This window comes from Saccostrea echinata, unplaced genomic scaffold (genome assembly GCF_033153115.1).
Source record: "Saccostrea echinata isolate AGI-Se365-2 ecotype Australia unplaced genomic scaffold, CSIRO_AGI_Sech_v1 ptg000033l, whole genome shotgun sequence".
Classification (NCBI taxonomy): domain Eukaryota; kingdom Metazoa; phylum Mollusca; class Bivalvia; order Ostreida; family Ostreidae; genus Saccostrea; species Saccostrea echinata.
The window spans coordinates 16496248-16568336 of NW_026889782.1; the positions used below are offsets into that span (position 1 = coordinate 16496248).

Genomic DNA, 72089 nt, shown 5'->3' on the forward strand with positions numbered 1-72089 from the left:
CCCTTTTTCTGAGAGTGTCTTTCAGACACGTAGCAATTAAGAAATCATTGACACTTTACCTGAAAAATCTAAGAAATCATTGACACTTTTCCTGAAAAATCTTTGACAAGAAAAAAAATAATAACAAAAATTATAATAGTAATAATAAAAAAATAAATAAATTAATTAAAATAATAAAAAAAATCACCGAAATCCTATTTTGTGGGGGGAAACTTTTTCGACGATTTGAGTATAGTGCAACAAAAAGTGGAGGGGATCAGCCTTTTAGTGTGCATTTCATACTAAACAGTAAAACATTATGCTCGGAAAAAAGTGGGAGGGGGCATCCCCCCCCCCAACGCGTTCTACAGGCCTGTCTTTTATGGTTCATTTTGTGAGGATTTTTTTTTATTTTAAGACTGGTTGCCCTCCCCCCCCCCCCCCTTTCCCACTCACATCCAATACTATTGTAGATTGTACTAAAATATTTTTCTGCCGAAAATGATAGTATAATCGTATGAAATATGTCCTTCCCCTGATTACGGATTTTTTTAATGCCTGTTTTCCTTCTTTACTTCCCCCAATTTTTAAGTGCTTAAAGTTTTTCTTTTGCTTGTCAATCATTTTACTACCCCCACCCCCACCCGCTCCCCTTCGCATACACACATTTTGAGAAACGGTGCTACTTGCCTGTTTTATATGCATGTAAAGGAAGCCTTTCCAGACTGGAGAGTTTCCGCAGGCAGTCTAAAATTTGGTACCTGTTCAATTTCTTGTATTTTGTGAAAATCTTAAAAGATAGTTTATGAATTACTTGAAACCCTAACCGCAAGATTATGGATAAATATTGTTTTGCATTTTCAATACAAGTATACTCTCTCTCTCTCTCTCTCATGTGTAGACATTCATAAGAGCATTAATGCATATAAAATCCGATGTAGTAAAAATCATGGGAAATGCTATAGTCTTCACAAGGGCAAATTAAGGATTTTTTCTGGGGCAGGGTGGATTAAACCTGCTGAAGAAAAAAAAGTCTCCTTTTTTGACAAGCAAAAAAAAAAAAAAAAAAAAAGAAAAAGAAAAAAAGAGAAAAAAAAAGAAAAAAAGAAAACCTACACACCCAAACGAAAGGGGGACTAAACAACTGTGAAAACTATATTTCACGGGAATGGAAACATGTGGACCCTTCTCACGTACTTTCCAGATCAAACGAAGTCAGTTTTTTGTTTCTATTATACCTTTTAGAAGCTCTGAAGAGCACAGAGGGTTCCTACTAGAAAATTTTAGATAAGAAAAAAAAAAATAATAACCAATATCAAAATATTTGGGGGGGGGGGGGATGCACACTCTCAGGGGCACGTTGTTTTCCATTCCTATAAACTTTGACTATTATTATATAATATTTAAAGAAATAATACACATGCACGCAGTCATATTTTAATCATTCAGTCACATTACAAAATTTCTTTAAATATCTAGAACATGTAAATATGTGTAATTGTTAAAAAACACTTTATGTAATGTAATAATTGTTACTTTTGCATCGCCTCGTGATATCTTTTGCAATGGAAGGATTGTTGAATCTCCGCACTTTACATTTGGGTACACGGTAGAACTATTTCAATTATCAATATTACTTTCATATATACTTACTCAACTTCAATGTATACAAAAACATGTACTGTGGATTATTTTATATACACATAATTATGTCTGTGCTTGTTGGTAATTGTATCAATTGTGTTTGTAATTTGTGACGCCTAAAAGGGCCCTGGTTTTAAAATAATCTGTCTACAGAAACAAATTGTTCAGTGTGTGTAAATTTAAGATATATCAGTTTTATATCTAAAATAGTTGAAACCAGTTCATCTTACGTATTTAAATATATTTAATCAAGGAAAATCCGACCTTTTTCCTACGTTTGTTTAAAATATATTGAAAAATGTATTATACATATTACACCCCCACCCCCCACTTTCATTTAAAAGATGCAAGATCCGTAACAAGAATGTATACGTAATAAATTTGATGTAATGAAGCACAATTCATAAACATATTTACTACATGTAAGACAATAGTTAGTTCGATTTCTGAAACGTATTATCTGCGTGAGTATATTGTCTAATCAGGCAAATACCAGTGTCATTTCCACCTTCGATATTTTCCCTGACCAAAAATGCTGATCGACAGGGACCACGTGTGTTCAAGTGCTAGTGACAATGTGTTTACCGTTGAGTTACAAATGGAGTTATTTCTTTCGCATATTTCAATAAAAGGAAAATAGGAAGTAATTCTTTCGACATGTGCACATCCCTGAAGCGATAGCAGTATTTCAGGTAGATGAGTTTAAAGCGTTCGACGCGTATTCTCTGCATGCATGCATGTAATAACTAGAATGCGTAAGTTGCATAGTATGTGCTTATACCGTGTAGCATGCATAAAACTCAACAGTACAGTGTTGTTTGGGAAAAATGCATATGGTAGCCTTTTCTTCTTTATTGTCCAAGTATATATGTATATCAAACATGCATTTGCCGATTTGCTTTTTATGCATTGCATCTAAATTATTCAAAATTTATATACTTCTTTCTAGTTTTCAATAAAATTCTTAGTTTTGGTAGAATTATTAGATTTGTGGCATGTTCCAAAACTGCTTTATCGTACAGGCCTACATGTTTTTGATCAGTTTATGGCGTGTTCCAAAACTTTGCTATCGGAGATATGTACATGTCGACAGCCAGGCAAGAAAATCACTCAAGTGTAACAAAGGCATCGGGGTTTATATAGCCGGTAAAATAAGTGAGCGAATCTGAAAGAAATATGGCGGAAAAGGGAGTACGGGAATAAAATAAGTCGTACAAGGATGAAAATATCACATATTTAAGAGTTCATGTCAGCTTTAAACTGTTGTTGTTATTCTCGCGAGAACGTAGCTTGAACAAGCGATGCATTGTGGGTCCAGAATTACTGCGGAAAGAATATGCAGTAATACGAATTTTCTCTTCGCCCAGGCGTTGTCGTTAGAGCTCGCAGTGACGAGCGGCGCTTTGCGCCGCTCGCTATAAGGGGGACACTGTTCTTCCTGTTCGTATACATCTTGTAACAAATTACCGGAAATAGAGGTAAAAGACTTTTTTCATGTTTTTAACAGATTGTTAACAAGGAATTTAATATTTTTATTAATCTGTATATTAAAGTTACGTCAATAAAACCGTAACGACGTAAGATAAAAATATTGATTGAGAGTACACACTATAATTTTTTTTTTAAATTCTGTAGGAAAAAATTATGCCTTTTATTTTATTTTCGGAGATTTTTTTATGCCTAACACTTTAATGAACCCAAATTGCGATTGCTCTGCTCTCCTTATTTTCTATTGTTTAACCGGATTGTGAAGGTGATAACTGTTTTTAGCCTGAAATTTCATCTTTAAGACAAAAAAAAAAAAAAAAAAAAAAAAAAAAAAAACGCATACAGGAGAAACCAATGTGAAAATATTATGAAACACTTAAAATACAGTAAATTCGTTTGAAACCTTCTCTAAACCACTTTATAAGAAAAGATGAACTTACAAAAAAAGTTTAACTGCACATTCCGAGTTTATATTCTAATTTGTTTAATTATAACTTCCATAGCTGTGGTCGGGTTGGGTTTCAAAAGACGTTGAAATTATTAGATAACGATTCTTTTATCAAGAAATTGCAGGTGAAGCCGTATATAATAAAGTCCCTTGTTGCAGTAGGTGGTGACAGGAAAAATATTTTTCACTGCACAAAGGTCATATAAGATAAGCCATAATGAAAGCCATAGAGCCCTAGTACAGGCAAGGCAAACAAACATACAGACATTCCGGTGAAGTATTTAATTTAAACGTTATAAACATCTTTAGTATAAACAGTTCTGTTCGAGTAAGTCACCTATATTGAAAGGTGCTTTATTACATTATGATGAGTATATAAGACAGATCAAGGAGCTCTCAATAAACCAACACGGAAGACGATTTTCCCCTATACATCCTGAGGCACTTGGTTTTATTCGAGTGTCAGTTAGTCTAAGTGCTTTTTTTAAGAAATGAATTTAATTTTTGAAGATTCATGAGAACATGAACTACGACGCTTCACGCCGGCATATTTCATGAAGCGTGCTAGCGCTTCATGATAAATATGCCGGCGTGAAGCGTTGTAGTTCATGTACCTCATGAATTTTCAAAAATTAAATTCATTTCTTATATTTACATTATTTTCTGATGAGTTACCACAAATAACGCCATTCAACTGTCGTTTTTAAAGCAAAACAGTTTGCACTATACTTTTGACGTCATGTACGGTATTATGATGCAACAATGGATATATTCATGCTCATCCATGGTAGTTCTTGGGAAAATGAACAGCCTTCTAATTTGCAAAGAATCTTAAGGAAAAATACTTGGAAATGTAAATATAATGATATAAATCGTACTTTAGATAGCAGGCATTTTGATGCATATTTCAAAATTACTATAAGCATGACAATATAAATTTAAGTGTTGTATTGGATAATGATTTCCATCCTTAATTAGCCTGACTTTCTCTGATAGTCAACTTATCGGTAAGGTATAGTTTTTTTTTATTATAAGGGTATGGAACAAATGCTTTTCATTGGGTTATTCAACGAGTACATTTTGTCTTCAATATTGCCAATGAAAGGAGTGTGTTTTAATGCCTGTTTGGCTGCAGTTTAAAATATATAGAAAATTATTTCCATTTGTTTCTTTCTGGGTCTGTTTTCACTAACTAATGAATAAAAATCCACGTATCTCCTGATGTATTTCTAACGTGAATAAATTTTATTTTGTTCTCGTAGTATGTACAATTAAGCATTGTTTTTTTTTCTCATCACATAATGATTGATTGATTGATTCTATGTTGTTTAACGTCCCTCATCACATAATGAGTTGATATAATATAATTATTATCAACGTACATCTATGGACTGCATTTATAACCAAGGCAAAGTTTCAACAAGATACATGACAAATCATAAATAAAGTTCTCCATTTAGGTTTATAAATGTCAACAAAGGGAAACCTTTAGAGATTTATGTGGGTATATAAATAATCATTAAAATTTGTAGGTTTATGATTTTATAGATAGAAAAGAAGGCATATGGAAATGGCACGCGTCATCGGCCTATTATCTCTGCTTGTGTTTCATATAGAAGCTTATGGTAAGGCTTTTTTTTTTGGAAGTAATGACGATTTTGCAGTTAAAAAGTTCGGATAAAACATAAACAAAATTAGAAGTAATTAAGAATATTTTATATCAATTAAAACGTGGATTTCTTATTTTTTTTCTAATGATAACTTAACGTAGGTCGCGGGTTTGCTGACGTCGTTAAAACTGGGTACGCAATTTATATGATTTGGGCGACTTTCTTGTGCACATTTGATTATGACGTCACAATGAAAAAGAAGTCTGCGATGATTTTTGCTTCAGTATATCATTATTTAGCTATAACTTTTTTGGAATTGGTAGTTTAGTGTTATATTAATTAAGCAACAACTTATCACAAATAATGAAGGCTTTTTACGATTTGTATAGTCGATACAATACTTAGGTAAAACTTTAGTTGGAATTGGTAATTTAGTGAAGAAGGCTTATTACGATTCGAATGATCGACATTTGAAATATTAAAAAAAAGTTTAATTATTTGTTATCAATCGCATCTTCTCGGGCCTTTCCTCCAAGCTTGGAAAAACAAGTGGTTGTTTTTCGGCTTGTCGGAAAGGCCCGAGAAATTGCGATTGATTTGTTTTCACTTGGTATCGTGAAACGATATGGACACAAGGTTCAACTTACCTTTTCTTCCTTTGATCGTATTTGAATTATCGGTTTGTTTTATTAAGAAAGAAACCATTATTTAAAAAAAAAATCGCAAATACACCTGTTACATCAAAAGATTAAACTTTATTTTTAAAGAGGATATTTTTTAAAAATATATAGATGTACAAGTTTAAATTAAATACTGCTTAGGTACGATGAAACATTAAGACAATTTTTTAGCGACACTGACCTCCTGTTAGGGGACAATATTTGATTCTGAGGGAGAAGGGGGGGGGTGGCAAATTTTACCGAGTCAGATTGTTTATTTTCATGTCGGTGAAGGACAGATTATTTATTTCAAAAAAAAAAAAAATAATAAGGACTGATTATTTATTTCTTCTTCACTGAAAAAAGTCTGACAAGCATAAAAAAAAAGAAAAACATAAAAGTTGAAAACTCCCGGGGGGGGGGGTTGCTAGAACTAGTCTTGGACAGATTATTTATTTTCTTGCCCAGTCGAGGACAGATTATTTATTTTCAACACTTTCGAGGACAGATTATTTATTTCCAAAATCTGTAAGCCCCCCCCCCCCCCTTGAAATGAGCGTCCCCTAAGCTTGCAATGCTGTTACCTAAAGATTTGATTCGCTACTTTGCTTTCCATGTCCAACAAGTAGAATTAATGTTCTAAAAAACTGGCTGTTGATTACGTCAGATAAAATTAATTTTTAAATCCTCGTCCCATTTACTCCATTGAAAATGAGATATGTAAAAATAAATATTTTGTTTAAATATATACTGAAAATATATTGTATTTAGCCCGGACGATATTTGGCAGAAATTCGTAGATTTGAGAGCTTTGCTGAATGGTCTAAATGAAATCATTTTATATACTTGAATTACTTGAATGAAAGAATACCGTTTTCCGCCAGCACGCTGGAAAAGAAAAATACCTAGCCAAATTAATGTAAGGATACGTCTAATCTACGAGAAAAGAAAAGCAAAACAAAACAAAAAGAAAAGAAACGGTAAGAAAACAACACATAAAGAAAGTAAATTGGAAGAAAGAAAGTAAAGGATTGATTGTTGTTTTACGTCCCTTGCGAGAATTTTCATTTTCATTTTTTATTTTAGCTTATTTTTCTGCACAGAATACCGGATAAATATTCACGACGTCAAGCATGACGTCGCGATATTTTATGACGTCGTTCTTAAAAATGTTACATTTTGCGATATAAAAGCAATTATCCACATTTAAATTACGCAAAAACTAACCCGAAGACATATTGATTTTTCACATTGATTTATTTCAAATCAATTCTTTGTTAAAATACCAAAGGGAAAACAATTTCGTCTGCACCATTTAAAAGTTATTGATATTTTTTAAAACAAAATCTTGCCTCAAAATGAGCCGAAAACGACGTTTTTCTTATATAATTCAATAGAATAATGTCGAAAATGTAACGACAACAATGGCATGTTTGGGATTTAATTACACAAAAACGATGCAGACAAATTTTATAAAAATTTCAGAGAATATAAAACGAAGGTAGAGGATTCATATAACTAATTTTCATGGTATGTTTTCGGACAATTTTAAATCAAACCCGCGACCTACGTTAAGGACAGATGATACAATTTTAAAAAAAAACATATAAATAACAACTTTAGTCATATTTTTATGAGAAACACGAATTAATAGTTTAAAGGCAAAGATGTTCATTTATTTTTTATTCAGAATATCACAGTATGTACAATAAAGTGATAAAAATTGTATAGATATATAAAATTGATTGCCGAAAGGTAGAGACGTTACGTCAGGAATTGCTACTAAACGTTGTAACGCTTGAAATGACGTCGAAAGGGATTGTTCTGACGTACGCTGTATACGAATTTAGAGAATCACATTGATTTAACAGAAATCTGTAGACAGAACCTTGGCTAAAAGTATTTTCTTATTATTAAAGCAATTAATCGAGATGAAAATTATGTTGACTTTCTAATTTTTATGCCCCGCCATGAATATGACCGGGGCATAAAGTGTTTGTCATGTCCGTCTTCCGTCCTTCCATCTGTCTTTCCATCGCGCTTTGCGTTTAGCTCCGTTTAAAGCTCAGTTTCAAAGAAACTTTCCAAGATATTTTTTATCAAACTTCATACGCTGATAGATATTGATGAGAGCTATGCTACTGCATCAACATTTTTTGACCTTGATCTTTCCTTTGACCTCACTTTTATTAAAATAGTGGTTAGCTCAGTTTTAAAGATACCATTCAAGGTAGTGTAATGAAACCTCATACCGATGTAGGGCGAGTTCGATCACCGACTAATGGTTAGTTCGGTAAGTGCTACTGCGCATGCCCTTGATCGAACGGAGTTTAGTTTCACTTTGGTTTGTGAACATGGCCGAAATTTCTTCAATTATTAAAGTAAAAATACCTCTTTTGGAGTTTTTGCAGGATGACGATGATTATTTTTATTTCTTTGCTCGTCATGAAACAGATAGATATTGGTCTTTGTTCAGGAAGAGAGAATGGACTCCAAAAATTACGAGCTATATGGAAACGTTTGACGAATTTGGGCTTCCACAAAACATTGATGATTTTCGCTTACACTATCGTGTCAGTAGAAACTTGTTCGAAATTATTCTTCATGAAATTTATGGAAGTTTACTCTTAGGTGGGAGTGGGCCCTACAACGCCATAGAACCTCAAAAACAACTCCTTGTTTGTCTGTGGTATCTGTCTAATATGTCATCAATGCGAGAGTTAGCTCACATTTTCAATTTGTCGAAATCAACAGTTCATGCAGTTGTAATGAGAGTGTTGGATGCACTTCAAGAGTTGAGACCAAGAGTAAGTGATTCACTTAAATTTGAATAATTGTTGCTCACTCTCATAAGCATAAAGGTGTGATAATAGGAATTTTTTATGATAAACAACGGCTGCTGTGTGCTATACAATAAATAGATCGGCACAAGTCTTTGATGTATAATTTTGACGAGGTATAATATACATCATACGTGCTTTACTCATTCTATCAAATAATAATAATACATCTGTATCATTCATGGATTTCAACGAATGGGTATAGATTTTCAATTATTGATTTTAAATGTCAAGAACCTCTACTTTATATTGATTTTATACCTGATTTAATTAATGGTTCTATTTAAAGTTGATTTGTTGGCCAGATGCTGAGCGACAAAAAGAAATCTCTCGAAAAGTTGAGTACATGTGTGGGCTTCAAGGGGTAGTCGGATGTCTTGATGGAACTCACATAAGACTTTCATCGGCCCTCAATGGTGAAAGGGATTTTTACAATAGAAAAGGATTTCCATCCATTCAAGTACAGGTAAATAGCAAGTGTAAAAGTATATTGCTTGCATAAATGCTTTAATGTCATAACCTTGCGTTAGCTTAAACTTGGCAAAAAGTAATTACCGGGGTATTATCATAGTACCATTGTTTTTACATTTTCACCTTTGGACATCAATGATCATTTTGATAATCCCTTAAACATCACATGTACATGTATATCCATTTAACTTATTAAAAATTTCAGTGATTCTCCAAATAGATTACCTGAAAAAAATAAATTTAAGTATGTTGAAATAAACTCCATGCTTATTAAAATGAAGAGATTTTTTTAAGAGCAGTAAAATAAACATGTTTATATATATATATATTTTGCAGGCTGTAGTAGACCACCAGATGAAATTTACAAATATTTATGCTGGGTGGCCGGGCTGTGTCCATGATGCTCGCGTTTTGAGAAATTCATCGCTATACACAGAGGCTGAAGCCGGAAACCTTGTACTCGTTGATCACTATATTCTTGCTGACAGCGCGTATACTCTCAGGAACTGGTTAATAACCCCCTTTAAGAACTTGGGAAATCTTACCCCACAGCAAGTCCGTTTCAACAAGAGACTGTCAAGTGCATGACAAGTTGTTGAACGTGCTTTTGGCCATTAAAAGGACGTTTTCGTCGGTTGCAGGACATTCCTTTACACAGCTCCACAGAAATTTGCCAAATGATTTTGGCTGCCTGCATATTACACAACATGTGCATCATTAATGATGATGAAGTTGAAGATTACATCATGGGAGAACACTTACAGGATCCAAATGACTGCCAGTGTGATAATATTTACCAAAACGGACACAATGGCATTGTTAGGAGATTGCAGCTTGTCAACAGTTTTATCTGATTACACAAATGGCTGAATTATTGAAATTTTTTCAGTTGCAATATGCAAGTGATCATTTTGTAAGGTGTATTGCATGCATATTGTACAAGAGTGCTGTACAGCGTACAATAAACAAATTAAAATTTTATTACATTTTTGTGTCAAATGCAATAAAAGTTACAACTACCAAAAACAAAAAAAAAAACATGACTTCTCATTATTAATTTTGTATTTCCTTCAATATTAAAGGAAACATTATCTTGCAGATGTCCTCAGGATAAAGAATGAACAGCTTAAATTTGACATTTTATTAATATTCCAATCAGGATCAAAACAAAATAAAATGAATAACAAAACTTCAACATATTGCTATTTGGCACAATAGAAATCAAAACTTCAACCTACTGGTATTTGGCACAATATAAATCAAAACTTCAACGGTGAACCTATTGCTATTTGGCACAATAGAAACTAATCTGTAACACAGGAAAAAACCCATAACAGCTTAACTATCACAAAAGTTTATCTGGGATCAATGTCTGCACATCAACTTGTCACTTTACTGAAGTGTTCAAAAACAATTTTCAAAATATTTCAAAATACCGGTAAATGTGCACAAATGAAAATGATATCGAAAAAAATCAACATTTACTTATTGCAGCTTTGCCTTGTTTCAATTTCTCTTTCATAGAGATTTAAAAGTCTGTCTAGTCTTGCCATTTTATCCGTGTGCATCTGTTCCATTTTCTCATTGAATTCCTTGTTATGCCTCTCTAATACTTCCATTACGTCTGAACGCCTTTTTACTGTACTTTTCTTCCTTCTGGGTTGCTCTGTAGACTTGTTTTCTTTCGGCCCTTGTGTCTCCGCTTTCTTTTCCAATGTGTCTAATGTGACCGTTGGTTTTGTGCTTTCTTTAGTACCATACATTTCATCAAACTGTTCTTTTTGCCTAAAATGTTTCCTTTCAGTTCCAGTTGGTGCATCAATAATTTCTTTCCAGCGTTTTTTCATACTATAATACTTGTTCATTGCTTGATTTGGGGAAACAGTGCACTGTAGTGTTTCATTAAGTTGAGCACTAATGTCTTTCCACAAGGCAGTATGGTTTTTGCATTTTAAAAACTTGTCATTCTTATCATGCCTCAGATTTACCAATATATCTTCTTCTTCTGCCTTCCAAATGTATGTGCTGGAGCTATTTTCACTACATGTAATAGGGGATTCAGATCTAGACGATGCCTCTGATAGTGCCTCTGATGGTGCTGAAGTGAATGACGATGGTGGTGAAGTGTCAGATGATGTTGAATGCTGGTCATCTGACCCCTTAGGGCTGGATAGTGAACATGATGTTACTTGATTTAAAAGGCTCTGTATAACCAAGCTTTTGACCGATGGATCTGGAGGGAAAAAAGTTAATGTTAAATACAGAATGTTTTCTATGGCTGTGAAGAAATTATCACTGAACTTGATCTATTACAGAACAATTATTTTAATAAGAGGCCAACATGACACTATTACCGCTTAAAATCTAACCTTTTAGATTTATTGTTATTTACATACCAAGCCACTATCATTCCATGTACCTGTTTCCTTTGAGAGTAACATGTTGCAAACTTCTCTCTGACATTGTATCCTCCTTTCACTTCCGTCGCTGTTCGTCAAGACGAGAGTTCTCAAATCTGTAGACATTCTAATCTGAAATACAAGAAAATTGTGTTCATTCTATGTAAAAAGAAACTTTAAATAGTTTGCGTACAGTAAACACCAGTTACATTTTTATCATTTTAAAATGTAAATGCACACCTTGCTTTGTTGCACACTTCTCACATATAGTGTCTGATAATTCCTTAGTTAGAATCAGTTCCAGCTCGTAGAAAGCACACTGTGCATGGAAGCAGTCTTTACAATATGGACACCGCAAATAAATCCTGACAGAAAAGAAAGATATATGAATTTTATAATTACTTAGCATTATGAAAAAAAAACACTTAAGTTACTTTATCAATTATCATGTAAAAGATTACTGCAAATTTACTCCCAAGCTTCTTCCAAATAAGAGATTTTCAATGAAAATTCACCTCAATCATTACATGCACAAATCCGTGTATATCCTACCTGTAATTACCATCAACAAATATTTCAGTCTTCTTAGACTTTTCCTGAGACTCAAGGGAATCGAGGGAATGTAGAGGTGCCTTTCTTTTGCAGATATAACAAGTCCAGTGGGATCTGCGCTCTTCAATTCCATCTGCCATCTAAAAGTACAAGTGAAAAATAACTCATAAAATTAATGTATAATTGTACAAGGTATACTTCAGGCACCTGATTTTTTTTTTATCGATAACAGCTGAATAAGTCGGCCAATAATGCCAAAGATAAAAATTCTACACCTTTTATATATTAATGTATTAAGTAGAATTTTCTATCTATGGTTTTACTTAGCGACTAACTGATCAAAATTCAGGACTGGCCTAGGACCAATTTTACACAAGCACCAGTTCCCACCACAAGATTAATAATATTCTATTTTTTATGAAAGACGTCAATAAATAATCGATTTCTATCACTAAAAAGGAAGCACGTGTTATACACACATATCAAACCCAAAATTTACCACTTCAAATTTAAGATTTAGCATATTATATCGATGTTTTAAACTGAAAAATTGTAAGTCTCACCTTTCTCCGCCATCTTTAAACCAGCGTGACCAGAGCCTTCCCGATGGTTAAACCGCGGTTTCATTTTCCAGCGACTAAAGTGAGTTCGATCTTAATTTAGTCGAACTACGGTGACCGTGGTTTGTGATCGAACTCGCTCGTAAGCTATTCAACTGCATCAAAATTTATTTACCTTGACCTTTCCTTTGACCTTGATCTCACTTTTCTTTTAATTAGTGTTTAGCTCAGTTTTAAAGATACCATTCAAGATAATGTAATCAAACTTCATATGTTGATACATACTGTAATAAGTTTTTCAACTGTATCAACATTTTTTGACCTTGACCATTCCTTTGACCTTAATTTCACTTTTCTTAAATTAGTGTTTAACTAAGTTTTAATGAAATAATTCAAGATTTTTTTTACAAACTTCATAGGCTCATACATTCTGATGAATGCTATTCAAGTGCATCAATATTTTTACCTTGACCTTTCCCTTGACCTTACTTTTCTAAAATAAGTGTTAAGCTCGGTTTTAAAGATACCATTCAATACAGTGTTATCAAACTTCATATGTTGATACATACTGATAAGAGCTTTTTAACTGCATCAACATTTATTGACCTTGACCATTCCTTTGACCTTGACCTAACTTTTCTTCAATTAGTGTCAAACTTCATATGCTGATACAAACTGACGTAAGCTATTCAACCGCATCAATATTTTTTGACCTTGACCTTTTCCTTTGACCTTTACCTCACTTTTCTCAATTTATGTTTAACTCAGTTTTATAGAAAACATATTTTTATCAAACTCCATATTTTGATACATACTGATGTATCCTTTTCAACTGCATCAACGTTTTTTGACCTAGACCTTTCCTTTGACCTTAACTTCATTTATTTTAAATTAATGTTTAGCTCAGTTTTAAATAAACTATTCAAAATATTTTTATCAAACTTAAATATGCTGATACATATTTGTGAAAAGTATTCAACTGCATAAAAAACATTTGACCTTGAACTTTCCTGTGACCTTTAACTCACTTTTCTTAGATCTGCATTTTGCTTAATTTCAAAGAAACCATTTAAGAGATATTTATGTAAGTTTATGAACTTATACATAATTTGGTGAGAATTTATCAACTATATCCAACTTTTTAGATTTCAATTTCAATTTAAAGAAACTATTCAAGATATTCTCAGCAAATTTCATACACTAATACAGATTTTCATGATGCATTACTAATAAACCCTCGGCGGGGCATTCATGTCCTATGGACATATTTCTAGTCTATGATTTTGTTTTGTATCCCATGTAAGGTCAAGCTATGCAATCTACAAATGCAGATTTAAACTTACCGGTAGATAATTGTTTGATGATGATCATCTATTTACACCCCCCCCCCCCCCCGCAAAAAAAAAAAAAATCAACCTAAGGAAAAACAACAGCACATTCCTAAAATTTACATGTAAAGTTTGAAGGGTACAAAAATACGTTAATTTATAAAGACAAAGGCAATGCACATATACATTCATGAACTGTGCGTTCTATGAACGTCACACGTCATTTTAGCCAGCTAGAGGACACTTCTGCAAGATATTTAAATTCTTTTATAAGTTTCGTAATAAACGATAAGATCGGATGAAGCCTACATGTATCGAAAGTAATTTTAGTACTTTACAGTGAAGTGAATTTCAACCAATTTGGAACTTAAATTCGGAATAATTCACAAGCTATTAATTATAATACATATTTGACATGACGTCATTTAGGCATCGGGACATGTTTGCAGGACACGGAAGATGTTTGATTTTTTGCACGGAAGATGTTTGATTATTCGCTTTAAAAGATGTAAATACTTCTTCACTTCTCGAAAACAAGTAACTGTTTAGAGGTACTCGGTGTATGTCAAATCAAATTTGTTTATTTAATGACAATTTATTTAAATTTCACCTATAGCTATTAAAATTGCGGTATCTTAAAATTTCATTGAATGGGACATCCTAAAACACCTTTGTTTCAGTGGTTTTCCGTATCCTTTCTCTGAACAGAAGTTCTCGACAAATATGTTAAATCTACATGTGATTTTATAGAACAATCCTTTGAAATTTCGAAGAACTCTGGGGAAATTTTAAAAACTTTTTCGAGAAAAGGTATCTATTGAAGATACTTCTCTGTTACAAAGGGACAATACAGAAAACGACGTTATTCCCGAATATAATGGCCTGTTAATGTATACATGCCTTTTGATTTATGTTTATTTCTATTATATTATTACTGGAGAGAAAAATAACCCTTTATTTTCATATAAAACACTTCATTTTTATCTTCCTAACAGGACTAGAAATTTTAGTTGAAAACAGATTAAAAGTACATTTTCCTGTCGGTATCAATTCCTGACGTTACGTCTAGAATTTTGAACATCTTAGAAAGTTTACAATTTCTTAATATTTTAGATATTTGATATTTGCATCATTACAACCAAAATAGTATAAAATATATACTAATCCAGGCATCCGTCTTTTTTGTTTGCATCATTTGTCCTTAAAAGACATATCTTGGTAAAAATTGGAAAAAAAAAGATTTTTTTGAAAGGATGCTAGAGTTTGAAACTTATCTATTATCAGATAATAAGGTATTTGTTTCTACAGAAAATTTAGTACGAAATAAACCAGAATGGCAACAGAATAATTGGCCAGATCATCCTGTAGACTGGGGAGCAGCGAAGGCGGTAGACGGACAATATTCAGACCGTGGAGCTGCAGGAGGACAGTGTACAAAATCAGGTCCCAGTAAACCAACAGCAGAATGGAGAGTAGATCTAGAGATTGTGCTCAGCATCAGTCATATCGACATCTACTACAGGACGGATAATTTTCCCAGTACGTATAACAAAACTCATTTTATTAAGTATCGCTGACTTTTTTAAATAACCAAAACACTGGGGAAGTACAAATTGCTTAAGTCTATGCTTATAATGACAAGGGTAAAAGAAGTTATCCTCACTGTATGTCCATTTCTTAGCGGCTTCAATATTTATAGAATGTATGATTTACAGATGGTGTGTCAATTAAATAACTTATTCTCCTGAATATCGATTAACATGAACATTCTGTCTCATTCACACTACAGATATTGCTAGAAAATTAATAGAAAAGACAGTCTTAAGGTACTCCGATCCTCAGGTTCTGAAAATCAGCTTTTAAGTAATTGAAAATGCTCACAAAAATGTCTCTGATTTCACATAGTAACATGAATTTAGCCATGGAATTTCTTCAAAGTTCATCATTATAGTTAATCATATTATATAGGAAAATTATCAAATCTTAAATATATTTTCAGGAAATGCGAATAAAAAGACCAGCTATGCTTTTTCTAATTGAAAATTGATCAACAAATATAATTTAGGATAAAAAGAAATAGGTATCCAGGCATTTGGAGAAAATTGCTTCATTTTTATGCTTATACAGTATTTTAGTTCTTCTTTTTACTTAAATTGTCATATAATACATAGTGTAAAAAGCTTGTGTTATCATTGCTAGGCTTCATTTTGAGACTTTTCAAATAAAATTATAAATTTTAGAGTTATCCTTCCTAGCTGAGGATCGGATATCCTTAAAAGTATGCATGGCTTTTTTTGTAACCCTGTATGCGTACTAATTATAGATTTTTTAAAACTTGTTTCCTGTTGATGTCAAGGATTATTCGAGTACTAGACTTTCATTATGTTAAACAGACCATGAACTTAATTTTCGTTTAAAATTTCTTTTATAATAGTTATCTTAAATTCATTAATTCATTAATAAAATTGGATCCATCTATAATTCCTTTTTCAACAAATCAAAGTTTTCATGAGTAAAACGCATGGCTCAACCAGTTTTTCATTTTTCTTTTTTACCGTTCACGGTAGCTCAGTCGGTAGAGCGCTCGCTCCGTGATTTGGAGGTAGTGAGTTCGAATCTCTGCCGCGGCTGACCTAAATCGATAAAAAATGGGTAGGAACTGTTCCTTCGCACTGCGCTCGGCACTTTGAAGTGAAAGTTGCTGGTCCTTCGGATGAGACCTTAACATGAAGCCCATGGGTCACAACGCTCACCTGAGTAACTTTGGACTTGCTGTTTTTCACCCGATTTCCCCCCTTGTAATACCTATTGTGACCCCGTCCTTCCCAGGGATCATGATTTGAACAATTTAGAATCTACACTTTCCAAGGATGCTTCCATTTAAGTTTCAGCTTTTCTGGCCCAGTGGTTCTTGAGAAGAAGATTTTTAAATATTTTTTCTACAAATTTCAATGTAAAACTTGGCCCCCAGGGGTCATGACTTGAACAATTTAGAATATACACTACCCCAGGATGCTTCAACAGAAGTCTCATTTTTTCTGGCCAGGTGGTTCTTGAGTAGAAATTTTTTTAATGACCAATCCTTATTTTTGTCTTTTCTTTATTATCTCCCCTTGGAAAGGGGCTTGGCCCTTCGTTTTAACAATTTAAACTCCCCTTCACCCAAAAATGCTTTGTACCAAGTTTGGTTAAAACTGGCCCAGTGGTTCTTGAGAAGAAGTTGAGAATGTGAGAAGTGTACAAACAGACGGACGGACGGACGACGGACAACTGGTGATAAGAAAAGTTCACTTGAGCTTTCAGCTCAGGTGAGCTAAAAACCTGAGGGTCCGTGTCACGGCAGGTGTTGGCACGATAAAGATCCCCTCACTGCTCAATGGCCCTGAGTGTCGAGTAAAGGTCAAAATTTGAGGCCCTTCACCGGTATATGGTGACGTCTCTATATGAGTGAAAAATTCTCGAATGGGACGTAAAACAACATACAATCAATCAATTAATCAATCATTGTTCTTTTGACTGTTGATTTGTGATCGGCAAACTACAATATGCAGTTTTGACATGCTTTCAAAGATGTGAAGATGAAAAAAAATCAGTTTAATGTACTGTACTTGCATTCTGCGGTGGAACGTCAAATATGTTGTATCATAACTAAAGCCGACATCGTCAAACTTGTCGAAATCTTTAATACAAAACTTTCCTCGTACACTCTCCGCAAAAACAGTAAAGTGCAGAGCCTGAAAAATATCTATTGTCCTCACAAAGATGATTATTAAGGATTCTGAACCTCTTATTGATGTAAATGAAGAACTATTTGGTTTGCTATTTCAATATTATAAAATTTCAATCCGCAATGTTAGAAGATCCGGCGTAATGCAGACGGACAATCAGAGAATAAGTAAAGTTCAGATTTCTTAAAATAAACAGATTCTCTTTCTATCAATACTAGTACATACATGTAGACATCCCCATCAACCGAGAGCTATATTACAATAACAAACATCAACATAAACAGATGAAAAGATGATGAGTAAAAAGTTGATGTAATATTTTGTGTATTCGAAGTGTGCCCGACAGCCATACTAGTGTACATTTGGGGTCCGAACTCGAAGGTACTGTGAACGAATTTCCTCTGTTTATGTGTGTGTTCATTACAAGTAATATGGAGTATACAGGTGATCTCTGTGAGGAAGGGAGCGATCTTTGGTCGTTTAATCACACGTAGCAACTTTTGTACAAAGTCGACACTCGAAGCTCAATCGCTTTCCACATTGCTTGCAAAATATCGAAAACATGCGAGACACTAGATAAGTAACCACAATTACCGTATAGCTACATAAACACCAGATTCTGTTTGATTTTTCAAACCATGAACTGACACAGAATGTATCAAACCGATGGAATTTATCGAAATAAAGTGGAACGTCTCATGAACAGCGCAAAGTTGACATGGATATTCTGCTTGACCAAAATGTAATACAAAAGGAAGACTCAATCTTGCTTGCAGACATGTCTAACGTCTTGAAAGATTTCTCTGATATCAATGTAGCTGTCTATATCGTCAGTGAAAACTATGTAACACAAAGGGAATATTCAACCTTGCTTCCAGACATGTCAAACGTCTTGAAAGAGTTCTCTCATATAGCGGTCTACATCTTCAGTGAAGACTATGTATCTCTCTCGCGAACCTTTCATATTATTTGTGGATTATTGCGGATAAGTTTAGTACTCAAAGAAGACGATAGTTCTGTTGTGCGTCGAAATGAGGAATCAATCGTTCCGGCAGCACAGGCCCACAGAGAACGACATGGCAAAATGCGTTTCTATGCTAGCATCTTAACCTAGACTGGCTTGCCTGTCTGATATACGCGATATACAGACAGGTGATCAGTAATGTAAAGAGCCCTCAGCTGGCAGCGCTCATTTGCTGATATATCTCTCACTGACGCAGAAATTTAAATGTGTCAGGGAAACCAAAACAGATCACAGAGTGTATACATTTGCTTTTGATGCAGTCAATCTAGACTAACACGGTCGCAATACTTTCCACATACAATACAAATATTCCTTTTTTCCCAGATTTTGTTCAACATTTCACTCACACCTTTCGCTTTGCTTGAAGGTATTTAATTAGCTTTCGAAACTCCTATCACATTACATACCCCTCATTACTTGGATAAAAGAAAACTGCAACATTTGTTAATTGAAACTGACACATTTTAAACAGTCATCGGTTTAGGATGACTCACTGACTCAGCAGATAGCTGTGGCTTATCAGTTTATTGTAATTATTTCTCATGCCAGAGCGTAGAGCAGCGGCGATAGAGGGCGCATCAATCAAGCTAGGAATTCCTGGCTTTGATGGCGGTAGTCACCTGTCGTTTCGTACGATCGAGACAGGTAATTTAACCGACACGTAGCTCAGTCGGTAGAGCACTTGATCGGAAGGTCATGTGTTCGAATCATTGCCGCGACTGACCTACATGTATATAAGTCGATAAAAAATAATAGGTAGCAACTGTTCTTTCGCCAAAGGCTAGGCGCTTTGAAGTGAAAGTTGCGGGTCCTTCGGATGAGACCTTAAAAATAAATGTTCCTTAAATCTTTTCTTATGTTTTAACACATATAAAATTAAACGGATATTATTAATAAAATACAATGGTTTAGTTTTAAAACCCTTTGAAATTGGTTAAAAATAAACATTTTTGTAGTTTTTTTGTCTGTAAACATATGCTCCCCCCCATGAAACAGAAAAAAAAACTTTTGATTTGAATTTGTGAAATGACAGACCATACTACCGGTACCTGTAGAAAGGAATTTTTGTTTCACGGGGGGGGGGGGGGGGATGTTTTTCTAAATATTTTTCGTTTTCCATTGATTTCTATAGTGAAAAACACAAGTTTTACCAAAATTATAGAGTTATCTCTGTTTTCCAAAGAAGTAATGTTTTATGAAAATTCGTATAAATATCTATATAAATATGAAAAATCATTCAAATGTGTTAACGTTTGAAAACTGACTTAGAGGTAGGCGGGAGAACAATACTATCGTTCGCAGTTCTTTAAAGCCATTCACCGGTTTATGGTGACGTCTCTATATGAGTGAAAAATTCTCGAAAGGGACGTAAAACAACATATAATCAATACTGGCATCCTTTTTGTAGCCTTAATACGGAAGATTGACTTTCTTGTCCTCTGAACAGAAAAATGTCAACGAGAGGGAAATTGAAAGTCGGATGCACGACATACCCTTACATGCGTTAAGAACTCGTCCACTTGTCAAATGTCAAAATAACAGAGTTGATGAGCCGGAGCCGAAACGTGTGCGTAGTAAACTGGATGGCATTGGATTTCTTACAGTTGTATCTCCAGAAAAGGGCGAAAATAATCGTAGATTTCTGTTATTGAAAACTTTATTTCTTAGATATATCTTGTACCGATGAAGATTCCCTTTTCTGGGAGGCTGAACAAGAAAAATTTAACAGCACTACATATTTGTACAGACATGGTGATGGGGAAACAGTTATGAGCGTAATATGTTATTTTCGTTTTGATGTTTAATATAAGTCATTTCAAGATTGTATAGGTTGTTTGCCAAAATTCTCATTATTAACATATATACACATCATATTACACAATCTTTAAACTATGAATTTTCCGCATTTGTTTTGAAAATGTGCTATACGATCATCAAAGGTAAATATAAACAACTTTATTTGAACTTTTTTTGTCTTCATTCCATTTAAAATTTCAAGAAGATAAGGTTAACATGCTAGCTTTTAAAGAACTGCGAACGATAGTATTGTTCTGCCGCCTACCTCCAATTTCAAAAGTTAACATAATTGAATGATTTTTTTCATATTTATATACAGTGTAGATATTTTTGTGAATTTTCATAAAACATAACTTATTTGGGAAAACAAAGAGAGACAACTCTTTAATTTTGGCAAAAATTGCGTTTTTTTTACAGGAAATCAACAGAAAACGGAAAATATTTTTAAAACATGTTTCCCCCTCGTGCATAAATTCCTTCTTATGGGTTTTATGAATTGTTATTTCACAAATTCATACCAAAGCTTTTGTTGTTTCACGGGTGGAACATATGTTTACAGACGAAAAAAAATTACAAAAATGATCATTTTTTTACCGATTTCAAATGAGATTACAAATAAAATAAGGTCTTTTATCAATATATGATGTTGAATTGTAAATAATTTTAATATACGGGAAGTTTTAAGGGTCACTTATCCATTTCTATGCGATTTTGAAAATCAAGCGATTTTTTAAGCCTGAATTCAATGGATAAAATTTTAACTCCCCTTTTGATGAGAGTCGTAAATAAGAGCACTGGTTTTAAAATCATTAATCAATTAATAATGAACTCTTCGTTGTATTCAATCAAGTTTTAATGGATAAACTGATATTTATAGTGAATGAAATGGGTGTCAAATGTAGGCGGGAATCTCTATTTAGCGTGCGCTGTTCTTTTATTTTTTCTTTTTTTATAATATTTTGCGATTTAATTTTGTCTGAACTGTAACACAAGACATTATTAATCTTATGTTGAAATAAATATTAAAACAGCTTTGTGCCTATTGAAATAGGAAGGATCCGTGTTCAATTAAGCATTGAATTCTTATATTTGGATGTCATCTTTCCAAAACAGTACTTGGGCATGCTGACAAATTGAATACCGCGTGTTAGCGCGGTATGATAATTTGTCGATAATGACATTTTCTGTAAATAATTCCATAACTTACCCGTGTTATTCTAGTTTTGCTCAGTTATCTGTACAATACAAAACTTTTTGAGTTTAGCCAAACTCTTTTGGATATCCCCAAAAAGAGGCTGAACATGAAGTAAATATCGAGAATAAATTACCGTGTAGCGGGTCAAATTTGGTGTTTTGCCTGCTCAAAGGTGTGCCAATAATTTTGGCGTAATTTATTTTTAGCGGGCACAGGGTTTCGAATCTTTGCAGCTGAACACTAAGAAGAATACTGATTATTTTAGCGATTAAAATTTTAACGGTCTACTATCAAAGTAAGCCAAAATTAGCACCCCGCTAAAACAACCCGCTATACGGTTATCAGAATTGTGAAACTTATATATTATGTTCAGGTCCAAGTGTTTACTACAAGCGGTTTGCCGGATTTTTCCTGTACGTTTCAAATACAACTGAAAGGGAGGGCAGTCATCTTTGTTTCCATGAATTACAAAAGGTGAATGGTACACCAACAGAGAACCAGACAATAAGCTGTCCTGTACATGGACAGTATGTCATATACTACAATGAGAGGAGACCGGATGTTACATACCCAAGATACTATTCTCAATATGCATACAACGAAATATGTGAGTTGGAAGTTCATGGTGAGTCCTGTATAACTTTTTGTATGTTCTCTTTATCTGTTTTAATGCAAGTGAAATATGGTGTAATTGCTATATATGCTAGCAGTATATGATTTATCTTCTCTGTAGGATGTCCTAATGTAAGTTACCATGGAGAAAACTGTGATCAGTTGTGTCCGGAGAACTGTCAGGAACAAAGATGTAACATTACTACTGGGGACTGTCTGGGTTGTATTCCGGGATATCAGGGTCTATGTGTAGTCAAAGTAAGTAATTTGCATATCATATTACATGTAGCGCATGTATATTGCTTATGAATCTATGAAAAAAAATGAAAACCAATGACTTTTTTTTATGATATCAAGATCTTCGCTGTTCTCAGTGCAAGAAAAAAGTCAGTATATATTAATATCGGGATAACAAGGTCTATGTCGTATTCAAGGTATTTTTTTTTTATTTTGAATATACATACTTCTATTTTTTTCTGTCTTCGACCGCCATTTATTAGCTCTTTAGAGTCAGAGACTCAAGAATGGCACTGAGTGCGGAGTATTGGTATAAATTTGCAGTCCTCCATCGGCATGTGGTGGTGTCTCCATATGGGTGAAAAATTTTCGAGAGGGACGTTAAAAACAAACATCTTAGTTCCATTGATTGTTTCAATCAAGAACTAGGGCATCTTGACTTTTTTTTAAATTTGCATTTTTATCTCTATATTTAGGATAGTAAAAGTCTGTGCCTGGAACATATTGGCACTTTTTTTTTTAAAGATTTAAAGAAATTATTGTGTTTGAACATATGGGAACTTTTTATAAGCTAAAAGGAAATTGGTAGCTGTTACGATTAGGTATCAGTTTTTAGCTCACCTGAGCCGAAGGGTCAAGTGAGCTTTTCTGATCAAAATTTGTCCGTTATCTGTCGTCGTTGTCGTCGTCGTTGTTGTTGTCGTATACTTTTCACATTTTCATCTTTTTACTCAAGAACCACTGGGCCAATTTCAACCAAACTTGCCACAAAGTATTTTTAAGTGAAGGGAATTCAAGTTTGTTCAAATGAAGGGCGACACCCTCTTCCAAGGGGAGTTAGTTATGAATTCATGAAAAATTAATGGCATCATTTAAAAATCTTCTTCTCAAGAACCACTGTGCTAGAAAATATGAAACTTGTGTGGAAGCATCCTCAGGAAGTGTAGATTCAAGTTTGTTCAAATCATGACCCCCTGAAGGAGGGTGGGGCCACAATGAGCGATCAAAGACTTACATAGGGATACATAGGAAAAATCTTTAAAAATGTTCTTCTCAAGAACAACAAAGCCATCATTAGTATTTATATGGAAGCATCCTCAGGAAGTGTAGATTCAAATTTGTTCAAGTCATGACCTCCGGGGGTAAGATGGGGCCACAATTTGCGATCAAAGTTTTACATAGGAAAACATAGGAAAAATCTTTGAAAATCTTCTTCTCAAGAACAGAAAAGCCATTATTGGTCATATTTAAATGGTGGCATCCTCAGGTAGTGTAGATTCAAATTTGTTCAAATAGTGACCCCCGGGGGTAGGATGGGGCCACAATGGGCGATCAAAGATTTACATAGGAATACATAGGAAAAATCTTTGAGAATCTTCTTCTTAAGAACAGCAAAGCCATTATTGGTCATATTAATATGCAAGCATCCTCAGGTAGTGTAGATTCAAGTTTGTTCAAATCATGACCCCCGGGGGTAGGGTAGAACTACAATGGGCGATCGAAGTTTTACATAGGAATACATAGGAAAAATCTTTGAAAATCCTCTTCTCAAGAACAACAAAGCCATGATTGATCATTTTTATATGGAAGCATTCTCAGGTAGTGTTAATTCAAATTTGTTCAAATCATGACCCCGGTGGTAGGGTGGGGCCACAATGGGCGATCAAAGTTTTACATAGGAAAACATAGGAAAAATCTTTTTCTCAAGAATTGCAAAGCCATGATTGATCGTATTTAAATGGTGGCATCTTCAGGTAATGTAGATTCAAATTTGTTCAAATCATGACCCCCCAGGAGAATAGAGGGGCCATAACAGGGGATCATAGTTATACAAATTAATACAAAGGATATATCAATAAAAAAATTTTTCTTATGTACAGCAAAGTCATTATTTGTCATATTAATTCAAAGGCGATCCCTATGAAGTATAGATTCAAGTTAGTTCAAATTTTCTTCTTAAGAAAAGAAAGGCCATTATTTGTTATATTTATTCAAAAGCATCCCTATGAATTATAGATTCAACTTAGTTCAAATTAACCCCCCGGAACCAGTTTTATATTTAAACTTTTCAAGACTGAACTGATTTCTGCATTTTCCTTGCCAGAGTGCTCAGGTGAGCGATATGACCCCTGGGCCTCTTGTTTTTTCCAAACTGACGCACGTTTTTGAAGAATTAGCCTCTTTACGGTGACATTCAGGGTATCAGCAAAATATGTCGATTCTGCCTTATATAGAAAATCAGTTGAAATATTATAATAAAAATCGAAAACCTTGAGCTTTAATTTGCATCTTTTTTATCTTACATTATCCGATATAAATCTTTCTATCATTTCTTTTTTTTTATGGTCGTTTCAGTATGTGACAATCAGAAGTACGGCTTGGGGTGTTATCTAACATGTGGTAACTGTAGTGATGGAGTAACCTGTTACCATGTCAACGGCACCTGTTTCCATGGTTGTAACGAAGGAGTGACGGGGGACAAATGTACAAATGGTGAGGCGTTAAATCCGAATATTATGTACATAAATTTTTTAGAATTCATTTATTAGCAGAACACAGGCGTGTGTTAAATGTTTTGAGTCAAAATACACGCTTACTGAGACAATTCTATCTACAAAAAGCAACAAAATATATAATCAGGATTTAAAAAAAGGAAAAAAAATTAAAAGTATTTACATGTTGTTTGCTTTACATAGCATGTTGAATGTATATTTTTACTTGAAATGGTGGTTTTTACTAGTATCGCGAATTGGAATTGCCTTTCCGATTAAAAAAAGTTTAAAATGATAAATCACTTTTTGGTTTCTTGGAAATAAAGTGGTATATGTGGCTATGCGTATATAAGCAGCTCACATGTAATAAGAGAACATTTACAGATAGACAATAAACAAAATACATGTATCTCGGTTAATACGGGTGATTTAAAGAAATGTTTATTTTTAGGCATTTCTACACGAAAAATGAAAACAAAATTTTAAATGTTATTTCTAAAGTCCATACACACCTTTGATGTAGTAAAATAAGGGTATTATTTGCGAAGTCTAATTACAGGCAATAAACTTAATGAAAGTTTCAACAAAATTGACATAACTCATGCACCCAAGCATACTTGATAATGTCACTATAATTAATATCAATTTTATGTTATTTCCTCATAATAAAATAATCTTTTGTCAACAGAATGTCAAAAAGGGCAATATGGAAAGGATTGCAGACAAACGTGTAGTAAAAATTGCTTACATTTAAACGAATGTAACAGGTTTAACGGGGAATGTTATGGAGGATGTAAAACAGGATGGAAAAGACCAAGCTGCGAGAAAGGTGAATTCATAAAATAGAGAATGCTTCTTAATAAAAAAGAATTTAAACAATAAATGAATTTTTTATACTCATTACGATATTGTTTTAGTTTGCAATGAATATAAATCAAAGAAAATGTTCAAGTTGGAGTTATCCTTTTTTAAACTCTTTGTGGAGTAGCATATAAGTAACAAGTGTAATTTAACAATAAACAAGGGTAAAAGAATTTTTTTAAATATAAATTGTCTTTAAATGTAAAAATACATATTTTAAGTAAACTGTGTTAAATGACTTATGACGAGTGTGACGGTAGAATGTACGGTTTAAACTGTAACCAGAGCTGTGGTCACTGTCTGGATAATCAACAATGTCATCACATCAACGGGACGTGTTTGAATGGTTGTTCTCCTGGATACCTTAGGGAGTTCTGCTTAGACCGTACGTATAGCTAACTGTTAAATAAAGCTTGATATATCAATAGAATGATTTCTTGCAATTTAAAAAAAATACTGTCGTTATATTGAAACATAATGTCATTAAAACTATCCAGCATGTGACGACGGACGATGGGGATTGAACTGTCTTGATAACTGTAGCACAAATTGTGTCAATGAGACGTGCGAACCTAAGACGGGAGCGTGCTATAAATCAAAGGTAAAGGATAAGTATTGAAAAAATGGATAAGACTATCTTGTTATATGTTAAGTTGGTGTAGCTCAACATTTCCCTAAATCAACCATTCTCTGATTTTGTGATTTCATTAGACCATGTAAAATTAACGCATAAAATACATGACGAATAACTATGCATGAGTTCAAAGAGCAATAACAATAGACACTTAAAACGACATTCATATTTCATGGGAAGACACTTAAAAACATCAATATTTGAATACACAACTCTAAAGAGCCAATTCACATGATAAACCAAAACATTCAGTGAACTGAAATTTGTATGTTTACTGAAAAATACTGTATGGCTGACCTCTGCTATTCAGTCGCCTTTTCAGATCTTTCAATGAACGTTCAGTTGACTGGTGCAGGTCTTACATGTATCTGTGTTTTTAAGATAAAGACCTCTTAACTCCTCCCCAAAGGGTTGCTTTTGTACAATGAAGATACATAATAAAATTATTAGAATAAAAAAGAAAGTTGTTCATGTACATTTCACATCACAGCAGCTGTATTTCTAGAATTTGGACCTGTATATAAAAGAATAGAATGGTATTAACAGCGATTGTTAAATTGTAGTTTCTGGAACAACCAGGGGACGGATCTTCATCAACACTTCCTATCGTCGCTGGAATCCTTTCTGCACTCTTCATAATTATTATCAATCTTGTAATTTTACTTGTCATAAGAAGGTTTGTTAAAACCAATTTTGTAACCAGGCTCTTATTGTTTCTTATATATTTATCCTTAAATTCCTATTTTTCAACACAGTAAAATTGTTAACAACAAACCATGAGAAAAAGAAAAGATGCACAAATTTTCAGAACAATTGTCATGTTTTATTTTTAATAAAATATTCGAAATAATATTATAGAAATTTGCAATAGGTCTTTATTCTAAATGTCTGAATGAAAAAATAGAAGGTGTTACAGAAGTTAAATGAATAAAGTGAACAATTTTCATTCTTTATTCATCTCATTTATAGATTTCCCTTTTACAGAATCAGGGCAGAAAAAGACAGAAAACAGGGATCTGTGCGAAAAGCAGTCGAAAAGAAAATGGACTCAATTGATACCCGTAAGAAGGTTTCTTTTAACTGCCTGTCTGTTTCTGACTCTCTTTAAGAATTTTCACAGAAAGAAGTACATTATACCTCACCCAGCAGATTGATAAAATACTCCTTATCTAGTGCAGTAATTTCATTTCTCTAACTACAAAGAAATAAATGTAAAAGACATGTAGTAATATTTGTACACTTGGTATAATTCTGAGATATTTTTAAACTTTTATATATCTCACTGACAGCTAAATCAAACAGTTCGGATTTCACCAACATATATGCAAATATAGATACATCAACGGAACAGACGAATGAAAATCAACGTAAGCCTACTGTTAAAAGTACGAAAACAAAAAAGAGAATATCAGGCAAGAACAACGATAAAAATGATGATATTGGCATCGATGAAAAGATCCACGAGGAAAATCCGTATGGAGACTTGTATCTCAATGAAGAGCTGATTCCAGACATCGCAATAGACAGCCTAGATACAGTTATAAAAGAGAAACAGAGAGATGAAAACGATGGCTTTAATAGGTAGTATGCTGTAAGGAGAGGTTTAGATAAAGCGGGAGATAAAAGAATTCAATTAAAGGCTCATCGTCCCCCTTCTGTAATATGCTTTAATGTTAATTATTCTCTATTAGTACCGGGGTAATCAGAATTATTTTAAAAAATGCACACAATATTTAGGGACCCTGCAGGGAGAAATTTGACACTTTCGTAAAGGAATCAATCTTTTTTAAGAAAGGGTCAATATACTTAGATGACGACTTCCTAATAAATATGTGAAATAAAATTGGTTTTAAGATGTATAAAGATTTTTCATATATTTAAGGCTCTTCCGTATGGCGAGAGAAGGAGTTGTACAGCGGGGAAACTATCAGAAAATCTACCAAAGAATAGGTTCAAGGCAACTTTTCCTTGTACGTTTCTTTTGATAAAATATTGCTTAATTGATAATTACAATTCTTTAAATTCAATAGTGGGAATATTTAATATAGGATTGATTATATAAATTATTTTGTTCATCGAGAAATGAATCTAAAAAACGAATCGCACACATATGAAAGCGACTTGTTTTTAGATTCATTTCTTGATGAATAATATAATATATACAGTCAATGCTTATAATTCAATTTCGGTGAAAAACATGTTTCTTTTCATGTACATGCTCATTATTTAGCTAACTCAAAAAATTGCGGTCGATCGCCCGCGTGGCGGTGGTTAGAGCGTTCATTCTAGAGTCGCGGAGTAAGAAGTTGATCCTTATGTCGCGGGTTCGAATCCCACTGTGGGACGTGGAGACCGGTCCGTCTGATGAGACCATATAAACCGAGGTCCCGTATCGCAGTAGGTGCTGGCACGAAAAAGATCCCTCATTGCTCAATGGCCCTAAGTGCCGAGTATAGGTCAAAATTTGTAGGTCTCCATCGGCAAGTGGTGGCGTCTACATATAAGTGAAAAATTCTCGACAGGGAAGTTGAACAATAAAAAAACAAACAAAAAATTGCGCACGAAATTTACATGCACACAGTTGCGTAGAAATAATATGTATTTTTATAATTCAATTTTCCTTACTTTCATCAATTCGAACTAATGTGTTTCTACGAAGGAATTTTTCTGTTCATTTTCCGATGAAAGTAATGTCAACTTTTCACTGTATGTTTTGATGCAATAACTTAGTAACATGACTGTGTTATAAAATAATACTCTCTCAGACGAATGATTGTATTCTTTTCATGATTTAAATTCAGCTTCTGTATATCTTTTGATTTACTCCGTGTGTTGTAAAGGAAATATTTTAATCATGTGTTTTTATTTTTAAATTATACAATGAAAATTCTTGACGAGTTGAAAACAGAAATATATTCAAATAAATTATTAAGCGAGGTAATTGTTGTCAATGGGTAATGCCGGGAATGGCAAGGGATATAACTCTGTAAAGAAGCACGTGTTTTATTAGAAATTGAAAACCAAAGTAGAAAAAGAAATATTATCTAGGTATAAAAAAAGAAATAATAAGAAGAACCTTAGACTTAAGTTTTCCTGATGTGAGTGTTACTCCCATAGCAAAACATGGATTTTGCCATTATTATCAAATGGGGGGGGGGGGGGGGGGCTAAAATTTGTGAGCTTAGTGCTTACAGTACCTCTAATTTATCATTAGGTTTGGTTTGAGTTGAAGTTGAAAAAAATAAAATACCTAAAAAATGTTCATTATTGTTTAGTTCAGCTTTACCGAAACCAGAAATATTTCTGTTTCGTTCATATCTGTCTAATAAGACCCTCTTTTATATCTGTATCAGCTTATTTGTAAGATTGATAATCAGTATAAAATAAAGATGGAAAATGGTAATGAGAGGAATGAATTTTTCAGATGACCATTCACGAGTTAAGTTGAGAAATAACCAGTCCGACTACATCAATGCAAATGTCATTCACGTGAGTCCTTCTATTGATAAACCAATAACAGATAAGAAAAAAAATACATTTCTTATAGAAGACACAGAATTTATGACGTTTACGTCTTAGGAGATGATCCTCTTCTTCACAAAGTTCTTGATTTTTTTCAGGGAATTGAGGAAGAAAAGGAATATATAGCCTCTCAAGGTGAATATAGTTTTCATATTAAAATTTTCAATTGATTATTAATTTTGATGCTTTTAAGGAGGTCGGATCCTGCTATCAAAAGTCTTAAGAAAGTTTTGTCAAGTATAATTTTAGTATCTACGCACAAAGCTGCAAACACGGTGGTCAATACGCTTCTTTTGGCTCTACGGAGCATTCCATATGTCCTTTGGCATTGTAATTGCGTCTTACTCATGAATCAATTTTTTAAAAATTTTCCCTCCATTTTTTTTTCATCCAAATGAATAATTGGACTAACTACAGTGTTTTTCTATTTTGGAAGACACGTCAAAAATTGTAAAAATGAATCACATTACTTCGCACAATCAATTATTTGGCCTTTCTGTTTGTTTGTTTGTATGTTGTTTAACGTCCCCCTCAAGAATTTTTCATATGGAGACGCCACCACTTGCCGGTGGAGAGCTGAAAATTTTGTCCTATGCTCGGCACTTACGGCCATTGAACAGTGTGGGGTCTTTTTCGTGCCAACACCTACTGCGCCACGGGACCTCGGTTTATATGGTCTCATCCGAAGGACCGGTCCCCACGTGGGATTCGAACCCGCGACGTAAGGATCAACTCCTTACTCCGCGACTCTAGAATGAACGCTCTAACCACCGCCACGCGGGCGATCGACCCCTCGACTCTAGAGCAGACGCTCTAACCACTGCGCCACGCGGGCGACATTTGACCTTTCTGCACTCACAAAATGTTATTTTAAAAAAATAACAAGCAAAATAATTTTAAAGTATTAAGATTTTAGTGAATTTAAGCAGAATGGTCAAAGTTATATTATATATTCCGAAAAGAAAATTAAAAGTGGAGGATCTATGATGTAATTTTCTAGATATTCCTTAAAAAGTGTCAATTTAAGGAAAAAAAGGGCCATTTTTTCTGAACTTTCAGAAGATATTTTTTTTTTTTGCAAAAAGATGATGACAGATTTGGGACAAACATACAACAATTCACTGCAAAATAATAACTCAAAAATCAAGCTGTATGGCAAAAATAGGAATCCAAACTTAACTTCACTGTAAAAACTTTAAAAATGAAAAATTAATCATTTTCTTAAAAAAAGTCCCTCCTCCACAAAATATAGTTCTTTACTTAATGGTTTTTTGTATGGACTATAAAATCTGCTCAAAAGCTCAGGATCATGCCACCTAAATAATTTATTTTCAGATAACTATTTCAAGTAAATACCAATTCATTTTACTCTATGAAGATGTATTGTTCTGTCTCAGGCACAGAAAGTCTCAACCAGTTCATTCAACATTTATTGAATAAATCAGGTAAAAAGCTACAAAGATAAAGAAAGTCACATTCAAATGGTTGTTTTCTACCAATAAAAACACTAAGTTAAATTTATACATGCAAAAAAGTTTTGACACAAACGGCGTTCCATAGTAAGAAAATCTTGAAAATCGCGGGAATAGGAAAATTGCTCAATATGAATAATTCTTTTACAAAAATGACATTATGGTATACAAATGTAAGACACGATAAGAAGAATGTTAACTACAGAGCTACATCCTATAAAATAAAACCAAAAACAGCTCAGGTGAATAGTTACATGTTGACAACATCAGCGACCGTAAATTATCTGTATGCAATATTTCACAAGAAAAACTTGCTGTAATAATATTCATGTTACTTCAACAAGATTATAATATAAGTAAAATTATAAATACATACATTGTTGTGGTATACAAGTTCCAAAACTGAAATTTCCGAGCGTGGTGCTTCCACGTGTTTACTTACTAAGAAGGGAGATAATTCTATTTGAGAACTATGGAGCGCAATATGTGTAATGAAATCCACCACACTCCCCTCCTGATATTGAAAATATCACTAATATATATAAAACATAAAATGGATAATTCACAGGTTTCTACTTGAAATGAAGTAATAAACAAATTACTGAGACATGTATATCATGTGATACAGTTACATTGTTCAGAAAGGTTAAGTCTCAGTCCTCATGAATCAGAAGAACAAGTTCTGATATTGGCCTTGTGTAAGTCGTGGATTTGCCATCCTTCATTATTCTCACTTCCACTTTACGCACTTTGTCATCAGCACTTTTGATTGCATTAGTTATGATTCCAATCGGCCACTCACATCTTGCGGTGCTTGAGTCTTTCACGAGAACCACATCTCCCACACAGAGATCAGGTAAGATATTTTGCCATTTACGCCTAATTTGAAGTGTTTGTAGGTATTCCTTTTTCCAGCGCTCCCAGAAAATATTAGCCAGATGTTGAACACAGCGCCACTGTGATTTATACATATCCTTGATGCTGAATGGTCCAAAATTCGTTGGAATGTTGTAAGTTTTCTGAGTCAGCAACATGTTCGGGCTGAGAATCATAGGGGCTTCTGGATCGGACGACACTGGGACGATTGGCCTGGAATTAACGATGGCACATACTTCGGCCATAAGAGTTGTCAATACTTCGTGAGTAAGATGTTTTGAATGCAAGTCCATGAGCATTGAGTCGAGTATCCTCCGGGCAATCCCAATCATGCGTTCCCACACTCCACCCATGTGGGAGGAATGTGGGGGATTGAAGATCCAAGTCACCTTCTGATCTGATAGAAATTCCTGAACAGGCTTGTCTTCCACATTTATGGCATTGATGTCTAGATCATCAATTGCTCCAACGAAATTTGATCCACGATCAGATCGGATTTCTTTTACATTTCCTCTGAGAGCAATAAATCTTCGCAAACAGTTGATGAAAGAAGAGGATGAAAGTTCTTCAATCACTTCTATATGAATGGCTCTGGTGTATAAGCAAGTGAAAAGTACGGCCAATCGCTTGCTGTTCGACACTCCACCTCTTGTTTTGCGAGTCGAAATTGTCCATGGTCCAAAGGTATCTAACCCAATGTAAGTGAAGGGAGGGCATGGTTGTATTCGGTCTGCTGGTAAGTCAGACATCAGTTGACTCTGGTATTTTCCACGTAGTCGACGGCACTTTACACACTTGTGTAGCAGTGAAGATATTAAGCGCTTCGCTCCTATAATCCAAAATCCTGCTGATTGCAGTGCCCCAGCTGTGAAATGTCTCCCTTGATGCTTTACGAATTCATGAAAATGACGTATTAGTAAGACAGCTGCATGATGATTCTTCGGAATGATAAGTGGATGTCTCTCGTTGATACTCAAGTATCCTCTCTTCAATCTACCTCCCACACGTAGCAAACCATTTTCATCAATAACTGGATTTAAAGAGATGAGGCTACTACTTCTGGGCAATGGCTTTTGCGATTGCAAACACATAATCTCCTGCGCGAAAACCTCCTGCTGGACCATATGTATGATGAGGTCTTCGGAAGAAAGCGAGTAGTTTGAGACTGCAAGGTCCTTAGAAGAGTGATACTTCCGAGATAGTGTTCTCAATTGGTCTATGGATCTCACTAATACTTTCCAAGTAGAGAATCTCTCCAGTCTATGACTTATGTGAAATGTCTCAAGTTGATCATTTTTGTTGTCTGTGGTTGTTTTTAGAGTTTCAACCTCTCTAGTCTTGCGAATTTCAGTGTCATTCTCAGGATCACAGAGATGATATTCTGTATTGAGATTATCTTAAATTGGTTCTCTGAGTTGAGGTGGGCCTAAGATCCACCTGTTGTCTATAATGTCTTTAGCAGTCACATTTCTCGTGCCAGAATCTGCTGGATTAGACTTGGTTGGAACATAATTCCATTGGTCAGGTGTCGTAGACTTCCTGATTCGTTCGATCCGGTTTTCTACATACTTATAGAATCGCCTGCTTTGGTTATGTATATAACCTAGAACAACGAGACTGTCAGTGTAAAAACGCACAGAGTTAAAGCTCATGTCAAGTTCATCACTGATGATATCATATATCTGGACAGACATCACTGCTGCACAGAGTTCCAAGCGTGGAACAGAATGTCCTTTCATTGGTGCGAGCCTACACTTTCCCAAAACAAATCCCACATGAATGTTGTTTGATGCATCAACTGTACGTAAATATGCCACTGAGGCTATGGCTGTTTCCGAGGCGTCCGAGAAAATATGAAGCTCTGTGGACAAAGTCTCTTGTAGAGAGATGGGCGTGTATGTTCTTGGAATATGCACATCTTCAAGGAATTTCAAAGAGTCTTTCCAATTAGACCATCTGTCCAATAGATGAGGAGGTAAGGGATCATCCCAATTGTACGAACCTCTTAATGAATCTCTCATCAAGACTTTTCCAGAGACTACAACTCGCGCAACGAATCCAATGGGGTCAAATATCCCGTTAATTGTTGACAACAGTCCTCGCTTACTGAAAGGCCTTTCTCCAACTGATAAAAGATAAGTGAATGAGTCAGATTTAAGCTCCCAGTTCGACCCTAAGCTCCTTAACATAGGAAGTTCGTCAACACTTAAATCAATATCACTGAAGTCCTTTGCCCTGTCCTCAGGTGGAAACGCATCCATAACATGTTTGTCGTTTGATGCTACCTTATGTAAACGCAGATTACCGCCCACCATAAGAGCAGCTTGAGTTCGTTTAAGCAAGTCGATCGCTTCATCTGCCGTTGGAAGAGAAATCAACCCGTCATCGACATAAAAGTTTCGACTTAAAAAATCTGTCACATCAGGTCCAAAAATATCCTCTTTGGCACAGGCAGCCTTCCGGAGGCAATACACAGCAACAGCTGGTGAAGGCGAATTTCCAAAAACGTGAACTCGCATTCGGAACTCTATCAACTGATTGTTTATGTCATTATCTTTGTACCAGAAAAAGCGGAGGAAGTTCCTGTGTCTCTCGTCAACTAAAAAACAGTGAAACATAGACTCAATGTCTGCTGTTACAGCTACAGGTTCTTTCCGGAAACGCAAGAGTACACCTAGAAGTTTGTTGTTCAAATCTGGACCAGAAAGAAGTACGTCATTCAGTGAAATGTTCTGAAACTTGGCAGAGGAGTCAAATACAGCTCTGATTTGCAATGGCTTTTTAGGGTGGTATACCCCAAATATGGGTAGATACCAACACTCTTCTTTTTCCTTAAGAGGAGGTGCGATTTCTGCATGGTTGTTGTCAAATATCTTTTTCATGAAGGACATGAAATGTTCTTGTTTTGTTTGGTCTTTCCGGAGACCGATATCCAAATTTTGTGCTCGCTTCAGTGCGTACAATCTGTTGTTTGGTAGTCGTTGTCACTTTTCTCTAAATGGCAATGGAGCTTCCCAATTACCTTCAACACTGAGATGAACATCTTGATCCATGGTTCTGATAAAGTTCTTATCGTCTACTGAGAGACCAATTGTATCGTCATCCCTTCGTTTCATGAAAATAGAAGAATCCAAATCTTGAGAATAGTGACCAGTATCTTTATTGTGAACTTCTACATGTATGTCATTAGGACATGGTTGAAACATGGATGTCCTACCATTTGGTAGCAGGTAAGTTTTGTTCACTACAACAGATTTGGGATGATGAACCTTGTTTAAACATGATTCGCCTACTATCACCCAACCCAAGGTAAGTTTCTGCGCAAAGGGTGAATTTCTGGCACCAGTTCGCTGTTCTACTATGTGGTGCGCTTCTGGAATATCTCGGCCAATCAAGATGAGAATCGGAATGTTTTCATCAACTTCAGGTATGTTATCTGCAATGTCCTGAAGGTGAGTATATGATTTCGCTACGTCTGGTGTGGGTATTTCATTTCGGATATCTGGAATGTGGTTACATTCTATGACAATGGGTATGTCAACTGATGACAATCCATCTAGAGATGAAACTGTGAGATTTCGGGCTTGTCTGCCTAGCATGTCAGTAACTCCAGCACAGGAAGTTAACTGATAGTCCGTCATTTCACTTTCAATATCAAGCTGATCGAAGACTTCTGACTTTACCAGTGTTCTATTGCTTTGGTCGTCTATTATTGCGTATGCCTTTAGCGATTTACTTGGATTGTTGGTTTTGTGCAAGTTTACCAAAACTACTTTTGCACATGACTTCCCTGAGAATCCATCTCTACATATCTGGGTGCATGCTGATGTTGTGGAATTATCACCAGTCTTCTCCCCACCATGACAGACTGTGGGTGTTCCGATGTGAAGTGCTGACGGATGAGAATGGCTTCCACACTGAGTACAATGAATCTGAGCTGTACACTCCTTAGACTTGTGTTCATTAGAATTACAGCATTTGAAACAAATTTTGTTCTCCCGCAAAAAACGTTTTCGTTCCTTAAATGACTTGTCTCTGAAACCACGACAATCATTCAGACTATGACTAGCTTTGTAAAGGGGACACACTGTAGTGGACTTCACATTTTCTGAATTCTGTGTCACTCCAGTTTTCTTCGTGGCAATCCATTGTTTCACTTGATTGTTTCTCTGACCAACCTTTTCTTTCACTGTGTAAGAATTTGTAGCACTCTCAGTGGTGTACATGAATCCAGGGTCGTTTCTCATTTTGCTAATATCCTTCATGAATGAAACAAAACATGAGAATGGAGGAAAAATGACAGCATGTTGCTTTTTGTACTTGTATGCATGAGTAGTCCATTTCTCCTGAATGTTGTGTGGAAGCTTACACAGTATGGGCGCTATACCAGAAGAAGAATTGAAATGGCTTAACAAACTTCTGTACTTCGGACTTGACATTAGTGACTCGATCTCACAAAGTAAGTCTAGCAAGTCATATAATTTCACATTATCTCTGTTAGTGAGTTTAGGGAAAGAAGATAATTTGGACATCAACACAGATTCTAGCAGCTCCGGACTACCATATCGTTCGTCTAAACGTTCCCAGATCCTCTTAAGGGCTTCCGCTAGATTTGAAACATTTGCTGACCTGATACTTGTGGCATATTTTGATGAAGTTGGTCCCAGCCATTTTGTGAGAAGATCTAGTTCTTCTGTTTTTGTTGTTTCCAATTCTTTTATTATTTCTTGAAATTGTGCCTTCCAGAATATGTATGTCTGTGGATGGTCATCGAATCGAGTAAGACGAGAGATGAGTAAGTCTTTCTTCAAGAGAAACTTAGTGAAGTAATTTATCTGGTCATATCCCTTCGTTGAAATATTTGGAATATTAGGTTGACTACGAAGAAAAGGTCGATTTTCTACAGTAGTTTCAGGAATACATGGTTGGCCAGGAAGAAAGGCTGGCGCGTACACATTCAATTCGGCTACTGGTTTCATTTCCTCCTTACAATTTATGGCTGACTGTTCACTTATATAACGTTTGGTTCTCTCCATTGGGTCAATGGGCCTCAAAGCCTCCAACCTTTCTAAATCTCGCAGTATTGGTTTCTCATCTTCATTCTCAAGTGCTTCTGCTTCTGCCTTTGTCGCTGCTACTTTTTGTTTAGTGTTTAAGAGTTTCAATTCAGCTTCGAGTTCTTTCTGTTTCCTCAAGGATGCAGCTCGAGAGACTTCTTCCTGTTCAGCGAAAGCTGCTTTCTGTTTCAGTAATGATGTCTCTTGTTGTACAAAGTCCAGCCGAACTTTTGCTGCCTCTGCCTTAGCACGCATGCGAGCAAGTTGTGATGATGAATTCGAAGTATATGTGTGTTTTGATTGTGTTGATCTGGAGATTCTTGAACGACGTGAAGCATTTTCAAGTGCTGCTTGGCGTGATTCATTAATTTTGTCTATCACAGAGTTCACAGATTCCTTACATTTCTGCATGAATGAAGAGTGCTCTTGATTCTCTTTAATACTCTCTTCTGTTCTAGTTTTTGTCAGGAGTGACACAAAGTTTGCAGAAGTTGAGCAATATTCTGCATAGGCTTTTGAAAGGTCACTTTCAAATGTGTCCAAGTAATCTAAGTTTGTGATGGTAGTACTGAAGGAAGAAATAAGGTTTTCAACAACTGCCCATTGAGCGTCTAACTTTGTCTTATAATCCTCACGAAGCTCGTTAAATTGTTCTGCTGCCTTTTCAGTCAGAGTTCGGATCCGTAATTTAGAATCTTTAAGATCCAACTTGTTCTCCATCGTTGAACTTCTGAAAGACATTAGATCCAATTATAGCGACCGACGTTTCCTAGCTGATTGACGATCAAATGTGAATCTCTTAGTCCATGTAGTGGTAACAATCTTTTTACTGTTCTGTCTCAGGCACAGAAAGTCTCAACCAGTTCATTCAACATTTATTGAATAAATCAGGTAAAAAGCTACAAAAATAAAGAAAGTCACATTCAAATGGTTGTTTTCTACCAATAAAAACACTAAGTTAAATTTATACATGCAAAAAAGTTTTGACACAAACGGCGTTCCATAGTAAGAAAATCTTGAAAATCGCGGGAATAGGAAAATTGCTCAATATGAATAATTCTTTTACAAAAATGACATTATGGTATACAAATGTAAGACACGATAAGAAGAATGTTAACTACAGAGCTACATCCTATAAAATAAAACCAAAAACAGCTCAGGTGAATAGTTACATGTTGACAACATCAGCGACCGTAAATTATCTGTATGCAATATTTTACAAGAAAAACTTGCTGTAATAATATTCATGTTACTTCAACAAGATTATAATATAAGTAAAATTATAAATACATACATTGTTGTGGTATACAAGTTCTAAAACTGAAATTTCCGAGCGTGGTGCTTCCACGTGTTTACTTACTAAGAAGGGAGATAATTCTATTTGAGAACTATGGAGCGCAATATGTGTAATGAAATCCACCACATGTATATAGAAGATTTACTTACGGATATATATATAGAGCAAGGAGACCCTAGATAAATTCAACTGACAGAAAGATATTATTGAGTGATCGCGTATTTTTACGTCCCAATTTAGGACTTGAAGGACCGGCTCCTAAATGTTTCTTTTGCATATATCTCGGAAACAAAAAAAAAAAAGATTTGTTAGTTGTTTTACAAAAAGTGTTCAAAACCAAAAGAGCTTTAAAGTGATATAAAGAAAAAGGGACTGGTCCCTCAAATTAGGGGCCGAAAGTCTTAAATCCATAACTCTCTAATGATAAGTATTTTGATTACACAACTGAAGAAAAATAGTTCATCTTCACACTCTTGAACTATGTAACATGATGTTGACGTACGTTATGCAATAAGGGGTTATCAGGGAGCCAGATTGCAGATTTTTTTTCGCAGTATATCTCGAAATGGAGGAATATTTTGGTAAGCATTATTGAACAAAAGACTGTTCAAATTAAATAATGTTCCTAACAACGTGCAATCTTTCAATTTTTTGCTAAACGTCCACTTTTAGGACTTGAAGGGCCGGTCCCTTAAAATTTCTTTTGCATAGAATTCTGAAATGAAAAAGAAATTCGGAATAGTTGTTAAAGAAAAAGTTTTCAAAATCATTTTAGCTTTACGATGATTTCAAGAAAAAGAGAAAGTCCACTCATATTAGGGGCCCAAGACGGGCCGAAAGTCTTTAATCTTTTACTCTTTAATGATCAATATTCTGCTACACATTACTGAAGCAAAATTGTTCGTCTTAACAATTATTTAAATCATTATGTTTGAACGAAAATCTCAGTAAAATTCTTATCTAATCTTATCAAAAATCAGACGGAAGACAGAAGACACACTTGTTGCTTGTTGTATATTTATTTTTTAAATTTGTTTGTTTTGCCTGTAACAGCTATTATATATCTTTTTCAGTTGGATTTATTTAGAACACTGTTATACATCTATATAAAGATATATAACATTGTTACACATAAAACCAACTGATAAAGATGTATTACAGAATTCTAGATAAATCCAAATGATATACGAAATAGATAGGTAACAAAAGGTCTATATAATTTGTTGATCTAGATATATACCAGGAAATACTTTTTTTTTATACAGGTCCTAAAGAGAACACACTGACAGATTTCTGGTTAATGATTTGGCAGGAGCACGTCTCACAAATCGTTATGTTGACCAACCTTAAAGAAGGAAATAAGGTAGGATGTCATTTCTGAAAAAAAAAAAAGAAACCTTTGTTACATTGTTTATAATTGCAATTATTCATTTCAAAATACATTAACTTTTTCTAAGTAGCCCTTTCATGATAACTGCGGAGCTGCTCTTTTGCAGGACAAATTAATAATATTTGGCGAAATTGTTGGTATATAATTATATGACATTTATTGAACAATGGCTGTTACGTCATATTTCATGAAACTATCAAGTTTGCCCTGAAAAACAGCAGTACCGCAGTCATTGTGAAACAGTCTTTAATAAGTATATCTATTATCTTTGCCTCATTCATGAACCTAATACAATTATGCCATCGTTAAAAAAATATTGCATTTACACAGATGTTTAATTTGATGATTCGTTTATATATTCAGTATATCTTTTATTGTTTTCAGACTAAGTGTGTGCAATATTGGCCAGAATTAAACAAGGCCATTTCCATAGGGGAATTTTCTATACATAATGAAGGAGAGAAAATCTACGCATTTTATGTAATCAGAATATTAAGGGTAGTTCGTAGTTTATCATTACTTTTCCAACAACAGCTTGAGAAGCATACTTTCGAATATGTATATTTAATTACTTATTGGTAAAATGTATTTGTAAACGAAAATAGAAATAGTATTGTTTTACAAAGTACTACCACTTCTGACCTTCTCTTGTTGTTCACCAGTTTAAAAAGACACGTTTGGTAACTCAATATCACTACACTTCCTGGCCGGATCACGGCATACCGGAACCGCTCTGTCTAGTAGTATTCCATGATCACGTGACAAGGAATGGACAATATTATAGTCCCATAGTGGTTCACTGCAGCTATGCCTATGTAATATTGAAAATGTTAATTAGAATGTTAAAATGAAGTTGAACGAACGAACGTTTTGATTGCTTAAAAAATTATCACATCTTTGTTCAACAGCTATCTTATAAGCAATACGAAAAACGGTTGCCTGTTTTAATAACGAATAGTGCAATGATTAAAGCAAAGTCTCGGTTCAGCTAATGTTATAGCGTAATGATGACAAAATAAAAATAATAAACAGTGATCGATCAAATAAAAAATACCAATCAGTAAACAGGGCATATAACAAGGACCCAAGGACATTCCAGAGGACTCTGATTGTTAAATATTTTGTGCAACAAGATACACTTGTGTAATGTTACTAAATCAAAAATGGATAGCCAGCCTAATTTTTTAAATAATGCCTTAGATGGAGCGTCAGGGACAGAGTCAAGTATAATTCTAGCGGCCCATTTCTGGAGCTTATGAATTCTTTCCAGGTAACTATCTGGTGCATTACCGCAGATAGTCAGACAATAATTGATGGAAGGCAGGATAAAGGCATTGTAAAACAGTTTTCTAGTTTTCAAAGGAAGAAATTTCTTAATTTTTTGCAAGGTAAATAATTTATATGTTAAAGATTTGCAGACTGAGTCTACATGGTTATGAAAATTTAGCCTTTGATCTACATGTACCCCAAATACTTTTTCCGTTTCAACACTGTCAAGGTGTTTGTAAGAAACATGGAAACTAAGATTTTGATTATTTAATTTCGATTTTCTTTGTTGAGTTTCCATCAGAATACATTTTGCTTAAACACCATTTAAAACCATTTGATTTTCTAAACACCATTTTAAAAAAAATATATTTACTAAATCAGAATTTAAAGGTGTTTCAATACTCAATATATTAATCTCATAAACATGCAGAGTTGCATCATCAGCAAACATATCAATGTAAGGAAAGGTCAACAAAGGTTAATATACAACAAAAACAATAAGGGGCCTAATATTGATCCTTGTGGCACACCAGCTGTGACAGGAAAGACACCAGAAAAAAGATGTACCAATTTTTTACATAGTGTGTCGTGTTATTCAGATACGAGTGAAACCACTTAATTGACAATTCATCAAAGTTGTAATTCTTTAATTTATCTCTAAGAATGTCATGACTCACAAAATCAAAAGCTTTGTTGAAATCCAAAACTGTGATACCTATGATATTACCTTTATCCATTGCATACAACCAGGCATGTGTTAATTTAGTAATTTGGATATGGTAATATTTTTTTATTCTTAGTGCCGGGATAGGCCGTACGGGTACATACATAGCTCTAGATGCTCTGTATAAGGCTGGTAAAAAAGAGAAGAAAATCAACATCGCAGAATACATCAAGAGAATGAGAGAAAATAGGATGAATATGGTCCAGACCTACGTATGTACTATTCAATTAACTGAATTATTAGATTATGTCGTAGATTACAATAAGTCAATCTGTGTATAGATTCCAGTTTGATAAACTTTGTTCTCTCATTATCAACTGTGTTTCATCACTCCTGCGCGTTTTGTTTTTTTTTTACATGTTCATTATAAGTTATGAAATACCTTAGACGCGATTATGATTTGCTGAATACATCTTGTACTTATTCTGATTAGCTGCTTTATTCCACGTTCAAAGTTAACCTAAAAACAATCAATTCCATTTTTATATAATGGGAGAAATAAGTTTCATAACCAGTGCGTGTCAGTAACTTGTTCGTTCCTTTCTATTTCTTTTAATTTTAAGAGACATTCGGCAAACCTTGTTTCTCTTAAATATAAAAAATAAGGAACGAGATTTTGATTGATTGTATGTTGTTTAACGTCCCTCTCGAGAATTTTTCACTCATATGGAGACGCCACCACTTGCCGGTGGAGAGCTGCAAATTGTGTCCTATACTCGGCACTTACGGCCATTGAGCAGTGAGGGATCTTTTTCGTGCCAGCACCTTCTGCGACACGGGACCTCGGTTTATACGGTCACATCCAAGGGACCGGTCTCCAAGTCCCACAGTGGAATTCGAAACCGCAACGTAAGGATCAACTCCTTACTTCGCGACTCTAGAGCAGACGCTCTAACCACTGCGCCACGCGGGCGACAGGAGATTTTGAGAAGAACCGAATACTAATGGACTTTTGTGAGAAGGACTGACTTTTACAAAAGGCGGCTTACTTTTACACTAGGACAATATACGGAAGCCCTTTTTCGATATAAATATTTAGCTGAACAATTAATTAAGAGTCATTCTCTGTAAGCATCAAAATGGGCTGGAAATTGACTGTCACTGATTTTGTTGATACTTGAGGAAATAATTACATTATAAGCCCATTTTACAAAAATATTATTGGAAATGATCAATTTGTCTTGTTTCCATGGCAACAGGTCACGCATTTTCGTACATTGCATTTGGTGGAAAATACCAATAAATGTAATTTCACCCCATTAATGTATATTTAATAAATGAAGGTGACCATTATGAATTTTGTTACCTAAAAATAATTTGAATTTTGGATTTTTTATACAAAAATATTGCAAGAAAAAAATCTTGGACTTTCCAATAAATACCAATAATACTTAAAAAATGCTTTAAAAAGGGGGGGGGGGGGTGGAACATAACAGTATGCACAAAAAACGCAGGCACAAGTGGAATATTTAGATGCTCTAAATTTTACCCTTTTAACAATTATAAAATACATATTAAAAAATTGGAAAGGTATTATTTAATTCAAGAAAATAAATTGATTGTAAAGTTTGTAAAAATCTCTAAATTTATGCACATTTTTGTCAAGAGTTATATCCCTTTTCGGAAATCTTTTGCTAACAATCAAAGGAAATGAAAGTGAAACATGACTCAGAGGAGTAGTTTGTATTTATAGGTCACCTGAGTCACTCAGGTGACCTATTGCTATCTCTTTTTGTCCGTCGTCGTGCGTCGTTCGTGAACTTTTGAACATTTTCAGCTTCTTCTCTGGAACCAGCAAACCAATTTCAACCAATTTTGGCATATAGCATTTATGGGTGAAGGGGAACAAAAATTGTGAAATTCGTGGCCCCTGCCCCCCTGAGGCCTGAGGGATGGGGCCAAAACCATCAAAATTAATGCAATCTTTAAAAATCTTCTTCTTTACTCCTGGACATCAAGCAGTCAAACTGTTGGCATGATTGTAATAAGCATTGAGCCCTCTACCAAAATTGTGAAATTCATAGCCCCAGGGTCAGGGGTTCTGGTGCTAGGGCGGGGCTATATAGATCATATAGTGAAAGTGCATTATTTCTTTGAAAATCTTCTTCTCTAAGAGTGACTCTACCAAAATTGAGAAATTCATGACCCCAGGGTCAGGGGTTCTGGTGCTAGGGTGGGATTATATAGATCATATAGTGAAAGTGCATTATTTCTTTGAAAATCTTCTTCTCTTCTCCTGGGTATTATTTAAACAAATACATGGTTATGATAAGCAAGGATGCCTCTTCCAAAATTGTGAATTTCATGACCCCTGGATCAGAGGTTCTGATATTAGGGCGGGCCTCTATTTATTATATAGTGAAAATGCATTAATGCTTTAAAAATCTTCTCTGCACCTGGGCATATCAGAGGCAAAAAGAGTAAAAGTTTTAATAAGGAAGAGTATTTTTACCAGATTTTTGAACATCAGAACCATTTGATCAAGTGTTCTGGTCCAGGCCAGGGCTCTATTAATTTGTATTCTATTGAGAGGAGTTATTCCCCTTTGCCATTTACTTGTGTTAATTAATCACTGTAAATAATGTACTTGAAAGGTTAATAGAATAAGAGAATAATGCAAGAATTTTTATTGTATAATACAAAAAGTACTTTCATATGTTTAATGATCAGGTAGACTTGTAAGTAACAAATAAAAAATATGAGACAAAAATAACTTGTCTTATTAATTAAATGTTGGTCAAAGACCAAGAGAGGCCAATGTAAGAGATTTCAACAAGGAATTAAAAGAGTACAGAAGCACTAATTATAAGTTTGTTTATATACTGTCTGGTGAGAGTGATAAATGGGGAACAGATTAGAACCTAATTTATGTACTGTTAATGAACACTAGATTAATTATTTTGTTGATCCTGATCACCCTATTTTTCTTGCTTTTGGGCAACAAAGCTTCACCTTTCAGTTCATTTTATACTCTATGGATCCTTTAAATTGTTGTATTATACTCAGGTGACCGCTAAGGCCCTTGGGCCTCTTGTTTTTTGTTTTTGACATTTTCAGTTATTTTTAACCCACTTTGTGTAGTATTTTGTATTACCCGTAGTTAAGGACACTCTCTACACTCCGCCCTAATTTCAGGGTACTTTTGTGTACTTAGACTGACCCATCATTTGATATAGAAATAGAATGAATTTTAACCTGCACTGTATGACATTATTTAAAATAAATTCAAGTATTCTAAACATCATATTAGACCAAGATAGAGTAGTTGAAAACTTTATTTGCATGTATTTTCTCCATTTGAGTAAGTAAAAGCGAATTTTATTTATAATTACTTCATTATCTTTGAAGATTTTTCCTGGATAAAAAAGGCACGCTCTCTATATTAAAAATGAATTAGTTAATTTCAAAAAACACTCCTTTTCTCAAAGTCCAAAAAACATTTTTAATCAGTGTATAGAGGGTCCTTAAATGTTTGTTCAGGCCTTACTGTGTCTGAGAAATATACAAGTAATTTGTATAAGCAGGGAAATGAATTGCAGTCCTATTGAAATTCCTGTGACACATGCTGCATCATTGCAATGAAAGTGTGTAAAAGCAAGCCTAGATCAGTTACATGGACTTCAAAGCTACAAGTTGAGTGGGATAATAAGGCTGTGAGGAAGAAAGATACCTGGCAGAAAAAGATCATACAAAAAAGGAGTCAAATGTTGAATCTACAAATTAATCCAAATTCTTCATAGCAACCATTTTTGTTTTTATTATATTTTATCTTAAGAAATTATACCTCTCTAGAAATTTTATATTTTGTTGAGTATAGAGTTTACTTTTAAATGATTGCTATTATTTGTTATGGATTGCCCGCGTTTTCTTGCTACATGTACTATGTTTATAAAAAGCCCAAAATCTGCATTTTTCTGAATTTTAAAAAATTGACACTTTTCACTGAAAGACCACTCTTTCATGACCTACTACTGAATCATTTCATTATCTGTGGTAGTTACTCCAACAAATAGTCCATCAAAGTAGGCCACAAATAATCATGTAAAAAATATGTAGAAAATAGAAATTTAAGATAAATTTGGTATAATTTTAAGTAAGCCACTCCATATTTTAAGCCTTAAAATGGTGGTCTTGGTTACCATGGCAACCGGTACTGGGTAGTTTCAAGCACATATTACGTTGTCTAGGGAGGGATCTGCAACCACCCTATCCTGAACCCCTTCCCTTTCCACCTTGACCAATTCCTGTCAAGTTTTCCTTTCGAAATGTTTTCTTACCTTCCTTATTTAATTTCTTCAGCAAATGAAATTGAAAGGAAACACTATCCCTTACGAATAACATATTTTAAGTAAATAAATGTTATTCTGTCTCCAATCATCTCTTGTGTTGTTTGTATACAGGTAAATCATGTAAGCATCCCCAACACCATACCTATAACCACTATTAATGTTTCCTTATTTATTATCAATTCGTACCTCCGAACATAATACAAGTTTAAATGTCTAAGTAAGCTGTCGACTGTAAAAGTCAGCGCTTCTCGTAAAAGTCCAATACGAGAGTTTCGAGATTGTAACTCTCCAACAATAGAGGTTCAAACAGTATCCATATCAGCATGGAAGTTGGACAGGTTGTTGATGTATACAAACCTGCATAAATAAATGAACGAATGCTATGGGCATTTAAAATTCATTTATTGACAAACAAGTTGATGAAACAAGAATATCACCAGTCTTGTTTAAAGTCATCATTTCGTAAGTTCTATGGTCGATTCAATGACCTTGTCAGCAAATACAATTTATCATTAAGTCAAATTCTGACTGACGTTTTTCATACTAATTGTTAGGCCATTACTTACACACTGAATTGTCGACGGAATTTCACGTTACTTCCCGATCATGACAAGAACACAAGGCGGGTGTGACCGGTCGGCAGGGGATCCTTATTCCTCCTTGACACCTGATCCCACCTCTGATGTTTTAGAGGTCCGTGTTTGCTCTACTTCACAATTTGTATTGTTTAATGGCCTTTTCAGCTTGAATACATTTCATTTTCTCCATTCATTTTATTAATGTTATAGAAAGTGATAATGTAAAGCAGTGATGATGCTGATGATTTTATCAAGCTCTACTTTTCATGTTTACAGAATCTTGAAAACAAGAGAACTCTCATAGTCTTTGTAAAAAAGACGCTTCCCTGATTGTACAAACCTAATTAAGTCGCCTGGGTGGCGCAGTGGTTAGAGCGTTTGCTCTAGAATCGCGGTGTAAGGAATTGATCCTTACATCGCGGGTTCGAACTCGACTGCGGGACGAGGGGCCGGTCCTTCAGATGAGACGGTATAAACCGAGGTCCCGATTCGCAGTGGGTGCTGGCACGAAAAGGATCCCTCATTTCTCATAGGCCCTTAGTACCGGGTGCAATGGCCCTAAGTGCGGAGCATAGGTCAGAATTTGCAGCCCTCCACCGGCAAGTGGTGGCATCTCGTATGAGTGAAAAATTCCCGAGAGGGACGTTAAAAAACAAACAAACAAACATATTTTTAAAAGTTGGTGGGCTCTTTGAAGTTTTTATTAGGGAAAAAGTCTGTGTGTCATTCAGAATGATCAGAGGCGTGTGTATTTATTATAGATTCAAATCGTTTCCATGTCTGATAAGTCTTATCTACTGATATTTTCCCCGATTTTTTTTTTATAGAAAAAAAGACGCCTTTACTTTAATTCGGTATTATTCGAGTTGAAGATTTTATCCCGACGATCAGTTTTGATATACCGGCATACCGATGATGCAACATATCAAACATAAATAACTGTCCCACCTGCAGATTTACGCGGAAACAAAACTCCTCTACGTAACGAAAGAGCGCACCAAGGAAGATACTCTCGAAACTTGCGTATTCGCACTCGTTACGAAATCTATGCCTAAATCCTTTCTTATAAAATTAAGCAAGTTGCTGTCCTTCAAAAAGGATTGCAATATGTGGACCATACGCATGTTTTTCAAAGCCGCAAAATCTGTATTGTAATAAATGTTTGTTGTAAAAAAATATTTCATCTTGAAACGTAATTTTTCATTATTATTCAACATAATAGTCTTATTACCAAAACTGAATATCAATTATGTTTGATCAAGGCATCTTATGTAGCACTGATCTGTAACCAGGAATGTTTGAAGTATATGAGGGTCATGTATGTATCACAATTAATTAACTGTAAATATGAAATGTTTTGCTCTTGAAAAGACAGAGGTAAAAATATTGTCCAGTTTAAATCAGTGATTTTCTTGACAGGGAAGACATTTCTGCTGAATATTGGATACATCACTGTTATAGGCCGTATATAATATCAGGCCCACATGAAGGGGGTTATAAATTTACCAGCATATGCTTTACTATACAACAGAAAGTTAATTAATAGTTGTGCCCACTGTATAATTTTGCCAGTAAAGACAATACAATAAAAAGACAAACTAATTTATGGTCATACACCCTCTAGAAACGTCAGGTGACCTTTTTTCTCGTCAGGAATGTCTGGGTTTTTTGTCCCTCCTCCAAACTGAAATTACTTCCTACTTGACTAAATGCATAAAACTGATGTTGGAACTATTTCCTATCTTTAAAATCCTAATCACTGAAATAAGTTTTTAATTTGAATTGTGAAGCCATCTGAAATCTTCCCCCTTTTGAAAAATGCTTATATGATAGAAACTCGAACTTAACTGGAAAATATTCTTTTCACAATTCATAGTCATAACTATTAGTAATATATAGTTTTTATTTATATCTGAAGTGTAGATTCTGATTTGGTATACGCTAAAATTAAATACAGAATGTACAGAATTTTAGCGAGTCTTCAATGAAGGTCGAGGCCTTTTCAAGAGGGCGATTTATCCTAAGGGCAAGTTGTCGAACTCTCTTGCATTCTGAGGCATGCGCAGTCTTACATCTCTGCATCGCATCCGGTTTTACCTCGGTTATATATTTTCTGCGTGGACCTCAGGTCCACGCAATCAGAATTGACACTGCTAACATGTAATACATTCTCTCAAAATTTAGAATGCGTTTTGGACAATGAACAAACTTTATTGTAATTTACCTTAAAAGCAGAGTCCATAAAAATTTAATAGAATTATGATAGTAACTTTTAAAAAACCCAACACAATCTCTTGCTTTGAAAATCAGAGACTGCATACAATCTTAGCTTTGATAGGCTACCTCTATTTTTAAAATACCAAGTGTACCTCAAATCTCTCAAAAAGTTAAAAAGTTGAATTGATTTGGAAAGTTACTTCATTACTGTCCAATGATTTTTGTTTCGATTTCAAAAGCTTTCTTTACAGAAACAATACATAACCATATTTCTGGCTCTCAACCACATGTTTAAGGCATGTCCCTCAGTCCTAAAGAAATCAGAGTTTATCAGAAAAGCGGAATTAATGACGAGTGATAAACCAGCCAATCAAAGTGAACTTAGAAGGGAGTTTCAGGTAATTTGGCCAATCAAAATGAATTCATAAAGAAGTTTCGGGTAATTCAATCCTAAATATGTTAAATATCGTTTACGGAACTTGGTCTGAAGTCGAGCGATACAGTCAGGTATAGATGAAATGAAGATGCAAATGTATGAAAACATGTATACCATAACCTATAAAAGAAAAAAACAAATTCGACGCATTTCATTTTTCAACACTAAGGATTCTTTTCTAAGTATCATATATTCCATATATTAATTGAAATAAATGAGAAGAATAACCAAACTCTTTTGAATTTGCAGACTCTGTTGAAAGTCCGGCCCTCTTACACAGAAGCCGATTATAAGCTTGCCATACAGTCAGGATATGGACAAAGATGCTCAATTCTACCACGTAGGTAATTATTATTAGAAGGCTTGTATTCCATCTAATGTTGTAATGTTCTTTTTTCCTTTTTAATATTAATGACAGTCATATAGTGTGGATCAATCGAGCATTGTCAATCTGAAGACAATTGTAATAAAACTTTGGGTCCCACATTAATTAAAGTAATTTTCTTTTTATTCACCCTTGTAAAGAGAAAGACACAGATCGAATTGCCACTATACATGTTACCTCTGAGAATTTTTGCATAAACCTTGTTCAAACGATGAATATAAGTGTATCAACTAATTTTGTATAGCTTTAAAAAAAAAAAATAAAACAACTAAAAAATAATTTTGTTACATTTTACTTTAAATATACACCGTTTACATGGATTGACTTTTATTCCAGTTGATAGATACAGTCTGTTCCTGTCTTCTAATGTACAGAATCGTGGAGGTTTCATAAATGCAGTAATACTTCCTGTACGAATTTCTTTTTCAAAATTCTCATATTTGTAATTAAGATGTCAAATTTGTGTATTGACCGTAGTATTGAAATGATCACTTTATAGGAATAGCTGCTCTTGCTTTTGTTACAAGAAATAATCATTGATAATCTTTATCAAAGACAATTTTTGCAAAAAAATTTTCAAGGTGATAAACAATTTTTAGCAATTTCCAATGTGTCAAAAAGTAACAATCTTTCTTTTTAGTCGTATGTAAACAACAACTTTTTAGTCGTATGTAAACAACAAAGCCTTTATTGTGACGCACTATCCCCCACCAGAGAACGCTGTAGACTTCCTGTGCCTGCTCACTGACCGTGAATGCGATATTGTGATCTGTATGGATCCTCTACCTAATGTAGAATCGGTATTGTAATATATTCGGATATAAGTATGTAATCAGTATTTCTAAAATTGGATATAGAATGGATATTGCATAATGTAGTATTTTTAGATATCAGTATTTGTGACCGCCAAGGAGAGAACACACGGTTTAAATATGTCTTATTGATTTAATATCCTTAAATAAAAAGCTTTTAAGACGTTAGGAATAAAATTCTTATATTATTTCGTTTTATTTTTGTTTCCAGAGTAAGAAATGGATGCCAAGCTCAGATGAGTCTAAAATTGTGATCCCGTTTACTGTTCACTGTCAAAAGAAAAATTCAGAAGACGTGAAATGCTCTACTATTCAAATTGTTCGAGAAGTGAGTTTTACGTATATAAAATTAAATATGATAGAAATGAAATGGAATATATGTGTAAGGTTAAATGAAAAAAATAAGTTGAATTCAAATTAACTTCTTTTGAACAAAAAGTTCTGCTTGACTTTGAAGATGCAAAATACCATCTTGTACTTTCAATTTCTTTTCCCTTATTTTTAGCTGTTTTTATAAATAATATTTGAACACAATCGAAATGGTATATATTGACCACTATTAACCTGTCAACCAATTAAATAAGAATCCATGAATCCCAAAATGGACCACTTCGGGAACTGCACTTTAATCTTTTTTTGTACAACAAAGCGATGAAACGTACTCGGTTTCTATTTTGGAACCTAAGTTCAGTTTGATGTCAACAGATCAGGGCACATCACAACTGCTAAAACTGGTGTCCTTCGTAATGGACAATGAAACTGAGGGACCTTTCACTATCGTCAGCAGGTTAAAATTTTTCTTACTATTGCTGGTGGTAATTGTTTACCACCACCACTTACCACTGCATCACCTTTTCCGAGAAAAATGCCTTTCTATTGTTTATGATTCATCTCATCATTTTTGTTGAAAGAAAAAAACGTTTAAGAGATATGTAAAAAGTACTTATATGATCTTTTATATAACAGTGACGGTGCAGCCCTATGTGGTGTATTCTGTGCTGTTTATAATGTAATACAACGGTTGTCTATAGACGGAGAGGTGGACATTTTCTCTACTGTCCGACAGCTACAAATCAGACGTCCAGAGTTATGTTCCACTCTGGTAAGTCTGAAATGTGTTTGTATATTGGCAAAAACAACAAATAATTTTCTTTATCGCCTTGAACAGTTGGATCAAAAACAGTTGAATTTCTTAAAGCAATGTAATCCCTTTAAAAGTGGCACACGCGAGGCTTTTTTTTAAAAACCCGGGGTTTCTAACGAAACGGTAGCTCTAAACGTGTTTGTACTTATAATAATGAATAATGAACTATTATCTTAGTCTGATCTTTTTGTATATCAAGTCTAATTTAAATAACAAAAAAAAAAAACTTTTGGAGGAGTAGTGTTTTGAAAAATTGTTTAGAGACAGACGGACGGACACCTTTCTAAAGCATATGCTCCTCTGGTCTCTTACCAGTAGAAAAAAAAACATGATGTATTTTTTTATTGATAGGAAGAATACAGAATGATTCACACAGCTGTTTTGGAGTACATCAGAGAACAACAGGGCCAAGGTGAAGAGAATATCTACTCTAATGAGTGAAAATGGGACTGTTGCTGATGAGAGAAAATTGATGAACAATGACGTTTACAGAAAACAGCCATTGAGAATAAAATGTAGAATGTATCTAGTCTGTGTGCCAAGGAAATATTGAAAATCCTCACTGATGTGCTTATTGTACAGATATTGAGACAGAGGAGCTTGAATGACAGGCTTATTCTGTGTATAGAAAATCGAGCATTGAGAAGTGTGATGTCTTTGTGATATTTATTCTATTCATCATAAATGTAGTGAACAGTAGTCAATTAAATTACAATGTAATGTGACTTAAAAAGACTCTAAGGGTCAAAGACAAAGGTCTGAAATTTACATACACTTTCGATCTCCGTAAGCTTTTACAATGAAACCTGAGGTCAAGAAAAATCAACCTTATTGATTTTAAGGCCAAAAGCTGAAAGGTCAATGTTGACTATTTTTCTTTCTCCATCTACATATTTTTCCGTTCTTCCACCCTCTTCCTTTTTCAATCAGCGGGGGAAACGAATTCTCTGAATTAGCTTGTGGTACACTGGAACTGGTTTTCTGTTTTTCTTAAGGGTACATTTACCTTAAAGGTGCTTGGACACAGATTTGATGTTAATATTTTCTCAAATGTTCTGTATAATTTCATGACTTACATGTTGCTATAGCATTTCATACTAAAATATAATAAAAATCTTATTTCATCTCGAAGTTATTGAAACTTCAAATTTCTAAACGCGTTTGATTGACACATCCTTGCACTTTCACAAATTTTAATTTTATTCTTAATACTTAAGAAAAGTGGCAATTTTGTTGTGTATTAATGAAAAATATTAAAACTATAATCCAGAAAATTCAGAGTAGAAATGTTCGAAAGCAAAACCCACTCACAGTATTGTAAGTCCGTGCTCAGTGGTGTGTGCAGACTTTAACAATTGAACACACCCGGTGAATCGTAAACATTAACAATAACAGAGCTCGTGCCCTGTTTACAGAAACAGTTTACGTTTCACGGGTGTATTCAATTTGTTAAACTCTGTACACAACACTGAGCACGGGTTGACGATATTAGAGAAGGGGTTTGCTTTCGCACATTTCTACTCTGAATTTTCTGGATTATAGATGTAATGTTTTTCATTAATACAAAACAAAATCGCTTCTTTTCTTAAATATTAAGGATAAAGATAATATTTGTGAAAGTGCAAGGATGTGTTAATCAAACGCGTCCAGGAATTCGTAGTTCCAATAATTTCCAGATAAAATAAGTTTTTAATTATTCTGTGTCTAAGCATCTTTAAATAAATTTTTTGTCTTTGTTGTTGTTGGATAAAACCAAAGAAAGATTTCTATTAGAATAACAAAAACTAAAACATCTATATATGTAATTCCTTGTATATTCTAAAATTACCTTTTATATATATATTTAAAAAATATATTTGCAGCATTACGGAGATGCTGTGGAATTGTAGCCCTCTCCAGAAATTATCAGATTAAAAAAAATCGGAGAGGGCTACATTATTGTAGCTAGCCCCCCCCCCCCCCCCCCCGAAATAAACAATCCTGGATCCGCGCCTGTAAATATAGTCATATTAAAGCTGAATTATTAAACAAAAATATGTCATGAGGATACAGAACTATTATTAGCATATTATATCCAGGATTATGCAAAATTAATTTAAAAGTAATTTAAGACTTAGAAGTGAATCATTTGCCCTCCTGTTCTTGATAATGCAGTTTTTAAAAGTTCAACAAACGGGGTGGAAATAGGCACTATGGCGCAGAGGATACGCACTCAAGATGTTCAATTTGCGGCGGATTTCAAAGGAATTATTTTGTGGATCCTTCCGTTACACCCCATTTTCTTTATTATTGCGCAATATAAACCACACAGAACACCATAAACTCTTTCAAAAACGTATAACAGAATGATTGATAAGTAGTATTTGTATAGGACATAACAATTTTTTTTATTGATTCAACAAAATGCAAAATATATGTAACTGCTAATTTCACACTTATTAATCCTGATGAAATAGAATTTTTTGCAATAATCCTCTTTTGTTATTAATTTTTTTTGCTATATCCGCCATGTGGAACTGGAATGTACCAAACTTGCCTTTCCTCCAGACTGCTGGTAGATTTGGTGACCTCTTTCAAAACTGACTGTACGTAGATGGTGAACTGGTAACCCATTGCTACCATTTGCAATTGTACCGCTGGATACAATCTGATGAACTCTGAATGCGCCTTTAGATTGGTTTCATAATTATGAACGAAATTGTTTAAAAAATTCTTTGAAAAAGATTTGGAAGAAGAAAAATCAAGTTATAATATTGAGTTTTCAACAACTGTTTTGACAGATACATGTAGTGTTTTGCAGATTACATGAGCATCAGGAAGTTTTTTTTTCTACAGATATGTTCAGCTTTATATCCGCCCTCCATATATATTAGTTTGAATATTCTGTACATGTAGAAATTGCGTAAATTTGCATTTTAATGAGCAAACTGGCTAACGACAGTGTCCACTTCCAGGAAATACATAAGCGTATTGCCGGTAAGGACTAGTTAATATAAATATTCTTTTTAAAAATAAGGGGATTTTGAGTTGATAGTGACAAAACACCAAAAAAAAAAAAAAAAAAAAAAAAAAAAAAAAAAAAAAAAAAAAATTGAAGCTCTGTTATTGTTATTGTTTAAGTTTTACCGGGTGAACAATTGTTTAGTCTGCACACATCACTGAGCACATACTGTTGAGATGGTTTTGCTTTATCTATACTATTCTATGCTCGATACTAGATCCCCACTGAGAACTGCTGATAACGAGTAGCATCATCACTTGCCGATTTGTGGAGGGAGCAACCAGACGTGTTTTTCACCAGAATTAGATCACCCCTATTTAGCCTAGTATTGATTCTGCAGTAAGGTATGTAAGGGTATTTTACTGATTTTGAATACATGTATGTCTACGTTGAGGTAGATATTTGTTTATATATTGTGCGACAGTAATTAAAATTCACGTTGAGGTGATGGTGAATAATTTAAAGAGATACATATGTATTTTGTTGAAGCGCTTTATTAATGATTTAATCCACATTGAGGTGTTGAAGTAGAAATATTATGTTTCAATCTATGTTATCATTTAAATCCACGTTGAGGTGGATATACATGGAGGTAGATGCATATTTTGTTGAAGCGCTTAATTAAGAAATCCACGCTGAGGTGGTAATGAATAGTTATATATAATTTACTAAAAAAAAAAAAAAAACAAAAAAAAAAACAAACAAACAAAAAAACAAAAAAACGCAGATATATTTAAATTCTAGTTGATGTGGAGATAAATGGAGGTACAGACATATACAGTATTTATATATTTATTTAATGCGCTAAAGTAATATGAATTTCACGTTGAGGTGGAGGTGAAATGGAGATATATATACACTGTTTATGTATTTAACTGCACTGAGTCAATATTTAAACCCACATTGAGATGGAGGTAGAGGCATATGTTATTGAATGAAATGTTGATACTTAAAAGTTATCCACGTTGAGGTGGATGTCTTAATCTAATGAGTTAATTAAGTGTAAGCCAACGTCGAAGTGGCGGTAATAGGTGATATAACAATATCATAAATGCTTGGATGATTTTAATGATGTCGTGAAATTGAGGAAAGACATTGGAAAAAAAAAAAGGGAAATCAAGTTAAAGTGAAAAATGCGAAGTGAAATTAGACATGAAATTAGGACATTAAATTACTGTTGACGTGAAAGTATCAAAATAGAATAGAGTATGAAATAAAGAAATTATATTGGATTAGATATAGAGGGTTGGTCCATCTGATAGTGATGTAAAAATACGTGAAAATGCAATTCGTTCCTATAATTAAGATTAAGAAAATGCAATTCCTTCCTATAATTAAGATTATTAACGTGATTAATACAGATATTAAAATGGATAGTAGAAAGATTGTTGTGTAAGTCTTAACATGCCAGATCACTTTTGTAAAAGTATTTTGTTTTTGTTTGTGTAGATGCCGCCACCTGCGGTATTACGGAAAAGGCACTCGCTTAGGGGGAAAGACATTTTCCCTCTAATTAAACGTGTAAGGGCAGCTGAGGAACCAGTTGGGAACTTGGCAAGGGTGAAAATGAACACCTCTACGGAGAACATGGACAGAGAAGAAATGAACACCGCCTTTGAAGGCCTTACAGGCGGAATCGGCAGACGAATGTCTCCAGATGGTTGGCGGGAGACAAGATGATGATCTGAGAAAGCTGTTACATTTTACAATCTTGTATGCTAATGAGGTTGGTCAACCAGATGGCCAGGATTTAGAGACAGAGGAATCGGTAAATGAATATGATTGTTAAAATTAAAAAAAAAAATTAAATTTGAATGTTGTGTATTATAGTTAAAGGGGATACTTTCTAGTAGAACTGTATCAAGTTGATAAGAGATTAATTGTAAATGATCGGTTATTAATTCAATCTAGACTGTTCAAGGTTTGTTACGTACAATATAACCGTACTATGAATTGTGTTCTGGTCAACTTGATCAAAACGATTTATTAATTTCAATATTTAGGCTGGAAATGAACCAACGACCAAGAAACAAAAGAAGTCAGATCAGGGACTGGAGAAAAGAATATTGGAGCTGGAAAAATGCCGAAAAAACGAAGGAGAAGAAGAACTGGGAAATTTGAAAGCGAAAGTGAGGGGTTAATATATGCAGACAGAACCTAGCGTCCCGCTGATTCTTGTCTGTATAGAGGAGCTGGCTAGAACTGCGCGAAAATCAAACCACGACGAAGCGCCAGTATTTGAAGAATTATCAAGACAAGCTAACTGCAATAAGGAAAAACTAGATATTCCTTCATTTTGCATGAGTGTGCTTGGGGGGAAAGCGACTGACGTAGTCAGCAAAGCGTTGGCGAAAGCTCTGAAGACGAAGACAGAATCGGGGGACAGTAGTTGCCAAGGAAAAGCCGCAGAGACTCAACGTCAGTCCCCGATGATGAATTTATATCCCCACCCATCACAAGCCTATTGGGGATTCGGACAAGGGAGTTTTGTTCCCCCAATGTACCCATATGGGGGTTTAGGGGGATATACGGGGTATAGAAAATATCAGAGAGGTTTGGGCCGGGGTCAATCGGCCAGGAAAAATTGTCTGTTTTGCGGCGCGTCTGGTCATTATGTTCGTGACTGTCTAAAGATGAAAGCGGCTAGGGGAAAGTAATGAAATATCGAAATTGTGACAATAAGACATCTCTTGTAACATACAACCTCTTTAAAAAAAAAAAAAAAAAAAAAAAAAAAAAATGTAATAGTGTCCATTAGAATGAGAAATTGTACGTGACTAATCGTTTACCATTGTGTATATTTGTTTTGTAATCCCCAACTGCTGTATCATCGTTAATCGTCTTTTGTTAGTTTCTTTTAATTGATTATCAACATGTTGCTGCTATCAATTTTGAATTTCTTATTGTATATATAATTTTCTTTACCTTTATGCCCTGATGGGCCCCAAATTGGTATTAATAAATCTTATCTTATTGTTTTGGAATGATAGAGAAATAAAACTTCGTAAAAAATTTAAATTTACTGTTTCTATTCTTTAACCTGACATCCGGGGACTCTGAAGCCCTAGTGAGCTCGCTCACGTGGATTGCAGGTTTAGGATCCAATCTTCAGCGTTATTTCGTAGAGATGCTTTATTTCAAAATATTTCTTTATTCCTAACAGGAATTTGAGATTGAAGTCCCGGAATGGGAAAGATGTGAGTCATTCGATACGGAGAAAAGTGTATTGGAAAAGAGAGAGCATCCTACGTGGATAACACTGAAAGAAAGTGATCCCAAGCCTGCATTCCACGTAAATGAACAGTTTAAATTGTATGACGATAAAATAGATATTAATGATTTGGTTGTACGAAATCCAGATACTTTTGTGTCGGGAGAAATTATAATTGTTCAAATGAAATGTTAGATATTACTGGGAAAATATCTGATAATATGTCTAAGACGGTACAGAATTGGGTGGACGCAGGGATTGACGCACAGTCTTTTATGCGCTCATTTAAAGGGAATTACAAAGGGAGATCTTTTGATTCAGATAGTCCACCGAAACAGTATTTTCCTAATTCATTGTCGTGCAAATCGCACACCTCCTTTATAAGAAAGGAAATAAGTGAAAGGTTGAAAAACGGGTCCTTTAGATTATGGGGAAGGGTAGGCGAGTGTCCTCTTCCTAGGGTCATCATGCCTTTGACTGTTGAACCTAGCAAACCTAGACTTTGTATTGATGCACGATATATAAATCTGTGGACGAGAGATTTGCCGTTTAGTCTCGATACTCTAAAACATGTACATAGATTAGTAGAAAAGGACTCGTACATGATATGTTGTGATGAGAAATCGGGGTATGATCACATAAAACTTACGAAAGAATCTGAAGAATATTTCGGAGTTCAGTTTGGGAGGTGGATATTTACATATACTACACTGCCCTTTGGTTGGAAAGTTTCACCATACATATATCAAATGCTAGGCATGCAAGTTACGTCGATGCTCAGAGATTTAGGTTTGAATACAGTTCAATATATAGATGATAGGTTTATGGTTTTTAATTCAGACGTTCGAAGTTGTACAGCATTTCAGAGTGACATCGTTCACAGTCCTGTAGAAATGGTTAATTTGGTTGTAACTCGTCTGACAAATCTTGGTTACACGCTGGCATTGAAGAAATGTCAACTAATTCCGTCGACTTTGGTGAGGTACTTAGGTTTTTATGTTGATTCTATAAAACAAGCATATCTATTACCGGAGGATAAGAAGGGAAAATTCATTGCACTAAGAGAGACAATTTTGGGTCATGATGAGGTTGATGTTAGAACTCTTCAACGATTTGCAGGAAAGTGTGTTTCAATGTCGTTAGTCATACCTGGTGCTAAACTTTATACTCGTGAAATAAATGCAGCTATTTCACTGGGTTTAAGAAACACCAGGAAAATTAAGATGACTGGAGCTTTATATGAGGAAGTTATGTACTGGCGTTTTGTCGATAGTTGGCAAGAGTGTGCTCCTTGGAGATCAGAGAGGCACTTACAAATCTCCATTTCAACAGATGCATCTTTATTTCGGTATGGGATAGCGATTTTGTCGGGAAAGGATAAAGGTGATGTCTTTGGCGATTTTTGGTCGGAAGGGGATGTTAGGCCTATTCATCAGAAGGAGGCGTCAGCTGTTCTTAAGGCATTACAGTTTTTGAAGTCAGATGTTAAGGATCATAGGGTCGATTTGTTTGTTGATAATATGGCTGTTGTATGTGCTTGGGAAAATCAGGGATCAAAAGATGTCCATTTGTCAGCGATAATGAAAGACATTTTTCAGATGGTTTGTGCTTTGAATATAGATTTAAAATTGCACTACATTCAGTCAAAATAAAATATGGCGGATTACCCATCAAGGAAAATTTCTTATGTTGATAGCATGTTGGCCGTTGAGACATGGAGTTTAGTGGAGAACGTATTCGGGCCACATTCTGTGGATCTAATGGCAACTGATGCCAATGCAATGAGTGATTCAGATGGAAAACAGTTACGTCATTTCACACAATATCCATCCCCTCAGTCTGCTGGCGTGAACGTATTTGCGCAAGAGCTTACAAAAGAAACAAATCCATATGTGTTTCCTCCTTTTAGCATGATATTACCCGTATTGTGTTTATTGAGGGAACATAGACTCAAACAGTGTACCGTTGTAGTGCCAATCATGATTCCGAAACCGGTATGGTGGCCTATATTAAGGAGGTTCGATCCTGAGCTTTTGAGCAGATTTTGGTCTGGACCTTTATTTATAAAATTCTGCATCATTTTTAAGTTCAAACATTAAATCTGAATTCTACAATGCAAATTAAACTATATCCAATGAAAAAACCGCGATTAAATTCCATTCAAAGAGGATTAAGCCAGGAACTATATTTTGTGGCGGAAGGTTTTTTAGGAGAAAATGATCATTTTGTCCCCTTTTGAAATATATACAGTATGTGAAGTTTAGATTCCGATTTTTCCACGCTGGTTGCACACAGAGCTGTTTTTTGCAGTGAAATGTTTTATGCTGGTTCTGAAATATCTATTAAATTATTTCTTATGAATTCTTTCATTATATTGTGAAAAATATAGTAAATATATTCTGAAACTCCAGGAAAAAATTTAGCCAATTTTAACATAAAATTAACACTTTTTTAGTAATATCTAAAAATTTACATCATAGACCCCTACTTTTGTTTTTATTTTCTGAATATATAAGATAACATTGACCAATCTGCCTAAATTCAGAAAAAGTTTAAGACTTTAAAATAATTTTCTTGCTTGTTAAATTTTTAATGCCAGAAAAATCACATTTTTTGAGTGCAGAAAGGTCAAATAATTGATTATGCGAAGCAGTTTGAAACCTTTTCTTAGTCAGAATTTTGAAGTGTCTTTTTTTAAATAGACTAATAGTTTAATTTGTCCCATGATTTATTTGGATAAAAACATTGGAGTGAAAACGTCGAAGATGTGATTTTTGATTAAGACACAAATTTCAGTGCAAAAAGGTCATATTAAATGAACTGTAGCGCCAAAAGAAGCATATTGACCCCCATTTTTTGTTTTGATTTTTAATTAAGCTATGTGTGTAGAAACTAAAAATATACTTGACAAAAAAAGTTTAAGACTTTAAATATCAGGATCCAACCTCGTTAATGTCATTTTGTGTTGCGTCAATAACACTTGGGGAAAAAGGGGACAGAAACATACTCAAGCTTCCCTCTAAAAGTGGTTTTATAAATGATGGTATTGGTCTTAAATGGGATTTGAAAGCCTATAAAATGGATTTTAGTGGTTAAAAATGAACGTATGATTTACATTCCTATTTTCATGGCTCTACTGGAGATTCCATTGATTTGTTTGATATAGACGAAAGGCTAAATATCTTGAAGTCTCATGGAGAGCAGTCGACACAAGCAAAGAAACGCAAAAGTTTAGAAGTTCGCTTTAAAAGTTTTCTCTCAGCTTTACCACATACACCAACTGTTATGTCGGTTATGCCCAAAGATATTTGTAGGTTTTTAGTATGGAGTGATAAGTTTGGTAAAACTCAAATTCATGGAACGTCTTGTGCACACATTGGGAAATATGGTGTATATAAATGCGGCTGTGCTACAAGATTAGCGGCGGGAACATTGCATGGCTTGATTCAATGATTGTGTATGTACGGTAGAGGTCGTTCATGGGATATAACGACAGCCACGGGAAAGCCATGCCTATCTCCAGAAGTTCAATGTTATGAGAAATCCGTAAACATGAGCAAGCGAAATCCCACATTTTACCAAAGCAAGCAAAACCAATATTTCTGGGAAAACTGCAAGAGATATCCACATACATTGATAGGGAATTGTCTCGTCATGATTTATCAATGAGAGAAAAGTATTGCCTTGTGAGAGATCAAGCAGTATTTAAATTGCAATTTTTCGCAGGCGATAGGGCAAGTGATATTTCTAACATCCTGTCACAAGAAGTCAAGACATTGCCCGATTCGTCGGGGTTCGTGTTTAACCACACATACGGGAAAACAATTCGAGGAGATGGAAAGTGTAATATTTTTGTTATTAAAAGATCTAAAGACGAAGTAATATGTCCTGTTTTGGGACTCGAACGTTATTATAAATGGACAACTGATAATGGGATAAATATAGGATTAGGTCATTTGTTTAGACCAGTTACTGAGAAAGGTAGAGTTCTGAATGAAAAGTTTGGATATTCAGCAATGTATGAAAGATTGAATTGCTATTTAGTTACGTTAGGAATATATGAGGGAGAAACCCCACACAGTTTAAGGGGAGGTTTCGCTATTACAATGGCTGTTTCGGGTGCGGTTAAAGGTCCTGGGGAATTCATGCACCATGTAGGGTGGTCAACAGAAAGTTCGGCACACTATTACAGCGCAGCACTGTTAAGGCGTACTTCAAAGAAATCAACAGAATATAAACGTGCATAAATACATACCTTTTTAAACTGAATTTATTTTTGTAAAGGTACTATATTATCTTATGACTTTAACATTCTTTTAAATAACATTGTATACCCCGCTCTGTACTGAATTTGGTTTGGTCACGTTATTTGATAGTCACGTAATAATTGCATGTAATGTGTACTGTATGTAGGTCACAAACAAATTTCAATATCGCAAGGGCATACCCTACTTAAAATTAAAAATTAACGTAATTGATTGTTTCTACATAACTTGTTGTTTATGGAAAGTGTTGCTGCTTTAAATAGAATTCACATTTTATTAGTTTAAATTTCAAGTTATCTGTCTAATTTTGAAATTTGTGTGACCTTTACCAAGTATTTTATGTATTTATTAAATCATGCTATCGATTTCAGGACAGCAGCAGCACTTTTCAAGTTAAGGAGTACGTCTGTTATGTGTATTCAAAAAATGGTCAAGATCTATTAAGTGTATGCCCTTGCGAAAAGGCGATTTAATGAGGCACCTCGGCGTGAAACATGCACACCCTGTAGACAAAAACACGGTAGAATTAATTCAATACATTTTCTCGATATTTTGTAAATAATGGCACTAAACAAACGTTTCAGATTTGTATTAATGGTCTACCAAAGATTTGCAAATAATATTCTGTTTAATAATAAATTGCATTTTTCACTGTGAAAAAATTACTTGATCCGCCTCTCACTGCACATAAAATGCGTCAAGCTTTACCATGATGACGTCATGTCGACAAGTGCACTGCGATCAGTGACTTGTTTATATCACAGGAGTTCGCGTACCTATCAATTTAACCGAAATTTTCAGTAAATAAAAAAAAAAAACGTAATACCTATAATAATAACACAAGGAGTGCAACGCATTCCAGGTCACCGGGGAACCTCTCTCTTAATATCGAGGCTGCCGCGCAATCAATTTTCAATCGAAAATTATAAAACACAAACCATTCTTTTCGGAAGGAACCATTCTTTATGTCTGTTAATGCATATGATTTGAAATGCCTGTTTAACATCAGTAGCAGTGACATTTCTCAACGACTTCGCCCAAACGTTAGTTGTCCGCGACGCCATTACGTGACGTAATACGGGCGCGTCGCTTTACCCAAAAAGGAACATATAATGCCTGAAATGAACAATCATATACAATATGATACCAGAGATAAAACTTTTAACTTGTAATACGAGTACTTTTTTGTCTATTGTGAAATATATATAAAATATATGAAACATTTTACATAATAACTTAGCAGTGGTATTTAAAAGATAAGGGGGGTCAATTCACAACTTATGGTTAATAAATATAAATTTTTAGGTATTGATGGAAAAATATGTGAATAATTTGGGGGGCTGACGTCATCTTCATTTTTATTCTAAAATACTAAGAAAAAATGCCCGTGAATCTTTATAATTGATTATTAACTTAAGTATACTAAAGTACTCCTTGTTGTCTTTACCTTTTAGACATTGAACGGGTATATGTTTTCCAACCCTTATTAAATTTATTCAATGTAGTATGTTAAAAATTAAGCATATATTAATACTAGGTTACGTTTGAGGTGTTAAAAAAACTTGAAAGCAGGAAGTAGAGGGGGGGTGCAATCCAAGTTAATGTGTCTTCAATTTTGGCGAGGAAATCTTTGACAAGTAAAAAAAGGAAGAACGAAAAGATTATTCAACAATCGTATACTTTGAGAATTTAATCAGTACTATCGCGGAAGATGGCGTACCCATCAATTGTAACGAAATTTTCAGTAAATAAAAAACCTATTAAATACTTATTTAAAAAAAAAAAATTCGTAACACTTGTAATTTGTGCTCATACTCACCTGAGCAGAAGGCTCAAGTAAGCTTTTCTGATCAATATTTGTCTGTTGTTTTAACAAGAAAAAAGAGGCCATTTTATAAGTAGGCCTATTTATATATTGGTATGTATTTACTATGTTAACGTACAAGTTGTCGGGGGGGGGGGGGGGCGATATTCAAGGGTTGTTCAATCGCTGGACGTGCGCTTCCATTTTACTTTTATTTATTGGGGGGATATATGATTCTTTTTATTGAACTATATCACTCACAATTTTGTTCACATGCATGCAGTGTTACATTATTAAATAATTCATTTTACACATACATGTACAGATCCTCGCACACTTCATGCAAGAATATCAAAAAGTGCCCAAAGCATTTTTTGAGATGATGTTTCAAATGTCAAAAGGAAATAATAATTATCTTTTAAGAGAAAGACACTGCTCAAAACATTTCCCTGTTACGTTCAAATCATTTGTCTACTGGAAGTACATGTAATTCATTTTGATTTCTTATATGTATCATTTTGTACGTTGTATTCTTCACATTATTTACACCTGTATGTAAAACGGAGAACTGTTGAATTTGTTTGTAGAACATTCATATCGTACATGACCTTAAATTATCTAAATTTCCATATTATTATTCATCTCTGGCATTTTTTTTCTTTTTGGGTAAATCAACGCACCCATTGTAACGTCACGTAATGGCGTCGCGGACAACCAATGTTTGGGCAAAGTCGTTGAGAAATGTCACTGCTACTGATGTTAAACAGGCATTTCAAATCATATGCATCAACAGACATAAAGAATGGTTCCTTCCGAAAAGACGAACGATTGAAAATTAATTGCGCAGCAGCCTCGATGTTAAGAGAGGGGTTCCCCGGTGACCTGGAATGCGTTGCACTCCTTGTGTTATTACTATAGGTATTACGTATTTTTTTTATTTACTGAAAATTTCGGTTAAATTGATAGGTATGCGAACTCCTGTGTTTATATCTTGCTGTGTGGGATTTAACTAGCGAAAAAATGAATGCAGTGGTAAGTTTTGGTGAAGTTCATTACTCTAATGCAGTTTAGATTCGCAAATTATTTCATTTTCTGTTATTGTGAGGAATTGCTCACTCGGCACACCTCGGCCGATTCATACCTCGTCGTTTGATGAAGGTGACGGAATCAGCCGAGGTTTGCCAAATGAGGAATTGCTATATTTGTGTGATGTCACAGTAAACTTTTCCCGTATAAATCAGGCCCCGCCCCCTTTATGCAGCCTTAACAGAGCTGCGAGTAGATCAAAATCTTTGACAGATGCTAGTAGAGTGGCGGGTAATATTGCCAAAATCACAAGTGATAGGGGGGATATAGAACTATTCTATAAAACACACGGGGATATGTCTGCATTGTCACCCGCCTTCAACTGATGTACATGCATGTTATTACATGTTCATAAAATGTTATCACAGTTATTATATACGGATGTATAATTATGTCTTAAATGTAATTTAGCTGTTTGTATTTAAATACTGAAACTTGTTATTGATTGTTGAACAGAATAAATGAATAAATACATGCATTATAAATTAATTATTTTGGAGTGAGTATTGGGAGAAGTTAGTTTTGATGTGGTACAGGCGAAGAGAAAAATTGACCAGGAAGATTTTCTAATTCTGATTTCAACCCAGTACTTAATAAAGAAGTGCGTATGAGGTTCAGATAGTTCTCAGTGGGGATATATTAAGATCCCCACTGAGAACTGCTGATAACGAGTAGCATCATCACTTGCCGATTTGTGGATGGTGAATAACAGGAGGAGGTTTTAACAAGTATACTGATAATGTTACTGACGGGCATTAGTCAGGTGTTTGTCGGGTATTTGGGGGGGGGGGGGAAAGAAAAGAAAGAAAACCTTGTACGTTCTTCTAAATTCTGATTTCAACCCAGTACTTAATAAAGAAGTGCGTATGAGGTTCAGACAGTTCTCAGTGGGGATATATTAATGTCCTTCATTGCTAAAACAATCTGTAGATAGGTCGAATGTTGATTGGGATCTTTAATACAAATTTTTAAGCCATTATTTTCATGTTGAATTGGCAACGAATGTAATTGTTTTCCCTTGAATTGGCCTATTCAGAGGTAAGGTCAGGTGCCATGGAGGAGTAACATCCCTTTCGATCGGTTGCAACTACTGTGTGTCCTTAGCCATGATCGTGTAAAAGGGAAGAAATCTATTGAATTTCTGATACCCCCATTAAGATGCAAGAGTTTTATTACCCTGCCAGTTTATACACTGCACATTAAAGATAAGCTTGCAAATAAACCAACAAGGAAGTTGTATAAGGTCATTAAATGTTAAAAGGCACGTAGTTTTACTAGAATGACAATAAACCCCAGAGCGTTTAAACTTGTATTTTACATCATAAGGACAGGATGTTTGACATACATAAATATTTGAGATCTATAAACTTCATCTACCAAATTAAGTGATGCACTGATATATGTTTTCATTTATTTTATTTCACTTCCTTGTGACTTTTACTCGGTAAGGTACAGCCCTTATATGTTTACTGAGATTAATTGTATCGATGGTCCATCTTACAACGTAACAAGCTGTGACCTAGTAAATTTATTACAAGATTGTCTTTCGGGAATATTTTTAAGTGTTGTTCCTATTCCGGAAAATTTTCCGCTCTGACTTTTTCTTAAGTATGTTGTGTTACTGTTTCCGCCTTTGTATCAGTGGTTGAATCAAAACTTTTCTGTGATTTTCGGCCCACAGAGAGTTGGTTCACATGGAATGTATTTCAAAATAGTCTAAGTGAAATTTTTATTTTATAATAAGCTTTAAATAAGAAACAAAATGTGTGATGTTTATTATAGTTTAATAGGAGCACTCTACTTTCGATTCACATATCAGGTAAAATTTATTTGTTTTCTTTATTCCAAAGGCTGAGATTGATAAGTATATTTTCATGTTAATGAACCTATTGTGCATAGTCAGTCTATTCAGTCAAAGTTTAATGCATTAAGTTAATATTAATGTTAGAAACATATAATGTTTCTATTCGAATCTATCTTAAACTGAAGTCACCCAATGACTGAGATGTATATTGACAATAAACATATAAATATGTTTCAAGAATCTCAGGATCTATTAGGTTGCTCCTTTTCATCCTCTGAATATCAGCTTAAATCTCTTTTGCCCAAGAAATTATCACATATTATTTTCTTAACAAACAAACAAACAAGCAAAGCAAAAAAAGAAATTGAACTGTCCACACTTGTGCAGTACTGCCATCAGTCTTTGGAATATTCTTCTTTTAATAAAGTTTGGTACTTGTAAATTAAATTGGATATGCCCATACGCTAAAGCTATTTTATTTAAAAATTAATATTTCTTATAATTCAGGTAGTACGCAATACCCATTAAATTTTTGTTTTTACGTATATCTTAAAAAGTACACCAGAAATAAGAATAATTTCATAATAATGTCAATAATCAAGGATATTTGTAAGAAAATTAATAAGTTGTAACATGTTTTCACCATATTTGGAAGGAAAATCAGAGACATCCTATATATTGGTCATTCGGGGGCCTATCTACATGCTATATGACTGTCTGTTATTAAATTCAAAGTAACTTTTGATCCATTTATAGTAGAGAGATCCGATATTTGGATATATTTACAAGGAGTCGCAATTCTTGTGTACAATAAAGGTCAAGGTCATATTAAGAGGTCAAAGCTCAAATATAGTGACGTCATCTACTGAATCATTACATTTATTTTTGAATTTTATTTATTTAAAATCGCAAAAAAAAAACAAAAAAAAACGCCGGTTCAAATTTCCTCATTTTGACATATTTTAATCTTTGTTCAATTTCAATTATTCTGATGAATTTTTGTAAAAAATGAATTAAACTTTTCCTTTAAAGAGGACTGAACGTGTGGCATATTTACATGTGAATTTTCAATTGCCGGGCTATGTATGTTCTATTTTTACATCACATTTTACTCAAATATACCGGAATCAAAATATTTTACTAAATTTTAGCACAAAAAAGGTTGCCTTTATAAACAGCATAACACAAGTCTGCAATAGACTAATTGGTTATTTTTAAATAATGCGCAATCTCAGGTCGGCTGTCTGATTTCACATTCTTCTTACAGGGGTCTGATAGACCATATTTGAAACTATGTCGGCATAAAATGTATGGTTAAACGTCTTTCATATTACATCTAAAGAGAAATTTTATACCTGGAACAAATATCAAAGTTTTAACAAAACTGAATCTGAGGAAAAATTTGGCCTATCTATTGTGCACCACCTCAGTTCATTATAATAAAATGCACGTAACTCATTTATCTTCTTATTGATGAATTTTCTTTTCAATATTTCTATCATTTATGGTATTTCTGATGTCCACAATTTAGATTTTTTTTATTGAATAATGGTTAATTTAAACTGTTAGAATAAGGATTATGTTTTTGTAATAATAAATATGCGATTTTATGAGATGTTGACATGTACTACTGTTTATATTTGTTTGACATTATAGACAGGGTAGTGACATAAATTTAAGCTCATCTCGACGAATTCGTGATTAACTCATGCTATATCCCGGCGATGGTGTCTCAGTTAAAGTTTTAAGAGCTGGTCTCATTCTGAAGTAGCTATAAGCTATTCTAGATCTTATACCAAACATGCAAGGATCATGGAGTTTAGGCATTTTCAGGATGAGAGATCAGGTGAAAGTTTTTGAAGTTAAAGTTTAATGAGAAGGTTTCATCCTCAAGTAACTATAAGCTCTATGGTGAATTAACTTGCATTGATGATGCATCTAGGGATGCACAATACCTGACGTATATCAGATGTTTCATCTGACATACACGGACAAAATGATACACGGATGCTAGATCTGATGTACATTTTCTTGAAGAGTAAACATGCTTAAGATTTAGACAGGTTTATTCTTCATTAACTTAAGTCCTACCTCGATGGAATTTGAATGAATGGATGTACACTACCAGAATTGTTTTGAACTTACCTTCAGTTTCTGGATGAGCTACATGTAAAAGTTGTTGGAGCAGGTAACTGTAAACCCTAAGAAGACCAAACTTGCAGGGATGCTGTACCTTGCGATGTACACTACCAGAATTGCTTCGGATGCTGGATCTGACCAAAATTAACGAAAACAGGGTTGCACAAAGTTAATTAAAAGCACAATGGAAACTAAAGTTGCACTGATGATGCACTGAGAATGCATTACTGACTTGCGTCGGACGTTGGATATGACCTACATCTTTCAGGTGAACGAAATGGATTAAAATAGAGAGCTTATCTATTACCAGGAAACTATAAACCCTATGGTCATGTACTTGAACTGATGATTTATTCCACTGGGATCGCACACTATCAGATATGCTTTGGAAGCTTAATCTGACTTACATTTACAAGGCGATTGAACAGTCAAGCTTTTTTTTTTAGAATAGGTCTATTTTCAAATATCTGTAGATCTTACCTGTACCAAACATGTATGGTTGTTGGAAGGAATGCATGCTACCTAAAAATTTGTTTTGTGTGAGACGTTGCCTTGCTTATAGATAACATTCGTCGAGGTGAGCTTTAGGTTACCTTTAATAACCTATTTTTTGTGTTTTTGATCAAACTACCGGAAGTTAATTGTATTTTAGCATATTTAGTGAAAATTAATTTTTCCTATTTACAAGTCATAAATATAAGAGGATAGAGATACCTTAAAGTGCATTTTATATATAGATATTTTTTCACATTAAATAATAATATTTATATACAGAATTATGTATCCTACTGTAATCTTATTATAAACAATGTCCCCTCCAATGAATTCAAACCAAAACTGTCGGAGGAGAAGAGCTGGAAAAATTGTTTACTGACAGAAAAGCAGACAGATGGATACCTTACAATTGCATAAACACTTCTGGTGTCTGACCATTTGAGCTAAGAAAAGGGAAGATAAAAAAGGATGTTTTCAAAGATAACTTTTAAAATTTATTTTCAGTAGAAAAAGGAGGAATTTGGAAATGGTTATCGTCATTTTTCTGTTATACCTACTTGTGAATTGTACGGAATCTCATGGTAAGGATTAAAAAGTGAATCTTCCTTCTTGTTAACTGCTTTACAAATTGAAGTGTCTGAATATCATCTCTGTCTTTCTTTGTGCTTGTTTTTATGTTGCGTGCAACTTTGGGTATTTTTTAGGGATAACCCAAACTTACAACCATCACAATCAAATGTATAGAAAAAACGTTGAGATTAGGCCATCCCTCTCCCTAGCTAATAATGGGTGGACTCAAAACTTTTTAACCTCAAGGAAGCGATATTTTATCCAGGCCATCCTAAAAAAAAATGTTTGTTTGGAATTGCCGCCTGGGAGTTTTCAGACCCAGGAGGGAAGGAGGGGTTCTTTTTTTTTTTTTTAAAGAAATTGAAGTTCAATTAAAAAAAAAGATAAAAATTGAACACCTCAATGAACAGTGGTGATTTTGATGATTTATCCTCTTTTTTTATCAATATTATTTTTGTTTGATTTTAAAATATATATATACACAAGGGTACTCAAATATCAATCTGATTAAAATTAGATGTTTAATCTGCTTATTCATTTAAAGTCAGATTTCAGCGTCAAACTATGAATTTTTAAAAATCTTTTTAAGAAGATAATTTTATCCGTCTATTTCATAATTTTTCTTTGGAATTTCTAGTGATTTTTCAAGACAATCCATACAAACAGAAGGAACCTCACGAAATTTCTTTAGAAAAGTTGGGCTGTTTTGTGGAAAAGGGGAGGGTGCTTGATGTGATCTAGCGTGTTTGGCATGCTGAATCAATTTTAACATTAGGTTTCAAAGACTTGTCAGACTGACGGACAACACTTTACCTTTATTATCAAAATCGGGATATTGTACTTCTGATCCATTTGGATGATCACTGAACTGAACGATAATTTGACGGACTTGTCCAGTTCAATTTACAATCTCTGTCAAGATTTCTTTCTTTTTCGTGTTTCTAAAACTGTCATATATTTCTAATTCACCATTCATTTTTATGGAGACGCATAAATGCTTGGCTCTTAAACGCTTGTACGTTTTCCCATCCAGTCTGATTTGACATTTTGGCGGCTTTCATTTCGTCGAAGATCTTCTAATCGCTATACCATACATACTACGACGAAAGTGTTTTATTGACCGGTGTTGTTAAAATAATGTGGAGCTCCAACCCGATTTTAAAAAGCTATTCTGACGAAAAGACTAACTCGTAATAAACATTGCAAGACGATAAAACGGTACAAAAATATTTTCAATATTTTGCCAATATTTTTTTTTCAGCAGGGGGTATTTCACTGAGGCGGGCGGGAATTCCAAACAAACAATAATTTTAATTTTGGCCTCATCATCCCGACAACAATTATTTTTTAAGTGTATAAATACCTTTGATTTTAATAGATTTTGAACATTAAGCATTGATGTTGAAAACTTCTGAATAAAAGAATTTCCAGATACCAACCGACTCATCTTTTGTTTATTCTGAGTCTGGAGAGGGTAAACACAATTTATTTTAAAGATGGCCTTACGATGATCCACAAATTCCTTTTCTTCTTAAGCATTACGAAATATGAAAAATATCTTAATATTATAAAGCCATCTCTAAAAAAGTGTTAAGTTGCCCTCTCAGGACCGACTGGTTAAAAATGGCCGACTCAAAAATTTTCTTTTAAAAAAAGAATTTTCCCCACATACCTACCAACCCTATTTT

At 34.3% G+C, this 72089-nt stretch overlaps 1 protein-coding gene and 3 pseudogenes across 1 annotated transcript; 3 read left to right on the top strand and 1 right to left on the bottom strand.

The window, feature by feature from the left end:
- The first annotated feature begins 8309 nt into the window (after window positions 1-8309).
- On the top strand, window positions 8310-10018 carry LOC133198705 (putative nuclease HARBI1; annotated as a pseudogene).
- Window positions 10019-10584: 566 nt separating this feature from the next.
- LOC133198197 (uncharacterized) lies at window positions 10585-12666 on the bottom strand. Its single transcript, XM_061334324.1, has 5 exons — window positions 12634-12666; window positions 12091-12230; window positions 11777-11903; window positions 11559-11670; window positions 10585-11372 (listed from the first exon to the last, which is right to left on the bottom strand). The coding sequence occupies exons 1-5, from the start codon at window positions 12664-12666 to the stop codon at window positions 10621-10623; spliced, it is 1164 nt and encodes a 387-aa protein (XP_061190308.1). The 3' UTR covers window positions 10585-10620.
- Window positions 12667-15231: 2565 nt separating this feature from the next.
- Window positions 15232-52575, top strand: LOC133198198 (receptor-type tyrosine-protein phosphatase alpha-like; annotated as a pseudogene).
- A 3901-nt stretch (window positions 52576-56476) lies between these two features.
- LOC133199020 (uncharacterized) lies at window positions 56477-57715 on the top strand (annotated as a pseudogene).
- Window positions 57716-72089: the final 14374 nt, after the last annotated feature.

Excerpts from the sequence above, each read along its gene's own strand:
- LOC133198197 (XM_061334324.1), bottom strand. The coding sequence starts at position 12,666 with ATGGCGGAGAAAGGTGAGACTTACAATTTTTCA. Across the intron at positions 11,904-12,090 it reads TTTGTTGATGGTAATTACAG|GATTTATTTGCGGTGTCCAT; the intron begins GTAGGATATACA and ends CTTTTCTGTCAG. Across the intron at positions 11,373-11,558 it reads GTTACTCTCAAAGGAAACAG|ATCCATCGGTCAAAAGCTTG; the intron begins GTACATGGAATG and ends TTTTCCCTCCAG.